The following is a 72089-nucleotide window of genomic DNA, read 5'->3' as shown; positions in this document are numbered from 1 at the left end:
GTAACTGACTGTACTTCAATTAAAAATGAAATAATACCATAAAGAAAAAATTAAACAGGAATTCCTAAGTAGTACAATGAAGATGAAAAATTAAATAAAATAGAACCAAAGAAAAAAATTAAACCTGATACTTACTTAAACCCCAACATAATATGCTGAGTATTATGATGGTAAATATGTTAATCAATTTATATATATAAGATAAAAGTAAAATGATCGTGTTTTTATATATCAGCCTTAAACATTTAGAAAACAATTACAAACTAAAAATAAAATTTACAATAGGAAGAAATTATTTAAAAATCTTTAAATATATAATAATTTGTTATGTACTATATAAATAAAATTTATTTTATTGAAAATACTAATAAAGTAGTACATAATTTAATCTACTCAATATTTTAAAATATCACTTTTCATTAAATTGATCTGTAAACTAAAGTTAATTCTAATTAATGTCATGAATCTGTGAAAGAAATAGAGTGAAAATTATAATAGTTAAGACATGCTTAAAGAGAAGAATAAGGTTAGGAATCTGACCACATCAGATAACAAAAAATTACAATGTTATAATTTTTGGAATTTGGTGTAAAATTAGGAATACATACATTGATCAATTAAATTAATTTGTCAGAATCAGTCCCACTCATATTTTTAGATATTTGATATGTGAAAAGCATTACCATGCTATACAATTTGAAGAAGGATAAAATGATATACACATACATATAAAGAAATATATACTTTTGTCATCATACAAAAATCATTTCCTATTTTAAAAAGTATTAAGATAAATGGAAATGAGCAGTTATTAATTTTTATTAATTTTTTGATTGAATAAAAGACTATTTAAATTCTATTGTGCTTTATAATTTTCAAAAGTTTCACTCACATGATTTTATATAACCCCATTATATCCCTTTTTTAAAAAAAAACCCTACCCCTATATAGACCTCCTCACCTCCTTACTATTGGTAACTACTACTTTGTTCTCTATATCTGTGAGTCTACATCTTTTTCTTTGTTTTATTAACTAGTTTACTGTATTTTTAGATTCCACATAAAAAGTGATATACATTATTATTCTTTCTCTTTCTGACTTATTTCACTTAGCACAATGCCTTCTGAGTCTCATCCATGTTGCCAAAAATGGAAAAACTTTGTTATTTTTTATAGCTGATTAGTGTTGCATTTATATATAAATACCACATCTTCTTTATCCATTTGTCTGTTGATGGACACAGGTTTCTTCGTTATCTCAGCAATTGTAAATAACACTGCTATGAGCACTGGGGTGCATGCATCTTATTGAATTATTGTTTTTATTTTATTGGATATATACCCAGGAGTGAAATTGTTGGATCATATGATAGTTCTAGTTTTAGATTTTTTCAGAAACCTCTGTACTGTTTTCCACAGTGACTGCACCAATTTCAATTCCTACTAACTATGTAGGAATGATTTCCTCTTCCACATTCTCACTCATATTTGTTATTTGTGTTCTTTATAATCATAGCCATTCTGACAGGTATAAGGTAATAACTAACTGTGGTTTTGATTTGCATTTCCCTGGTAATTAGTGATGTTGCCTTTTGACTTATCTGCATTTCCACTTTGGAAAAAAATGTGTATTCAATTCTACCCATTTTTAAATCAGGTTACTTGTTTTTATAATATTGAATTGTATGTAGGATATTAATCCCTTATTATTCAGATTATTTGCAACTATCTTCCCTCATTTCAGTACATTATTATCATTTTGCTGATGGTTTTCTTAGTTGTGCAAAAGCTTTTAAGTCAATTTATACTAAACACTCTCCAAAAAGTGGGCATAGACAGACACACCTCAACACAATGAAGGCCATATATTAAAAGCCCACAGCTAACATTATACTCAATGGTGAAAAGATGAAAGCATTTGATATAAGATAATGAAAAAGACAAGGATGTCGACTCTCACCATTTTATTCAACATAGTTATTCAAATCCTATGAAGCAATCAGAGAAGAAAATAAAATAAAAGAAATCCAAATTGGAAAGGGAGAAGTAAAACTGTTATTGCTTGCAGATGACATAACAATTATACATAAAAACCTGAAAGAAGCAACCAGAAAACTACTAGAGCTCATCAATGAATTTGGTAAAGTTGCAGGATACAAAATTAGTATGAAGAAATCTGTTGCATATCTCTACACTAGCAACAAATTTTCAAAAAAAGAAATTAAGTAAACCATCTTATTTACCATCGCATCAAAAATAATAAAATCTTAGGGATAAATCTACCCAAGGAGATGAAAGAACTATACTTGGAAAATTATGACACTGATTAAAGTAATTGAAAGTGACATAAACAGATGGAAAGATTCACCAAGTTCTTAGATTGGAAGAATCAGTATTGCTTAAAAAACATACTACCTAAAGCAATCTACAGATTCAATGAAATCTCTATCAAAGCATCATATGCCTCTAGACCTGACTTTTTTCCTCAATACAGAATTTTTTTTTTCTTTTCAGGTTCTTGAACAACTTCCCAACCATTCAATAATACCTATTAGTTTATTTTTATTCTCTACTTCAGCCACTAATTTGTCCATGCAAAACGAATGATCAGGTTCACAGTCTGAAGTTATACCTATACAGAAGATTATTTCTTGTCACTCTTTTTTCAAGGCTAACAGGTATGGTACTTTATTGCAGTTGCTATTTATTTGGACTTGCACCTTCATTCCAAGACAAAACAAGAAACTAAATTAAAGATTTCTTTTTTCTCTCTAACACTGGTGCAACAATAATGAATATCATGGGTAGATAGCCTTCCTGCACACGTATCATACTTGTGTACTCTGTCACTAATTGTAATGCATTCCAGAGACACCACTTCATTTCTGTATTAATGGGACATATTATTGATGGTTTATAGAATATTGTGGTAGTCCATATCTATTCCGAAAAAATTACAACAGAAATGGAAGAATTAATATAACAAAGAACAAAAATGTGACTGTATTTTTCTTTTTCCATGTGAATTATCTTTTCTTTTTTTAAGATTTAATATTGTATTTTAATAGTTTTTGTAATATAATTCCTGTACAGTAAACTATAGATATTTCAGTTGTACAATTTAATACATTTTCATACATGTATGTACCAGTGAAACCACCACCACAATCCAGGTAGCTAACTTTATCATCACTCCCCAGGAGGTGAAAATTTTGAATACTCAATTTATCCCTTCCCACAACTTCTACCCCTTGGTACCCAGAAGTTTGTTTTCTATGTCTGTGAGTCTGTTTCTGTTTAGTAGATAAGTTCATTTTTTGTACTTTTTTTTTTTTTTTTGGTTTCACATAAGTGATATCATATAGTATTTTTCTTTCTTTTTCTAACTTGTTTCACTTAGAATGACAAACTCCAGGTTCATCCATGTCACTGCAAATGACATTATTTTATTCTTCTATGGTTAAGTAGTATTCCTTTGAAAAAATACATATATCTATATCTATATAGATATAGATATGTATTTCCCATTATAATAGCCACCTTTATGTGTAAGAATCCAGATATAAAATGTATTCTTTCAGTCTTTGAGTTTTTCTTTTTACAAAAACAAAAAGGCAAAATAGAAAATAAACACTTCAAAAAACAAGACAAAACAAAAACAGAAAAGCACGTAACAACCTACTTTACTGTCATTCCCACAGATGATGCTTATCTGACAGCCCTCCCCACTCCACACCATTTAGCTGCATAATTAATTCTAGGATATCAGGCTTCACTGCATGCTTCAGTGCTTTCCTACCAGGATGGAATTCTGAATTCTGGGAATGAAGTACATGAACAGGGGGTGGGTGGTGGGTGCAGAGTGTGTGGCATGATGCTCCAAGGCTTGTAGGATGGAGTCTATAAATATATATGTGCACATCTTCTTTATCCAGTCATTTGTTGATGTATATTGGTTTGATTCTATGTCTTGGCTATTGTAAAGAGTTCTGATGTAAACATTGGAGTGAATGTGTAATTTGAATTATATTTTTCTATGGATATATACCCAAGAACTGGATTGCTGGATCATATGGTAAGTCTATTTTTAGTTTTTTAAGGACCTCTAGACTGTCTTCCATCATGGCTGCACGAATTTACATGCATATCAACAGTGTAGGAGAGTTCCTTTTTCTCCACATCCTCTTCAACATTTATTTTGTTAACTTTTTATTGATGGCCATTTTGACTGGTATGAGGTGATATCTCATTATAGTTTTGATGTGCATTTCTCTAACAATAAGTGATGTTAAGCATCTTCATATGCTTGTTGGCCATCTGTATCTCTTCTTTGGAGAGATGTCTGTTTAGAACTTCTGCTCATTTTTTTGATTGGGTTGCTTGGTTTTTGTTTATTTTAAGGTATATCAGCAGTTTGTATATTTTAGAAATTAGTAAAATGTGGGTTGCATCATTTGGAAATATTATCTCCCATTCTGTAGTTTGATTTTTTATTGTATTCTTAAATGTGAAAAAGCATTCAAGGTTAATTATATCCCTTTATTTATTTATTTTTTATTATGGCTTTTATTTCCATATTCCAGGAACCGGCTCAAAAAATATACTGCTGTGACTTATGTCCAAGAATGTTCTGCCTATTTCCTCTAAGAGTTTTATAGGAGTTTTCCTCTAGGAGTTTTATAGTATCTGGCCTTACACTTAAATCTTTAATCATTTTTTAATTTATTTTTGTATACAGTGTTAGAGAATGTTCTAATTTCAATCTTTTACAGGTAGCTGTCCAGTTCACCCACTACCTCTTATTGAAGAGACTGTATTTTCCCTGTTGTATATTCTTGCCTCCTTTGTCAGTTATTAGACCATAAATGTCTGGGTTTATTTATGGATTTTCCATAGTGTTCTATTAATCTATATATCTGTTTTTGTGCAAGTGCCATACTCTTTTGATTACTGTAGCCTTGCAGTATACTCTAAAGTCAGGGAGCATGATTCCTCCAGCTCCTTTCTCCTTTTTCAAGATTATTTTGACTTTGGTGTCTTTTGTGTTTCCATACAAATTTAACATTTCTTGATTGAGCTCTGGGAAAAATGTCATTGATAACTTGATAGGGACTGCATTAAATCTGTATAATGCCTAGGATACTATGGCCATTTTAACAATATTAATTTTTTTTCCAATCCAAGAATATTGTGTCTATTTCCATCTGTTTATGACATCTTCAGTTTCATCAGTATCATAGTTTTTAGAATATGGTTCTTTTGCCTCCTTGGGTAGGTTTATTCCTAGGTATTTGTACAATAGTAAATGGTATTGTTTCTTTAATATCTTTTTCTGCTATTTGTTCTTACTGTACACAAATGAAAGTTATTCCTGTATATTAATTTTGTAACCTGCCACTTTACCAAATTCATTGATGAGTTCTAGTAGATTTTTTTGGGGGGATCAATTCTGTAGAATTTTTTACGAGCAGTATGTCATCTGAAAACAGTGACAGTTTTACTTCTTTATTTCCAATGTGGATTCCTTTCATTTCTTATTCTTCTCTGATTTCTATGTCTAGGACTTCCAAATCTACATTGAATAAAAGTGGCAAAAGTGGGCATTCTTGTCTTGTTCCTAGACTTAGAGGAAATGCTTTCAGCTTTTAAGTATGATGTTAGTTATGGGTTTGTCAGATATGACCTTAATCATGTTGAGGTATGTTCTGTCTTTGCCCACTTACTGAGAATTTTTATCATAAGTGGATGTTAAATTTATCAGATTTTTCTGCATCTATTAAGATGATCATATAGTTTTTATTCTTCAGTTTTTTAATGTGATGTATCACATTGTTTGATTTGTGGATATTGAAAAATTCCTGCATCCTCGGGATATGTCCCACTTGATCATTATGTGTAGTCCTTTCAATGCATTGTTGGAGTCAATTTGCCAGCATTTTGTGAGGATTTTTGCATCTATATTCATAAATGATATTGGTCTGTAATTTTCTTTTTTGGTGAGTGTCAGCCAAGGGACACTGATGTGGAGTTCTAGGAGGTGAGTGGCCCAAATGAAAAAATGCATGAGGAGTTGCCATACTGCTGGACAGACTTCAGCAGGAGACACCATGGGATTAACAACACTTTATTGCCACAGGGAGGTGCACGCCTATTATGCACCTGTCCTGCTTTTATCTATTCTCTGCCAGCACATGCACAATCTGAATTTCTTTTTTCATTAGGCTTACAGATTATCTCTAGCACATGCATACTTCTATTTTCTTTGTTCTAAATCTTATATAATTGATGCATGCATATAGCAATTATTTACTGTATACTACAAACATGCTCTGATCATGGCCTTGGGTCCCACGGCCTTAACTCATCTAAAGGCCAGCTCACATTTTACCCCCTAGGTCTTGGGGACCTTAGCCCACAGGGTGGAGCATTGTGCCCAAAGACCACAACAACAATATAGAGTACAGCATCCTACCAATACATAGGCAGCTAAAACAGCCAGGACAGTTAGGCTTCGTCTCCAGGAGGATGTCAAGAATGAGCACCAATTCTTAAGGAGGTCTTGAGTTACATGATTTATGCGACCCAATTCCTGATCTATTTTATGCAGCGACTTAGCTACTTTCTTCTGGTGATATGGTATATAGATACAACATTCAATATGTAACATAGCACATGTGCCACCCTGGCTTGCAGTGAGAATATCTAAAACCATTCTATTTTGTAAGACCACCTTTTGCATCTGGGTAGTCTTATCTAACAATTCCTCTATAGCTCTTCTAGTAACATTCAGTACAGCTGATATGTGCTGAGCCAAAACTTCTACCTGCAATTTTACATTGATGGTTCCAGCACCAGGCAGGAACAGGGCCATGGGATAAAACCACCAAGCTGCATGCTTCCTTCGGTGCCACTGGGTGTGCAGTGGGTCCCAGTTTGTGGTGCACTCTGTTAAAGTGGGCCGGATATGTCCGGACAAGTAAGCTGTACACCAAGTACAGCACCCTGTCCATTTAGCCAGGAGATAAGAGCATCTGTGGGTGCCACATACCCACAGGTACCCTGGTGGCAAGAAATCGGTGGGGTTTATGTCAATTAAAGGTTGTCCATCCCACCAGGTGGAAGGCATTTACATTATAACTACTTTTGACACATAGCTCTTCTGGGAGTTACCCCACTGTGCTGTTTGGAGCCTCATGTTCAAACCGCTGCTCAGTACAGAGAGGGCTTAAATTTCTCACTTTTACATGAACACTATTCACCCATCTCCACCCATTTCATACAGTTCTTCCAATTGGGGGGGGCATTGCCCCGCTCACATCAGAGTATCTATTCAATAGTCTGCTGCCACAAGTCCCAGGGTAATCTCACTGTCCTGTTGGAATTCCATTGAACCCAGGTGCTCCAATTATCTTTGGAGGTGGGGTGGATGTGCCATGACAGTCCATCCCCTGTGTCTATGGGAAGTTCAGTACAGACCCAACAGTGAGAGACGCTGTGGACTAACACAAATGTATGTGCCCAGGAGAACAGTATTTGCTGTTACCCTAGATGGAAGGACAGAGCAGAGGTGGACACCATGATTGACAAATCTCTCCCTTCTGGGAGGATGCAAGCCACTTTCTCATCCTGTGAGAGTACAGTGGCAGGTGAAGCTGTTCGCTCTGGGCAGTGGTACCACACCAATTTGCCCACACTAGGTTGGTTACACTCTGGGAGTGCTTTAGGAGCTATCAGTGGAATTGTCCAAAGCTGTAAGGCTTCTGTTTCTTTAAGTAGAGACACTCCTTTTTTCCCTAGGGTAACCTGTACATCAAAAGTTCATTCCCCCACTCGTGCGGTTACCTGCAAGGCTTTCTTTAGCCCATAGCCTCATGGTTCCAAAAGGTCTAACCAGGGGCCTTCAGTCTGGACTGATTTTTCCATGTTCAGATATCTTGTTGTCCCGAGTTCAACACCCTGGTGGCATGTAATATGAACGTGTGCCCCACTATTGAGACATCGGAGTCATCCTGCATGGGCCCAACTCTGAGCCTCTGAATGGTCCCTTGCAATAATTTTTCCAATGGGCTCATACCTGTACGGTGAGTTTGTTCATTCAAAAGACATACTGCCTGTGGCAAGACACTGTTCCAGCCTCGTCCTTGTTGTTTGAGAGCCCTCAGTTTGTTCTGTAATAGGCCATTGTACCATTCAATCATTCCTGCTGCTTGAGGACAGTAAGGCAAATGCAATATCTAGTTAATATCATTCCTGGGTCTGTTGGGCAGTAAAAGGGGTCCCTCTATCACTTTGTATTTTTAAAGGAGCCCCATAAAAGTCCCGTAAAACTTCCAGGGCTCTAACATTAGCCTCTTGTGTAGCTCGGGGCACATGGTAAGTAAAACCTAGGCCAGGAGTGGTGTCTACCAGTGTCAGCAGGTACCACAAGCCAGTACTAGGAGCAAAGGGACCTACATAATCTATTTGCCATGCTTGCAATTGCTGAATTCCACGTGCAATCTTCCCCATCTGCTGGGGTGATCACCGCTGGTGCAGGTGGTGCTTAGCACACCATGAACACTAATGCACAGCATCTTTGGCTTCACTGTGGCTCAGATGAAGGCCCCACCAGTTGGTTACCTGCCTCATTGTGTATGAGCCTACATGACAAGTTTCTTATGGAGACAGGGACCTATGTTGAGTCCTGGAAACATGGCCGGTACAGGGCGAAGTTGGGCTAGTGTGTCAGCAGCGTCATTGCCCAGTGCCAAGGCTGGGTGGTGCCCTGGTACATGGCAAACAGTATACTGAACTTCTTGGCCTTTATCCCATAACTGTTTCCACATCTGTTGTCCCTATAATGGCTGGTACCCAATCATCCAGTTTTGCAGGGCCCATTGGAGTATCCACAATGTAAGGCCTCAATACATGGCCCAACTATCTGTGCAAATCAGCAAGGGGCTAGGTTCACTCATCAACATCATCCATACTGCCTGTAACTCAGCCCATTGGCTGGATTGGACTTCTCCAGTCTCTTACCAGAAGGCTTCAGTGGCAGGGTGAAGTGTTACTGCAACCCAAGTGGGTGGACTGCCCTTACAAGAGCCATCTGTATACCAAGCAATTCCCAGGGGTGGCCCTTTCCCTTCATGAAAGGGACTGGGCACAGGGTCCACCCCTTGCTGTGGGAGCATCTGTACATCAGGTGCAACAAATCTCACAGGCCCTAACACCTGCTGCAACTCTGCAGCCAAGGGGCTAGTGGTGTACTGGGCTCTCTGTTCCAAATAAGCACCCCACCTCATCAGAGTTGGGATTTGGGCAGTTCTCAATTGGGGTTGCTTTGCCCATGTCTGTACCTATCCTGCAATAGGGTATGTGGTCTGCCTCCAGGTCAGGGGTTTAGTGGCAATCAAGGATGCATAAATTGTTAGCAATTGTTTCTCAATCAGTGAATAACAATATTTAGCCACTTTCCATGACTGAGACCAGAATCCTATGGGAACTTTCTGTTGCCCATGTTTTTTCCATAAATTCCAGCCATATCCATCATTGTCCACATGGACCGTCAACAAGAAAGGGAGGTCTAGATCTATAGTGTGCAGTGCTTGCGCTTGGGCCACCGCCCTCTTAGTTTCAACAAATGCATATTTGGTCTCATCAGACCAATTCCAGACTTCTCCCTTTTTAATCAGTTTATATAGGGGTTTGGCTATTTGGGCCAAATGAGGAATAAACACCTGCCAGTATCCCAGAAGACCTAAATAAGTCTCTAACTGTTTAACTGTTTCAGGGTGGGAATATGCCTGGATTTTGTCTATTACTGCTTCAGACAGCACTTTTGTCTTACCTGACCAGACAACACCCAAGAATTTGACAGAATATCCAAGTCCTTGCATTTTGTCCTCTTTCACTTTCAACCCCCAGCCCGCCAGGGCTTCTCGCAGTGCTGTGGTAATGGTTTCCAAGTCTTAAAGAGAATCAGAGGTTAGAATTATGTCATCTATATATGGAACAAATGAACAGCATCTGGTTTGCTCCATGTAGCCAGTTCCTGGGCCACCAGGCCATGGCAAGGTGTGGGGCTGTGCAGATATCCCTGTGGCAACACAACAAATGACCACTGTTTGCCTTCCCAGGTGAAGGCAAAGTGTTCTTGGCTCTCAGGGACTATATCTATAGAGAAGAATGCATTATCCAGGTCAACCACATAGTGACAAGTACCCAGTTCATGGGACAGCCAGTCCATTTAATCTTTTAAATTTGGCATGGCTCTGCGTGCATGGAAGGGAGAGACTTTATTCAATTCCCAATAGTCCACTGTCATCCTTCAGTAGCCATCTGGGTTCCACACTGGCCAAATTGGAGAGATATATGGGCTATGCATAGCCCGAATTATACTGCTTCCTCAAGCTTCAGAATAGTCTGTCCTATTTCCTCATGGCCTCTGGGCAATTGATATTGCCAGGCATTAATCACTCGTGTGGTCTGTGGCAAAATCAAAGATGCATGTTGAGGATGTCCCTGTAAAACTTTTTTTACCATAAGAATTCTCATATGAAATTCTCCTTGAGTTGTCTGTATTTGCAATCCTTGCAAAATGTCTATCCCTAGAATGTATTCAGCTACTGGGGATATATACACTTCATATGCAGCAGGGGGCAGATGGCCAATGCCCCAAATCAGAGTCATTCATTTAACACAGTTTTGCTTATTTCCATATCCATCTATATCAATCTATGGTCCCCGAAATTGCTCTGGATTTCCACCTACCAATGTAATTTTAGCTCCTGCATCTGTTAGTGCTAGTACTCTCTGTTTATTCATGGGGGACCAGTGGATAGTCAGTTCAACATGTGGCCTCTGGTCATCCAAGTGCCCCATGTGCCTTGGCCTTCCTTATAGTCTGGGAGGAAATCAGCAAAGGCCACTTCTCGGGCCTGATGGGAAGTTGGCAATGGAGTATATTGTTGCTCAGGCCGTAATATATTGCATACGGCCATTAGCACCTCCAAAGGCTGGCCATCTAATTTTACATGGCCCAAGGCAGCTGCTAGTAAATCACATTATATCTGCCTGCTATCTAGCTTTTGGGGCCCTCCTAAAATTGGAGCATTCCTCTTTTTCCTCCTCTGTGTGGACTTCCCTTTCTGAGTCACTGCACAGGAGGAGGGGGTCCTGGATTCACCTCGAATCTTGGCAGTATGCACTCCCTTTTGGTGCACCTCTATGCTCCCCAGATGAGCCATTGCCTAAGTTACTTTATGTATTGGGTGGTCTATGTATGGTGCTAGCAGCACCACCATAGTCCCAAGTGTTCCCATTGGGCCATTAGCCAAAATCAAATCTTTCATTTGAGCTATAAGGGGCTCATCATCTGGACTAGAAAAATGCAAAGAAAACATCATCTTGTGCATGCCCATTTCCCGGACAACTTGCACTAAGTCCAAATACGTGGTCCATTTACTCGTGTGTCACTTGCTGTGGTTCCACAGAAGATCCCCCCTGAGCCATGGGCTCCTCCAGTTCCACCTGCTGCTTCACCATGGGCCATAGATGCAGTGGAATGGGGCTAGGGACAGGGCTTACTGCTCTCAGAGATGGTGGGACTGGAGATACACAGGCATAGTTGCTCTCAGAGGTGGTGGAGCTAGGACCATGCAGACACCTTTCTGCCATGCTGGGTCTCTTCTTGAGCTCCTCTTCTCTGCATTGCTACTCCTCCACTTGCATCTGTAAATCTCTCATGTATTGGCTAGTGTGCCATAAAACAGATAAGAACATCTAGGCCACCTCCCGGCTGCCTCTCGGTGGGCTAATGGGACATTATATTTTAACAGCTCCAATGCCCTCCAGATGTCGTCTGGCTTGGGCACTACTGTGTCCCAATCCTCAGGCTGAGCCCACGTCAGCAAATAGGCTGCCACCAGGTACCATACAGAGATAGGGGGTGTCTTTGCTTCCATCAGAGTACTCCCATCAGGGGCAAGGGGTTCAGTGGGGGCAGTCATCTTATCCTGCTCACAGTGCCAAGTGTCAGCCAAGGGAGGCTGATGTGGGGATCTAGGTGGTCTGTGGTCCAAATGAAAAAATACAAGAAGAGTTGCCATACCACCGGACAGACTTCAGCAGGAGACACCATGGGATTAACAACACTTTATTGCCACTGGGAGGTGCACACCTATGATGCACCTGTCCTGCTTTTATCTGTTCTCTGCCAGCACATGCACAATCTGAGTTTCTTTTTTCATTAGGCTTACAGATTATCTCTAACACATGAGTACTTCTATTTTCTTTGTTCTAAACCTTATATAATTTAAGCATGCATATAGCATTATTTACTGCATACTACAAACATGCTCTGATCATGACCTTGGGTCCCATGGCCTTAACTTATCTCAAGGCCAGCTCACAGTGATATATTTGCCTAAATTTTTTATCAGGGTGTTTATGACCTCATAGAATGAGTTTGGGAGCTTTTCTTCCTTTGCAAATTTTTTGGAATATTTTCAGAGGGATAGAAATTAACTCCTATCTAAATGTTTAATAGAATTCACCTGTGAAGCCATCAGGTCCTATACTTTTATTTAATGGGATTTGTTTTTAATTACTGATTCTGTCCAGATGATCTATCTATTGATGTAAGGGGGGTGTTAAAGCCCTCCTCTATTATTATGTTATTGTTAATTTCTCCTTTTATGTCAGTTAACAATTGCCTTATTTATTGAGGTTCTTCTATGTTGGGTGCATATATTTACAATTTTTATATCATTGATCCCTTGAGAATTGTGTACTGTCCTTTTTTGTCTCTTGTGACAGTCCTTATGTTAAAATCATTTTGTTTGATGTAAGTATTTCTGCGCCAGCTTTATTTTGGTTTCTTTTTGCATGGATTCCTTTTTTTCCATCTCCTCACTTTCAACGTGCATATGTCCCTAGATCTGAAATGGGTCTCTTGTATACAGCATATATATAGGTCTACTTTTTAAATTTTTTCTTCCAGTATATTTATTTTGGTTGCAGTGTTTAATCCATTTTTATTTAAGGTAATTATAAATATATATTTCTAAGTGCCATTTTGTTAAGTGTTTTGTGTTTGTTTTGCCTTATTTTTAAAATCTTTCCTCTTTTTGTTCTCTTTTCTTGTGATTTGATGACTAGAGAAGTTCCTTTTACATTTGTTTGTAATTCTGGTTTGGCGGAGCCAAATTCTTTTAGCTTTTTTTTTTTTTTAATCTGAGAAACTTTTGATTTCTCCATTAAATCCAAACATGGTGGAGGGTGGGAAGGGATAGACTGGGATTTCAAAACTGTAGAATAGATAAACAAGATTATATTGTATAGCACAGGGAAATATACACAAAATGTTATGGTAGCTCATAGAGAAAAAAATGTGACAATGAGTGTGTATATGTCCATGTATGACTGAAAAATTGTGCTGAGCACTGGAATTTGACACAACATTGTAAAATGATTATAAATCAATAAAAAATGTTAAAAAAAAATAGCCTTAATGAATAGCATATACTTGGTTGCAAAATTTTGCCTTTTATCCTTTAAATATATTGTGCCACAGCCTTCTGGCCTTAAAGTTTCTGCTGAAAAATTAGCTTATAACCTTATGGGAGATCTCTTGTGTGTTACTTGTTGCTATTCTCTTGCTGATTTTAATATTTTCTCCTTATCCTTAAATTTTTCAATTTGATTATCATGTGCCTCATTGTATTCCTCTTTGTGTTAATCCTGTGAGTAATAATCTGCATTTTATGGACTTGGGTGACTGTTTTCTTTCCCATGTTGGAGAAATTTCAGGTTATTATCTCCTTGAATATTTTTTCAGGTTCTTTTTCTCTCTCTTCTTTTTCTATAACCTATAAAATGTGAATATTAGTGAACTACATGTTGTCCCAGAGTTCTTTTAAACTATTTTTTAAATTATGTTTTTCTGTTTTCTGTTCTGCAGTAATAATTTCTGCTAACCTGTCTTCTAGCTTACTGTTCTGTTATTTTGCATCATTTTGTATATTATTAATTCCTTCTAGTATGCTATTCATTTCAGGAATTTTATTCTCCAATTCTGCTTTGGTATTCTTTTTATTTTATAACTCTTTACTAAAAACTTCCCTCTGTTTAATCTATACTCAGTTCTTTGCACATCTTTGCCATCATTATTCTAAACTTTTTCTTAGATAGATTGCCTATCTCTTAATCCCTTATTCTTTTCTTCTGGGATTTTATTTTGTGCCTTGGCCTGGAAGATATTCTTCTGCTGTCTCACATTGTCTAACTTTCTTTTTTCACTTTTAATGAGGTTAGTTATGTTTCTCAACTTTGGGGTTAGTGGCTCTCAGTGGGAGATATCTTATGCATCCCAGCGGTACACTTCTCTCTCATCACCGAAGTACCAGGGCCCAGCCAGTTCCAGAGTAGTGTCTGGCCTGCATTTGTGGAGTCCTTCCACAAACTTTGGGATTATTTTTTTTTCATTTCTACTATATCCCCTCAGGTGAAGAGGCAGAAATAGAGGCTTATGCAGGTTTCCTGGTAGGAGGAGTCAGGGTCTGCTCACTTTGGGATGGAGCTTGGTTTTGGTCATCTTATGGGTAGGATTGTGCCTACAGGCATGCCTAGAGGTCATTGTGGGTTCAAGAATTCTACTGATGAATAAACAATTCCAAAACTTATAAGGAACCACAAAAGACTCTGGACAGTCAAATAAATCTTTTGTAGGTCTCTTTTTTGTTGTTGTTTGTTTGTTCCATTTCTGTGAGGAATGAGGAGAGTATTTTGATGGGGGTTGTGTTGTCTTTGTGGATTGCTTTGGGTAATGTGGCCATTTTGATAGTGTTGATTCTTCCAATCCAAGAGCACAAGAAATATTTCTATTTCTTTGTTTCATTTCAGTTTTCAGAGTATAAGTAACCTCTTTGGTTAAGTTTATTTCTAGGTATTTTGTTGATTTTCATGTGATGGAAATGTTTCTGCCAGTTGTAAAATTCTGGTTTTTGAAGTAAAAAAAGTGAATGAAGGGCCACACATGGCAAAATATCTTTCTTTCTTATGGATGAGTTGCATTCCATTATATATGTGTGTGTGAATGTATATATATATAAACATTGCATCTTCATTATGTATTCAACTATTGATGTGCTTCCATATGTTGGCAATTATAAATAATGTTGCTGTTAATAGCAGGGTATATGTATCTTTTGAATTAATTCTTATTTTGTGTTTGGTTTTATTACTTTGATAACTATGCAAGTTTTAAAAGCTAAAGCTGTAAACATTCTTAGAAATAATGAACAGTACAAATATATAAATTAAATATATATATATATATATATATATATATATATATATATATATACAGTAAAAAAAAAAAAAGACCTATCAAGCCATGAAAGACATGGAAGAAACTTTAAAGTCATATTACTAAATGAAAGAAGCCAGTCTGAAAATTCTACAAACTGTATGATTCTAATCAAATGACATTCTGGAAAAGGCACAGCTACAGAAACATTAAAAAGACCATGGTTTCCAGGGGTTTGGGGAGCGGGCAGGAGGGAGGAATAAATAAATGGATCACAAGTTATTTTTAGGACAATGAAACTATTCTGTGTGATACTATAGCGGTGGCTACATGTCATTATGCATTTGTCAATACCCATAGAATGCACAATATCAAAAATGAACCATAATGTAAACTACTGACTTTAGTTGATAATAATGTGTCCATTCTGGTTCACTGATTGTACCAAATATGCCACACTGATGGGAGATGTTGAGGGTAGGGGACTATACATGTGTGAGTGGGAAGGTCTATGTGTTAACGCTCTGTATTCATTGCTCAATTCTGTTGTAAACCTGAAACTGCTCTAAAAGAATAAAGTCTATTAAAAATTATGTTGATGAGTGTAGCTGTGTTCCCACTTGGTATGTTATTTGGCCTGAGGCTTCCCAGAACTTAAACCTATACACTGGTGGGGCTAGGTCTTGGTGTCTTGGTACTAATAATCTGATCAAGATGTCAGCCTCCAGGAAAGCTCATGTAAATGTACACTCTGGGAGTGTCTTCCACGAACTTTTATGTACACTGGGTGAGCTACAGTAACCCCTACTTCCCTATGAGACCTTCCAAAACCAGCAGGCATGTCTGGCCCAGGTTCCCATGAAGTCACTGCCTCTGCCCTTGAACCTGGTATTTAGGAATTCTGTGTTCTTCCCAAGAGAGTGAAGCCTGTTTCTCCCAGTCCTGTAGGGCTCAAGGAGTAAACCCTTTTTCCTTCAATACCAAGTGTTCTAGGGTCTCCTCTTCCCAATGCCCAAATCTCAAGCTGGGGAGACTGACATTGGGCTTAGGACTCTTGCTTCTATAAAAGGGTGTCTGCAACTTAATTTTTATTCAACTTGTGGGTCACACATCCAGCAGGTATGGGGCCTAATTTTATCACAATCACACCTGTCCTACTGTCCTACTGAGGTTCCCTCCTTATGTTATCAATTGAAGAGGATATTTTCTGCTAGGTTCCAGCCACCTCCGATTTTTTTTTTTTTTTGATAAGTGTTTAGTAGTCATTTGTGTTGTCATAGTCATGAGGAGAGATGACCTTATGGTCTGAATTATCTTTTCTTATAGGGACAGAAAGGAAGAATTTTCTAAATCTTTGGTCAAACATCATATGGCTTTTTCATTTTTAGCAAAAATATTTGAGCTATGGGTTACAATTATTTTGAGCTTTGAATCATCTACAGTTCTCCTCAACACCCATCCAACTTCTATAGGGGTCAGATGGGTGAATCATATAGACAGGGTGAGAACCACTACTCTTGACTCATTTTAATTATTGATGGTGACATTAGTATTCCTTAACCTTCTTAGGATGCAATATTGTTTGAATTACTCTCCTGTGCATGGAAGAGTATTTTCTGAAGACTTGTTCTAAATTCTGTTATCTATACACTAAATAAACAGAATTTTTAAGTCTATTAAATAATACAGTACCTCTTTCTGCTACTTCTGCTTCTTACTGAGGTAAGTTCCATCTACTGAAAGAACACTGTGCATTAAATTTCTTTCATATAGCTTGTAGAAAATCAACTATGTACTATATGGGAAACAAGTCTTATAATGCCTTCTGAGCAGCTCTCAATGCTGTTCAACTTGAGAGTACAGACCTTAATGCAGTTTTAAAGTAAATATTAGAAATAGCAGATTTTCAGAAAATCTATCTGAAACCTTCCAGTAGGTTCTCCAAATTTTGTATACAAGTTGCATATTTTGAAAGAAGACTCTGTATAAAGAATTTTTCATCTAGCTTGTGTACAACACATGGATTTACACTATGGGAAACAAGCTTTTCTGGACAATCTGAGGTTCTCACTCTTATTTACCTTTGAATCATAGATTCAATCATAGCTTAAAGTACCTTTAAAAAGAGCAATACTAGAGAACTCTTTAAATATACACTATTTACATCACATTCCTTGGATATCTTCCTTACAATGAAAGAACACAATGCATAGTATTTTATTCACACAGCAGGGGAAAATCCTCTAAATTTCTTATATGAGAAATCTGTTTAACACTGCTACCTGAAAGACTTCCCCTCCATTCTTCTAAAGCACACTTAATTCACCTCAACATTGTATAGGAACTTAGAAAAACTAGACTTAGATGTTTATGAAAGAAATCAGTACATATATCAAACCAGATTAGGATTTTCTTGCACTGAGAGAACACGGCCAGTAAAACTCCCCTATGGGTAGCTTTGAATAAAGATCCATGAAATACTATAGGGAAGTCTTCATTCTATGCAGATTAAGGAGACTTTTGCTTCTATTCTCAGTTAGGTAACTGGGTTGAGGAAAAACTCAAAAAAGCATATAGAAACACTAGTTTTCCAAGTCTGTTAAATAATACAGTATCTAATTCTACCACTTGGAGTAAGTTCCATATACTAAAAGAACAGTGATTCACACTTATTTCATATGCCTTGTAGAAAACACATATATTTTCTCTATGGGGAGAAAGTTCTGTCTTCCTTTCTGAGTGGCTTTCACTGTTATTTGACTTAAGAGCACAAAAATTAATGTAGCTGTAAAGTGTATGTAAAGAGCAGATTTTCAGGTCTCTGAAACATTTCTGTTGGTGGTCCAAATATTGGGTAAAATTTTCATTATTGAGAAAAATTCCCTGTATAAAATTTCATTCATCTATCTTCTATAAAACACATGCAATTGAACGATGGTTAAAAATAAGCCTTTCCATATAGTCTGAAAGTCTCTCACTCTTAGTCCCCTTTAGAATTTACAGCCTATAATAGCATAAATATGTCTAGAAAGAGCAGTATTATTGTTCTCTTAAACTATACTCAATTTATATAGCACTTTTAGCATAACTTCCACTCAATTAAAAAACATAGCAGTTGGTATTTATAACCCATAATCTTCTATGCTCAATCTTCTACATTTCTTTAATGAGAAACCTGTTTTAAATGCCTTTTATGGCTGCCTTCATTTGCCCTAAGCCATTTAGCAATCCTCAGCATCATATAGGATATTATGACGGGTAGACCCACAAGTTTAGGAAATAAATCAGTACAGGAATCAAACAACTTAAAATGATCTTGCATTGAATGGATAACAGTAACTTCTCAAGAAAGTAACTGTAAAAATATCTTCTCATAATATGGTAAGTTTTTCATATTACATGTGTTGAAAAGCCCTTTGTTGCTATTCTAGTTTAGATAATTCTATTGAAAAAAAAGATGAAGGGAACCTTAAAAAACTAGCTTTCCAAGTATAATGAATAATAGCATACTTGATTCTAACACTTGGAATATATCAAACTCTGAAGGAACACAGCACATCAAATTTCTTTCATCTAGCTTGTAGAAAACACATACATTTATTCTATAGGGACCAAGTCCTTTCATGCTTTCTGAGTGGTTTTCACTGACATTCACATTGAGAACACAGAGCTTAGTTCAGCTTTAAAGTAAACCTTAGAAAGGGTATGTGTGCCGAGTGCATGTATTTCTGAAACATTTCACTATTTCCTCCAAATTTTGGATAAAAGTTTTATATATTGAAAGAACATTCTGTAAAATATTTCTTTCATCCAGCGTTTGTAAAACACATGCATTGACACTAAGGGAAACACCTTTTCAGATAGTCTGAAAGTCTGTAAATCCTTTTTTCCTACAGAACATAGAATAGTTTCAAGTACCTCTGGATAGAGGAGAGTTACATGTCTCTTAAGCTATGGAGTATATATCACATTTATAGCAAATTTTCCACTCAGTGAATGAACACAGTGCATAGTATTTATTTCACATTTCATGAAACAATTACCTAGATTCCTTACAAAAGAAACTTTATTCTTTATACTTGCTTTCTAAAAACTTGACCTCCACTCCCCTGAAGCACACCAAGTTCATTTCATCACCACACAAGGAGTACAAAATCCTAGACTTAGAACTTTAAGAAAGAAATCTTTACAAGAAACAAACCTGGTCAAAAATTTCTTTGAGTGAATGATAATTGCCAGTAAAACTTCTAATGAGTAGCTTTGTAAAAACACCTTCTGAACAGTATGGGAAATTATTCATTCTATGTGTATTGAAAATATTTGTCCTCCTATTCTTAGGACTGTGTATTGGTGAAACACTCATGAAGCCTATAGGAACACTACTGTTCCAAGTCTGATAAATGTTACCCTACCTGCTTTTACTACTTGGAGTAAGCTTTCTACAATGAAAGAACGTGGTGCATCAAATCAATTTCATTTATCTTGTAGAAAACACAAACATTTACTCTAATGGAGACAAGCCTTTCTATGTCTTCTGAGCAGTAGTTACTGACATTCATCCTGAGAGCACAGAGCTTAGTGCAGTTTTAATGAAAACCATAGTAAGAGCATATGTGCAGGTCTTTGAAACACTTCACTGAATGCTCCAAATTTTGAGTATAAGTTCCACATCCTGAAATAATACTCTGTGTTAAATATTTTTCATCTAATATGTGTACATTACATATATTTTTAATATGGGAAAAGGGCTTTTTAGACAGTCTTACAGTCTATGTCTTGGATTCTTCTTTACAACATACAGCTTAGATAGGTTTCAAGAATCACTGGATTGTTTATTTTTCTTATTAAGTCATATGAGCTGCGTATATATTCTGGAGATCAAGCCTTTGTCAGTTTCATTTGCAAATTTATTTTTTCCCATTCCATAGGTTGTCTTTCTGTTTTATTTATGGTTTCCTTTGCTGTGCAGAAGCTTGTAAGTTTCATTAGGTCCCATTGGTTTATTCTTGCTTTTATTTCTATTGCTTGAGTAGACTGTTCTAGGAGAACATTTTTGAGATGTATGTCAGATAATGTTTTGCCTATATTTTCTTCTAGGAGGTTTATTGTGTCTTGTCTTATGTTTAAGTCTTTGATCCATTTTGAGTTGATTTTTGTGTATGGAGTAAGGAAGTGATATACCTTCATTGCTCTACATGCTGCTGTCCAGTTTTCACAACACTACTTGCTGAAGAGACTGTCTTTATTCCATTGTATATTCTTGCCTCCTTTGTTGAAGATTGGTTGACCAAAAGTTTGTGGGTTCATTTCTGGGCTCTCTATTCTATTCCATTGGTCTATATGTCTGCTTTTGTACAAATACCATGCTGCCTTGGTGACTGTACCTCTATAGTATTGTCTGAAGTCTGGGAGTTATTCCTCTAGCCCATTTCTTTCTCTTCAGTAATGCTTTGGCAATTCTAGGTCTTTCATGATTCCATATAAATTATATTAGGGTTTCTTCTAGTTCTGTGAAATATACCCTGGGTAACGTGATAGGGATTGCATTAAATCTGTAGATTGCCTTGAGTGGTGTGACCATTTTAACAATACTGATTCTTCCAATCCAAGAGTATGGGATACCTTTCCATTTTTTAAAATCTTCTTTAATTTCCTTCATCAATGGCTTATAGGGCAGAAGACCTAAACAAGCTATTCTCCAAGGAAGACATACAAATGATCAACAGGCACATGAAAAAATGCTCAATATCACTAATTATAACAGAAATGCAAATCAAAACAACAATGAGGTATCACCTCACACCAGTCAGAATGGCCATCATTCAAAAAGCCACAAATGACAAGTGCTGCAGAGGGTTTGGAGAAAGGGGAACCCTCCTTCACTGCTGGCGGGAATGCAGTTTGGTGTAGACACTGTGGAAAACAGTATGAAGATTCCTCAAAAGACTAGGAATAGACTTACCATATGACCCAGGAATCCCACTCCTGGGCATATATCTGGAAGGAACCCTACTTTAGGATGACATCTGCAACCCAATGTTCATACCAGCATTATTTACAATAGGCAATACATGGAAACAGCCTAAATGTCCATCAACACATGACTGGATAAAGGAGAGGTGGTATATTTATACAGTGGAATACTACTCAGACTTAAAAACTGACAACATAATGCCATTTGCAGCAACATGGATGCTCTTGGAGAATGTCATTCTAAGTGAAGTAAGTCAGAAAGAGAAAGAAAAATAACATATGAGATCTCTCATATGTGGAATCAAAACTTAAATAAATAAATAAATAAAACAAAGCATAAATACAAAACAGAAATAGACTCACAGACATAGAATACAAACTTATGGTTGCCAAGGGAGTGGGGGGTGGGAAGAGATACTGGGATTTCAAAATTATAAAATAGATAAACAAGATTATACTGTATACCACAGGGAAATACATACAAGATCTTATGGTAGCTCACAGAGAAAACTATGTGACAATGAATATATATGTTCATGTATATTTGAAAAATTGTGCTCTACACTGGAACTTGACACAATATTGTAAAATGATTATAAATCAATGAAAAATTTTTAAAAAAAGAACCACTGGAAACAGCAGAATTATAGTTCTCTTAAACTAGGCAGTATATGTATCACATTTTGAATAAATCTTTCATTCAAAGAAAGAAACAGTGCATGATATTTGCTTTGCATTGCATAAAGCAACAATCTATCTTCCTTATAGGAAAAACCTGTGTATCCATGCTGTCTGAAAGTGTTCCCCTCCAATGACCTCACTTGATCACATCAACATTATATAAAAATAGGAAATGCTAGACTTACAATTTACAAAGGAAATCACTACATGAATCAAACCTGGTTAAAATACTTACATTGGCACAACAATGCCAATAAAACTTCTTAACCAGTAACTTGATAAAAATATCTTCTGAACTCTATGGGAAATTCTTTTTTCTATGGAAATTGCAAAGATCTTTACTTTTATTGTCAGGAAACTCTACTAAGGAAAGACTCAAGTACCCTATAGAAACATTAAAGTGCTAAGTGTGATAAATACTACCACACCTGCTTTGCTATTTGAAGTTTTATATACTTAAAGAATACCATGCATCTTTTTTTTTTCAATCTGGCTTGTAGAATACAAATACATTTACTTTATGAGAACAAGATTTCCATGACTTTTAAGTGGTTTTTCCCTGATATTGCCCTTTAGAGGACAGAAATTACTGTCACTTTAAAGTAAATCTCAGAAAGAGTATATGTGAAGATATATGATACATTTCAACTGGTGCTCCAAATTAAGTGAACAAGTTACATAACTTGAAGAATGCTAAGTGTAAGGTTTCTTTCATTTAACTTGTGAAAGCATAAATATTAACACTATGGAAAGAAGACTATATAGATAGTCTGGAAAAAATCTTTCCTGTGTGCTTTTAGAAAATCAAGCTTAGAGTAGGATTAAGTAAAGTTAGAAAAATTAGAATTATGGTTGTATTTATGCACTGCATATATAATATCTAGTATATCTTAAACTCAGTTAAAAAGCACTGTGTAATATTTCCTATGCATACATAATGCAATAGTCCATACTTATTACATGGAAAACCGGTTTGTACATTCCATCAAAAATAAAAACTTGCCTTCTATTTCTCCAAAGCAAAATTAATTCAATTCAATATCATAGAAAGAATGGAAAATACTACAGTGCAAAGTTATGAATGAACCCAGCACTTCATTCAAACAAGGTTAATATTTTATAGCACTGAAGAAACAATGCTAGTAAAACTTCTTATGAGTTACTTTGTGAAAAGATCTTCTGAATACTATGAGAAACACTACATTCTATGAGATTGAAACGGCAGTTGTTTCTGCTTTTAGTTTGGAAAATGTAGTGAGGAAAGCTTCAAGACCTGTAAAGAAACATATTTGTTTCAAATCTGATTAAAAAATACCACAGTGGCTTTGCTTATGTGGAATAAGTTTCACAAAAAGAAAAACACTGTACTCAGATTCCTTCTTCAGGTTTGTAGAAAATTCAAACATTTACTCTATGGGAAACATGTCCTTCCTTGCTTTCTAAGTGTCTTGCACTGATATCCAACTTGAGAGCAAAGTTAAGAGAGGTTTCTCCCATAAGGGGTTCAGCTTTGAAGTAAATCTTATAAAGCAAAGATGTTCAGGTCTCTTAGATTACATTAGAGTAGATTATCCAGAATTTGAGTACAGGTTTTATACTATAAAAGAACTCTCTGTATGCCGTTTATTTCACCCACCTTGCGTAAAACACACACATTGACAAGATAGGAAAGTAATCTTTCCAAACACTCAGAAAGTTTTTAATTAGTATTTGCCTATGAAACACAGAGCTTACAGTAGATTTTCATACCTCCAGAAAGAGCAGGATTACAATTTTCTTAAGTAATGCACCATTTTTTCCTTTTCTAAGGCCTCTTTTGCTGAAAAATAAATAGCACCTAGGAGTTCTTTCACATAGCATGAAACAATCCTCTAATTTTTTTTATGGGAAAGCCTCTCTTATCTTTCATCTAACAGTGTACACTCCATTCTCTTGAAGAATGTGTAGTTTATCTGAACATCATATAGAGAATTGTCAATGCTAAACCTGGAAGCATACAAAAGAAATCAGTTCCTGAATCAAGGCTGGTGAAAATTTCCTTGCATTGAAAGAACATTGCTAATACAGCTTCTTAAGGGTACCTTTATGGAATGAATTTCTAAACACTATGGGAAACTGTTCATTCTAGGTGGGTCAAAAAGGCCTTTGTGCTTCTTTTCAGTTAAGAAACTGTGTGAGGAAAGCCTTAAGAAACCTAAAGAAACATCAGTCTTTCAACTCTAATTTTAAAGACACCATAGCTGCTTTGTTCACATAAAATAAGTTTTATATACAGAAAGAACACCATGCTCAAATTTCTTACTTCTGTCTTGTAAAAAACACATACATTTACCCTATGGGAAACACATTCTTCCCTGCTTTCTATATATCTTACACTAATAGCCACCTTGATTGCACAGACATAAGAGAGGTTTCTCTCACAAAGAATTCAGCTTTGAAGTAAACTTTAGAAAGCAAGGATGTGTAGGTGTCTGAAACATTTGGTAGATGATGATCCAAATTTTGAGTAGAGTTTTCACATTATGAAAGAAGATGCTGTATATAGTTTCTTTATACCTACATTGCATAAAACACGCACATTGACATGATGGGAAAATAGTGTCTCCAGACACTCAGATAGGCTCTGTCTAGTATTTATCTATAGAGCATAGAGCTTACAGCAGCTTTTCATACCTCTAGGAAGAGCAAAGTTACACTCCTACACTTCTCTTAAGTGATCAACTACATGTATTTCTTTCCTAAGGCCTCTTTCACTGAAAAAAAAAGTAACACAGTTCCTAGGACTTCTTTCATATAGCATGAAACATTTCTCTTAATTCCTTATTGGAGAAATCTCTATTACCTTCCTTCTAAAAGGTGTTACCTCTATTCACCTGGAGTAGAGTTCACCTGAACATCATAAGGTTACTTGGAAATGATAGACTTAGAAGCTTATGAAGGAACTCAACTTGAATCAAGCCTGGCAAACATATTCTTGCATTGAAAGACAAGTGACAGTAAAATTTCTGATGAGTACCTTTTGGAAAATATTTTTTCAACACCATAAGAAACTCTTTATTGAATGTGAGTGGGAAAGGGCTTTGCTTTTATGCTCAGATATCTAACTTTATTGAGGAAAGACACAAAAAAGCCCAATTATACTCTACTGTTCCAAGTTTCATAAAGGTTACCTTATGAGATTATACCACTTGGAGTAAGTTTTTTTGTGTATTTGTTTGTTTTTATTGTGAATGAACACTGCCATTCTAAATTATTTTATCTGGCAGATAGAAAACTTATACAAATCACACAATTGGACTATCAATAAGAAAAACATATTTAATAAATGAGGACTGTTTAAAGGACCTCTTGAACAATATTGAGAGTACCAACATTTTCATGATAAGAGTCCCAGAAGGAGAAGAGAGTGAACAGTGTCCAAAATATATTTGATGATCTTATGGCAGAAAACTTACCAAACATAAAGGTGAAACAAATCAGGTATCTAGTTCCAGGTATAGCAAAGATTCCCAACAAAGATGAACTTAAATAGACCCACACAAGTCCTATCATAATTAAAATGACCAACTTGAAAGATAAAGAGAGAATTCTAAAGAGAGAAAGAGAAAATAAATATTCATATACAAGGGAACTCATATGAACTACCAGGTAACTTTTATGCAAAAACATTACAGTCCAGAGGAAGTGGCATTGAAAGTACTAAAATGAAAAACCTACAACCTACAGTACTCTATTCAGCAAGATTATCATTTAGAATTGAAGGTGACATAAAACACAATGCCAATAAATAAAAACTAAAAATGTTCATCAATACTAAGCCTACCCTAACATAAATGTTAAATAATCTTCTCCATGTAGAGAAGAAAACTCTTTATCAATAAATAAGAATCTATAGAAAAGGGAAACTCCCACCTGTAAAAACAAGTATATAATAAAGACTGAGAATCAATCACTTAAATGGATTAGTGCAAAAATTAAAATATGAACAATTGTAAAATCAACTCTAAATCAATAATTGGCAAAAATAACATTAAGGTACAAAATATGACATCAAATATACAAAGTGTGGGGAATGAGAGCAAAAATATAGATATTTTAGAATGTGTTTGAACTTAAAGCACTTCCTGTTTAAAACAAGTAGATATGGTTATAGGAAAATATATATGAACCCCATCTTAACCACAAATCAAAAACTTACAATAGATATATAGAAACTGGAAGGAAAGAAACACAAACGTACCACTAAAGAAAATAATCAAATCATAGGGAAAGAAACTAGAAGAAGACAACAGTGAAGAACTCCTAAATCTGGAAAAACAAGTAACAAAATTACAATAGTTACATACTTATATTTACCTGAAATAGCAATGGACCATCAAAAAACATAGATGACAGATTGGATTTAAAAAAGAAACAATACAAGATAAGGGCCAAAATGGTGGAGTAGGAGGAGGCTTATAGCTCACCCTCTCCAACAAATACAGTAAGATTGAAATCCACAAACCCACCTATCGAATCAGAACACCTGCTGAACTTTGACAGACTATCACCTCCTTCAAAAGACAAAATACACCACCAATATGGTAGGAGAAAAGGAAAAAAAGAAGGAAGAAAAAGGAAAATAGTGTGGAACTGGTTCTGTGGGAAGAGAGTGGCAAAGGAGGAATAACACTTTTTCACCGGGTCCCCCCTTTTCCAACAAGAGATTAGCAGGACAGAGAAGGTCTCTGGGGCTCAGATCTGTACAGAATAGTCCTTGACTGGCAGAACTAAGTTAAATGGGAAGAAAGGGTCCTTGTGGCCCCCAGCTCTAGACATGAGATGACAGGGGTAAGACAGGACAGGCTGCCCAAGCCTGGAGGAAGACTCAGGCTGATTGTACAGAGGCAGCTTCAAGGGACAGAAGTGTGCTGTGTGCCATGGATAGAAGGATATACAGATCAGAACAGCCTGGGTCCCCTATAAAATACAAAAAAAAAAAAAAAATTAAAAAACTGAAACAACACTGTCAGTGTGCTCTGTGGAGAGAGGCACCAAAACCTTTGTCTCCCCAGATCCTTAGTACCATTACTAGAATGTTTGGGAGAACAAAGGTGGGGTTCAGCTGCAGCAAAAATATTCTTCAGTGCACAGCTCCTGGGTGGAGACAAGGTAGAAACCTGAATCCGTACTTAGGAGCTCCACAAATTCATAAGCTGGACTGAGGTTTGTTTTCATCCCCAGGCAGAAGGGTACCTCAGTGAACCCTCACCTCTAAGACAAATAAAGAAGGAGTGGAGTTCTTGCACGTAGTAGAGGAAAGGGCTGGTGCATACAGCCATTTTCTCAAGGCCTTCCTATGGACTGTGGACATAACCCTGAGCTGTGTAAGGAGAGGAACTGAATGGTGGAGTGACTCACCCAGCTCCTGTGCATGAGCAAGAGATATGGTATTGTGAGGAGGTGTGAACCACCTACCTACCAGTACTTAGAGCAGCACAGACACAGGGTGTGACCAGAGGTCCCCTGGAATCAGTGAATAATGTTTGAGCAGCAGGGAGAGAGCAGGGGCAATGACAACCACAGAACCAAAGGAGGCCCTGCTCAATAGCCAGCGCATGTTCTGGTCATCAGAACACCAGCCATACACACAACCAAAGGGCAAATAGACAAAAGGCATGGAAGAAAGACATGGTAACCACAAATATTTAAGAAGGACCTCCAAAAACATTACTATTATATTTTGTACTCATTTTTTATTATAAATGGCATTGCACTTTAAGAAACTTTTTAATGTCTATTTCTATTTCTATTTCGCTAAAAAGAATGGGATCCTTTGAGAATAAAAGCAATATTAAACATATTTTGCACCTTGCACCATACACCAGCATTACTACTAATTGTATACTAATTGTTCTAATATTACAACTGCAGGTTCAACAAAATCATTATGAGAACACAGTAACCAAGGGAACACATCTAAAACTTTTTTCTTTTAGTTTGGTTTTTCTTTTTTAACTTTAATTTGTATTTTTTCTATTTATTAATCCATTTAAAATTTTCTTTTAAACTTTTATTAATTTGTAAAATTTGTCTCAATCTAATTCTGATTTATTTTTCTTTTATTCTTTTATTAACAATTATATTCTGTTTTCAAATATTAATTTCTTTAATTTTTTTAACTTCTTTCTCTTTGACTTTTATTTCTCTCTATTTTACTGTTCTGTTATAGATTATATTTTGTTTATAAAACTTATTTTCTTCTATGAAGCTTTAAAAAATTTGTCTCAACTCAATTTTTATTTCTCTTCATTTTATTCTGCTATTGTTAATTATACTCTGGTTTCAAACCAGTTTTTTTCTTTTAAATATTTATTTTTAGCTTTATTTCTGCAACCACTTTAAACAAACAAACAAACAAACAAACCCCTTCAGGAACACAGTACATAACATACACTCCATAATTACTGAAAGATATAATTAAAATGAAGAAGCAGAGGAGCCACTCCCAATTAAGAGAACAAGAGAAACACCATGGAAGCATGATCAATGAAATAGACATTGATAATCTACTAGATCATGATTTCAAAAAATGAGCCATCAAAATAATGAAGGAACTAAAAGGGAATAGAGTCAAGGGAGACAGAGAATATGTCAAAAAGTAAATTGAAACTATAAAGAGGAGCTCATTAAATGTATAAAACTTATTTGCTGAGATGAGAGCTGAGCTAAAGGCTATAAAAAGCAGGCTAGATAATGCAGAGGAATGAATAAGTGACTTAGAAGACAGGACAACAGAAATAACCCAATCACAACACCTGAGAGAAAAACAAATAAAAAGCAATGAAAACAGTATAAGGGACCAATGGGATAATATAAAGCATGCCAAACTACACATAATATGTGTCCCAGAAACAGAAGAAAAAGCAAGGAGATTGAAAAGGTATTTGAAGAAATCATGACTGAAAACTTCCCAAATATAAAGAAGGAATCAGATATCCAAGTACAGGAAGTAGAGAGGATCTCAAAGAAGGAGAAATAAAACAGACCCTCGATCAAGACATATTATAATCAAGATGGCCAAGGTTAAGGCTAATGAAATAAATTCTAAAGACAGTGGAAGAAAAAAAAGAATTAGTTATAAAGGAACACCCATCAGGCTTTCAAATGATTTCTCTAAACAAAAAATACAGGTTAGAAGGGATTGGCAAGATATATTCAAATTCCTTAATGAAAAAAAGTGATGTAACCTAGGATACTTTATCCCAAAAATTGGCCCTTACAGTAGAAGAGGATACAAAGAACTTCACAGATAAGCAGAAGCTAAAAGAATTTAGGAACAATAAACCTATGCTAAAAGAAATATTGAAAGATCTCTAAATAGAAAGAGAGAAGAATGTAACAGAAAGGAGAAAACTATAACTGGAAAAGTGATAGCTACAGTGAATTACAACAGAATAAACAGGAAATTGTGAAAAGGGATATCTACATAATTAAGGGTGGGAGAGGGAAGTAAGAAAATATAGAGTTTTTGTTATTATTGTAGTGGTTGTTGTTCTCAGCAGGATGGGTTTGAACTTATATTACTACCAGTTGAAAACAGATAGAATAAAGGGTTAATATACATAAAAACAGGGTAACCACAAGCTATAAGCATATAATAGAGTGAAAAAAAAAACTGAAAAGAAACAAATAATACAAAGGAAAAATTTCAAACCAGGAAAAGAAAAAGAAAGGAACAAAGAGGAAATAACAAATCAACTGCAAAACTAAGTTCAAAATGGCAATAAAAATACATCTATCAATAATTACTGTAAATGAAAATGGAATAAATGCTCCAATAAAAAGACATAGAGTAGCAGACTGGATAATAAAGCAAGAACCTACAATATGCTGCATACAAGTGACTCACTTTAGGGAGAAAGACACACATATATTAAGAGTGAGAAGATGAAAAATGATATTCCATGCAAATGGAAATGGTAAGGAAGCAAGAAGTGTAATACTGATTTTGACAAAATGGACTTTCAATAAAAGGCCATAAAAAGAAGGACATTTTATAATGATTAAAAGATCAATAGAAGATGAGGATATTACATTCATTAGCCTATATGCACCCAATATAGGAACACCTAAATACATAAAGCAAATACATACAGATATAAAGGAAGAAATAGAAATACAATCATAGTGGGAGACATTAACTCCCCATTAACATAACTGGACAGATCTTCCAGACAGAAAATTAATAAGGCAACAAAGGAACTAAATGATACAATAGAACAATTAGACTTAGTTTAAAAATAATATACATTTTTTTCAAGTGTACATGGAACATTTTCTAAAGTAGATTATGTAATTGGGCACAAAAGAAGCCTCAACAAATTTAAGAAGATAGAAATTATTTCAAACATCTTTCCTTACCACAGTGCATTAAACTAGAGATCAACTACAGAAAAACAAAACAGAAAGAAAAAATGACAGCATGGAGATTAAACAACATGCTACTTAAAAACCAATGGATCAATGATGAAGTAAAAGAAGAAATTAAAAAAATGTTTTGAGACAAAGGACAATGAAAACAAAACCACACAGAATCTATGAAACACAACAAAAGTAGTCTTAGGAGGGAAATTCACAGTGATACAGGCCTTCTTCAAAAAAGAAGAAAAATCTCAAATAAACAATCTAGCCCATCAGCTAGAGAATTAGAAAAAGAAGAGTAAAAAAAACCCCAAAAAGTTAGCAAAAGGAAAGAACTAATAAAGATTAGGAAGAAATTAAAAAAAAATGTTTTGAAAAAAACAGAAAAAATTAATCAGACCATGTTCTCTTTTTTCAAAACAATAAACAAAATTCAGAAATCTCTGACTAAGCAATGAATAAGAGAAAAGAGAGAGCATAAATAAATAAATAAATAAATAAATAAATAAGAAAGGAAAATGGAGAAATTATATCCAATACAGCAGAAATTCAAAATATCATATGAGAACACTATGAACAACTCTATGAAAACAAAATGGATATCCTAGAAGAAATGAACAAGTTTCTGGAAACATACAGTCCACCAAAACTGAATCAAGAAGAAATTAACCACTTGAACAAACTGATCACTAGAAGCGAAATCAAGTTAGCGATAAATAACCTCCCTACAAACAAAAGTCCAGGACCAGATGGCTTCACTGGGGAATTCTACCAAAGAAGAACTCATACTGGTCATTCTCAAACACTTCCAGAAAATTGAAACAGAGGGAGTACTCCCAAACTCATTTTATGATGACATCATTACCCTGATAATAGAACCATACAAAGACACTACCAAAAAGAAAATTACAACCCAATTTCACTGCTGAACATATTTGCAAAAATCCTCAACAAAATATTAGCAAATTAAATCCAATAACACATAAAAAGAGTTATACACCATGATCCAGTTGGATTCATCCCAAGAGCAAAAGGATGGCTCAACATATGCAAATCAATCAATGTGAAATACCACATCAACAAGAGAAAGAACAAAACCACATGATCATCTCAATAGATGCAGAAAAGGCATTTGATGTAATTAACACCCATTTATGATAAAAGCACTCACCGTAGTGGATATAGAAGGAACATATCTGAACAAAATGAAAATTATTTATGACAAAAATAAAGCCAGCATAGTACACAATATTGAAGAACTGAAAATCTTCCCATTAAAATCAGACAAGACAAGGTTGTCCACACTCAAAAATCCTATTCAACATAGACTTGGAAGTCCTAGCCACAGCAATCAGGCAATAAAAATAAATAAAACAGATTCAAATTAGAAAAAAAAAAAGAGGTAAAGTTTTCACTGTATGCATATTACATGGTATTATATATTTAGAAAACCCTGAAAGCTCCATAAAAATTACTAGAACTAATAAAAGAGTTTGGCAAGGTACCAATATACAAGGTTAACATACAAAAATCAGTTGCATTCATTTACACTAATAATGAATCAACAGAAAAAAAAGTAAAGGAATAATCCCTTTTAAAATAGCACCCAAAGTAATAAAATACCTAGGTATAAATCTAACCAACTAGGTGAAAGAATTACATATGGAGAACTATAAGAAATTGATTAAGGAAATTAAAGAAGCCTTTAAAATATGGAAAGATATTACATGCTCTTGGATTGGAAGAATAAATATTGTTAAAATGGTCATACTGCCCCAGGCAATCTACAGATTTAATACAATCCCTATCAAATTACCCAGGACATATTTCACAGAACAAGAACAAATCATACTAAAATTTATTTAGAATCATAGAAGACCCAGAATTGTCAAAGTATTGCTGAAGGAAAAATAAAAAAAAAGCCTGGAGAAATAACCCTCCCAGACTTCAGATAATATTACAGAAGTACCGTATTCAAAACAGCATGGTATTAGTACAAAAACAGACATATGGATCTATGGAGCAGAATAGAGAGCCCAGCAATGAACCCACAAACTTTTGGTCACTTAAACTTTGACAAACGAGGCAAGAATGTACAATGGAATAAAATCAGTCTCTTCAGAAAATTGTGTTGGCAAAACTGTATAGCATCATGTAAATCAACAAATTTAGAATACTTCCTCACACCATTCACAAAAATCAACTCAAAATGACTTAAAGGCTTAAACATGAGACAAGACACAATAAACCTCCCAGTAGAAAACATAGGTAAAACATAATCTCACATACATCTCAGCAATGATCTCATAGAGCAGTCTACCCAAGCAATAGAAATAAAAACAATTTATAAATGAGACCTAATTAAACTTACAAGCTTTTGCACAGCAAAGGAAACCATAAGCAAGACCAAATAACAACCTACAGAATGGGAGAAAATAATTAAAATGATGAAACTGACAAGTGCTTGATTTCCAGAATACATTAACTATCATATGACTTAATAAGAGAAAACAACCCAATAGAAAAATGGGGAGACAATCTAAACAAGCAATTCTCCAGTGAAGACATATGAATGACCAATTGATGCATGAAATCTTGCTCAACATCACTAATTATCAGAGAAATGCAAATCAAAACTTCAGGGAGGTATCACAACATATCAGTCAGAACGGCAATCATTCAAAAGTCTACAAATGGATAAATGTTTGAGAGGATATGGAGACTAGGACACTCTTACACTGTTGGTGGGAATGCAGTTTGGTGTGGTCATTGTAGAAAACAGGTTGGAGAGTCCTCAAAAGACTTGAAATAGACTTACCATATGACCTCGTAGTCCCACTTCTGGGCATATATCCAGAGGGAACCCTAATTCAAAAGACACCTGCACCCCAATATTCATAGCAGCACTATTTACAATAGCCAAAACTGTAAACAACCTATATGTCCATTGACAGATGACGGGATAAAGAAGATATGGTATATTTATACATTGAAACACTACTCAGGCATAAAAAATGATAAATTAATGCCATTTGCAACAACATGGATGTCCCTGGAGAATGTCATTCTAAGTGAAGTAAGCCAGGAAGAGAAAGAATAATATCATATTATATCATTCATATATAGAATCTAGAAAAACAAAAAAGACAAATGTACATATATATGAAATATAAACATACAGGCAGAGAAAACACCTTATGATTAACGTGGAGCAAGAGGGTAGGAAGGGATAAATTGGGAGTTTGAGATTTGCAGATATTGACTGGTGTATATGAAATAGATTAACATGTTTACACTCTATAATACATGGAACTATATTCAATATCTGGTAGTAGCTTATGGTTAAAAATAATATAAAAGCAAATATATGTGTCTTCATGTATGGCTCAGGAATTGTGCTATACATGAGAAACTGACCCAACATTGTAAACTGACTATACATCAATAAATAAATAAATAAATAAATAAATAAATAAATAAATAAATAATAAAATAATTAATATACAACAGAAAAATAAAAACCATCTATACTTTTTATTTTTACAAGAGCCAAACTTCAGATAAAGACATACACTGATTGAAAGTGAGGTGATAGAAAATGACAAGAAAGCAGAAAAAACAAGAGATTGGAAATGATAAGACATTGGGGGTAGCACAACTCATATAATACAAAATAGATTTTAAAACCAATGCTATAACAAAATACAAAGTTGGGCATTATATAATAATAATGGAATAACTATAAGAATAGAATATGACATATTAACATTTGCACCTAATTTAGGAGCACCTAAATATACACAATTAATATTAACAGACATAAAAGACACAAAAAGACAATAATACAATTATAGTAGGAGATTTTATAACCTCATTTCCATCACTGGAGTGATCCAGACAGCAAATTATTAATAAAACAGTGGTCTTAAGTGGCATATTAGACTAGTTGAAGTTAGTATTTATAGACATGACATCTAAACATTAAAAAAGTACTTATTATTTTCAGGTACACATTAAACATCCTCCAGGATAAATCACATGTGAAGCTAAAAACAAGTCACAGCAAATTTGAAAGAACCGAAACTTTATAAGCATTTTCCCAATCTGAAAGCTGTGAAACTAGAAGTCAGTTACAGGGTGAAACATGTGAAAAGCACAGACACATGGAGACTAAACAACATGGTACCAAAAAAAAAAACAAAAGCAAAAACAATGAGTTGATGAAGAAATCAAACAGAAAATCAGAAATTACCTCAAGAAAAATGAAAATAAAACAAAATTTTCCAAAACCTTCAGGAAGCCAAAAGAGCTGTTCTAAGAGTAATTTATAGCAATAGAGGTCTATTTCAAAAAACGAGAAAAATCTCAAATAAACAACATAACCTAATGTCTAAAGGAATTAGAAAAAAAAAAGTCATGCAAAGTCAGCAGAAGGAAGTATATAATACAGATCTGAGAAAACAGAGAGACAAAAAATGGAAAAAAATCAATAAAATCAAGAGCTTTTTTTAAAAATAGTAAACAAAATTATTAAAACTTTACTAGACTCATCAAGAAGAAAGGTATCCCAAGTAAACTGAATAAGAAATAAAAGAGGAAAGAATACACATTATTGGCAGAGATACAAAACATCATGAGATTAATGAAGAATTATATGTCCACAAATTTTACAACTTAGAAGAAACGGACAAATTTCTAGAAACATTCAATCTCTAAAGACTAAATCAGGAAGAAAGAGAACATCCAAACAGAGCAACTACTAGTAGTGAAATTGAGTTGGTAATTTAAAAACTCCCAGTAAGAAAAAAAAAGAAGAATGTCCAGGATACTGTAGGTTCATTGGGGAGCTCTACAAAACATATAAAGAAGAGTTAATACCTATCATTCTCAAATTATTAAAAAAATTTTAAAAAGATGAAATGCTTTAAAATTAATTCTATCAGGTCACTATTACCCTGATATCAAAATCAAAGACACTACAAATAAAGAAAATTACAGGCCAATACCTCTGATGAATATAAGGTGAAAAAATTATTGACAAAATATTAGCAAAATTTATTCAATAATATATTAAAAAAGGATCATACACCATGTTCAAGTTGTGACCATACAGCATTCCAAGGATATAAGGATAGCTCAAAATTCACAAATCAATCAATGTGATATACCACATTATCAAAAGAAAGGATAAAATCACATAAAGTATATAAATCACATGAAAAATTAAGACCACTATTACGTGCAGATGACATTATACTAATATGTAAAAAACCTTAAAGTCTCCTCTAAAAATCTATTAAAACTAATGAATGAATTCATTAAAGTTTCAGGATAGACAAATTCAGACAAAAAGAAATCTGCAGCTTTTCTATGAACTAACATAAACTATCAGAAAGAGGCAGCAAGTAAACAATCTTATTTAAAATCACATAAAAGAAAATAACTAGGAGTGACCTTAACAAATTATGTGAAAGAATAATACTCTGAAACTATAGAACATTGTTGAATGTAATTTAAGATGATACAATGAAATGGAAAGATACACTGTGTCATTGGATTAAAATAATTATTATTGTTAAATGTTCATACTACGAAAAACAATTTAAAGGTTTAATGCAATCCCTACCAAAACACTGAGATTTTTTACAGAACTAGAATAAATAACCCTAAAATTATACAGAACAAAAAAGACTATAGATTGTCACAGCAAATGAGGGAAAATAAATCTGGATATATCATAGTCCTTGACTTCAGATTATACTTTAAATCTGCAAGAATTAAAACAACATGGTATTGGCACAAAATAGACACATATACAATGGAACAGAAACGAAAGCCTCAAAGGAAACTTATGCACTTGTGGCCAATTAATCTATGACAAAAGAGGCAAGAATATGCAGTGGAGAAAAGACAATATCTACAATTAGTGGTGCTGGGAATACTGGACAGCTACATGTAAAAGAATAAAATTAAAACATTTTCTCACCCCATAAAAAAATAAACTCAAAATGGATTAAAGACCTAAACCATAAAATTCCTAGAAGAGTACATAAGTGGAATATTCTTTGACATAAGTTGCAGCAATATTTTTTTAATCTGTCTCCTAAGGGAGAAGAAGCAAAAGCAAAAATAAACAAATGGAAACTAATTAAACTTAAAAGTTTTGCATAACAAAAGAAACCATTAAAAATGAAAAGATGAAGTATTGAATAGGAAAAAATATATATGCAAAAGATGTAATTGATAAACTGATAATGGATTAATATCCATAATACATAAACAACTCATGCAACTCAATAACAAATATGTGTATATATATATACACATATATATGTATATATATATATGTTGTTAAATGTCCATACTACACAAAGCAATTTTATACACACACACACACACACATACATACATATATATATATCTCCAGATCAAAAAAATGGGCAGAAAATCTGCATAGACATTTTTTTCCCAAATAAGATATATAAATGACCAATAGGCGTATGAAAATGTTTTTCTAAATTGCTAATCATTAGGGAAATTAAAAAATAATAAAACACAATCACCTCACATCCGTCAGATTGGATATTATCAAAAAATATACAAATAAGAATTATGGTCAGGATGGTGGACTAGTGGATCATGAGCACACTTCCCCTCATGAATACAACAAAACCATAAACTAACTGCTAAACAACCACCAAAAAAAGATAAACCTAGCAAAAATGTGATTGTTCTACTGGAAATATAAAGAAGGAACAGCAGCAGGATGGTAGGAGAGACATGCTCACAATATGATCAGGCCCAATAACCCATGGGTGTACAAAACACAAAAGCTAAAGAATAATTAAGTTACAGAAGCACATCCACAAAAGTGAGAGTTTTGAGGCCCAGATCAGGATCTGCAGCCTAGGTTTCCAGCATTTAAAGGAGGAAGCCAATGGATATCTGGTTATGAAGGACGGTGGGGCTTAACTCTACGACATCCACAAAACTGAGGGAAACAGAAATTTCATTATCTTGGGAAGCATACACAGAATCTCACATGTACTAGGTCAAAGTTTTGAAGAGATGACTTATAGGAACCTGTGCCAGAAGTGCCTGTTGATTATGAAAATGTGCTGTGGAAATAAGTGATTGCTGGCGGTCATGTATAAGACATAAATTCTGGGGTGGAACAATCCAAGAGTATTCATCTACATGAGCTGTTATGTAGGCTGATATCTTGATTGGATCATTAGCATCAAGACCTAGCACCACCAATCATCCTGTAGGCTTAAGTGTTTCAAAGCCTCTGGAAAAAGAACATACTGTGTGGGAACAGAGCCCCACCAATCAGCAGACTTCCTAAGCCACATATGCCTCTAGACATGCTCCTAAATATATTGTGTAGCTTCCACGTTTTTGCAGTTTTTGATTTTCTTTTTAGTTGATTTCTAACCTTATAGCATTTTGGTCAGAAAATTGGCTTGGTAATTTAATTGTCTTAAATTTACTGAGGCTTGCTTTGTGTGCCAGCATGTGGTCAATTCCAGAGAATGTTCTGTGTGCACTTGCGAATAATTTGTATTCTGTTGCTTTTGGATGGAAAGCTCTACAGATATCAATTAAGTCCATCAGGTTTAGTGTGTCATTTAGAGCTTGTATTTCCTTATTTATTTTCTGTCTGGATGATGTGTCCATAGATGTAAGTGGGGTGTTAAAATCCTCTACTATTATCATGTTATTGTCAATTTCTCCTTCTGTGTCTGCTAACAATTGCCTTATCTATTGAGATGCCACTATGTTGGGTGCATATATATTTATAATTGTTATATTCTCTTCTTGGAATGATTCCTTGAGCATTATGCAGTGTCCTTCTTTGTCTCTTTCAACGTCTTTTGTAATAGTCTTTCTTTTAAAAATCTCTTTTGCCTGATGTGAGTACTGCTATTTCAGCTTTCTTTTGGTTTCTGATAGCATGGAATATCTTTTTCCATCTCCTTACTTTCAGCTTGCATGTGTCTAACTCTGAAGAGGGTCTCTTGTAGACAGCATATATATGGATCTTGTTTTTGTATCCATTTAGTCAGTCTATGCTTTTTGGTTGGAGTGTTTAGTCCATTTAAATTTAAGGTAATTATCAATATATATGTTCTTATTGACATTTTGTTAATTGTTTTGAGTTTGATTTTATAGGTCTTTGTTGTTCTCCGTTTCTTCTTTTTGTTCTCTTTTTCTGTGGTTTGATGACTAGAGAAGTTCATTTTGCATTGGTTGTGAAGCTGGTTTGGTACTGAATTCATTTAGCTTTTGTTCATCTGTGAAGATTTTGATTTCTCCATCAAATCCAAACGTGAGCCTTGCTGGATAGAGTATCCTTGATTGTATGTTTTTGCCTTTCTACATTTTAAATATATTGTGCCACACCTTTCTGGCTTGTGGAGTTTCTGCTAAAAGTCAGCTGATAACCGTGTGGGAATTCCCTTGTATGTTATTTGTTGCTTTTCTCTTGTTTATTTTAATATTTTCTCCTTAACCTTAATTTTCATTATTTTGTTTACTATGTTCCTTAGTGTGTTCTTCTTTGGGTTGATCCTGTGTGGAACTCTCTGCACTTCCTGAACTTGGGTGACTGTTTCTTTTCCCAAGTTGGGGCAGTTTTCTGTTATTGTCTCTCCAAAATTTTTCTCAGGTCCTTTCTCTCTCTATTCTCTTCCTGTGACCCTTATAAAGTGAATATTAGTGCTCTACATGTTGTCCCAGAGTTCTGTTAAACTATCCTCATTTCTTTTCATTCTTTTTTTTTCTTTATTCTGTTCTGTAGTAGTGATTTCCAATAATCTATCTTCTAGCTCACTTATCCTTTCTTTAGCCTCATTTAGTCTATTCTTGGTTCCTTCTAGTGTGTTACTCATTTCAGTAATTTTTTTTTCTTCAGCTCTGTGTATTCTTTATATTTTCCAACTTTTCCTAAAAACTTTCTTCTGTGCATCTGTACTCCTTTTGAGTTGTTTGAACATCTTCACCATCATTACTCTAAACTTTTTCTTGGATGGATTGTCTATTTCTTCATCATTTATGTCTTATTCTGGGATTTTATCTTATGTTTTTGGTTGGAAGACATTCCTTTGCTGTATCATATTATCTATATTTCTATTTGTATTTTTAAGTAGGTTAGTTATGTTTATGATCCTCGGAGATGTGGCCCTCTGTAGGAGACATTGTATGCTTTCCAACAGTACAATCCTCTCTTGTTTCCCAAGGTCCAGGTTCCAGCCAGTCTCAAAGTGGAGTCTGGCCTGTGTTTGTGGATTTTTTCCACAAATTTTGGGACTGTTGTTTTCTTATTTCTAGTTTCTGCCCCTTGTGAATTAGTATATACTAGAGGCTTTTGCAGGTTTCCTGGCATGAGACATCAGTGCTTGCCCACTCTTGGATGAAACTTGTTCCTGGAACTCTCATGTGCCACTCCATGTCTAGTGACCTGTCTCAAGGCATCTGTGGCTCAAGAATTCTGCTGATATATAGGGCTTCACTCTCACCCATTATGTTTTTCATTCTTAGGCTTTCCAGCCCTTAACCCTTTTGGCAATTGGGTTAAGCTAAGGCTTGGTGTTTATGATCCAATCAAGCATTCAGCCTCCAGGAGAGCTCATGTAAATTAACACTTCTGGAATATCCACCAACACTCTGTATGTCCTCAGGGTGATCTGCAGTCATTCCCTTTCTCCCCATAAGATCTTCCAAAATCAGCTGGCAACTCTGGCCCAGGTTTTTATAAACTCACTGCCTCTGCTCTTGGACCTGGCACATGCAAGACTCTGCATGTGCTTCCCAAGATAGTGAAGTTTCTGTTTCTCCCAGTCTTATGGATCTCTTGGAGTTAAGCTCCCTATCCTTCAATACCAGATGTCCTGGGGTCTTCTCCTAATGCTGGGTTCCTGGGCTTGTTACCAGACATGGGGCTCAGAACTCTCAATCCTGTTGGAGGGACTCTGTGAATTAATTACTCTTCAAATTATGGGTCACCCACCCAGGGCATATTGGGTCTATTTATATCACAAACACTCCCTTCCTACTCTCGTGCTGAGGTTCCCTTTTTATGTTTCCATTTGAAGAGTATCTTTTTTGCTAGGTTCTGGTCTTTTTTTTATTTGGTGGTTTTTTAGCAGTCAGTTGTGGGGTTTTTTGTAGTCATGAGGAGAGGTCAGCTTGTGATCTGCTGGCTATATATTTAAAAAATAAAACACTACTTGGAAAGGATACATGCAACCCAATATTCATAGCAGTATTATTATTCCAATATAGTGAATTTCCATCAACAGGTGAATAGATAAAGGATATGTTGTACACACACACACACACTGTTACACACACATGCTGGAATATTACTTATTGATAATAAAGAATACAATTCTGCAATTTACAACAATATGAATAGACCTAGAAGGCATTATGATTAATTAAAAATAAGTTTCACATATTAAAACAAATACTTTATATTATCACTTATATGTAGTATATAAAAAGTAAAATTAACAAATTTACATAACAAAATAGAAACTGACTCACAGATATAGAGAACAAACTAGTTGTTTTCAATGGGGAGAGTGAAGTTTGAGGGGCATGATAAGGGCATGCAATTAAGAGGTACAAACTACTATGTATAAACTAAATAAGCAATAATGATACATCATACAGCATAGAGAAATGATTATTTTCAATATCCTTAAATGGAGTATAATCTATAAAAATTATGTAATCAGTAAAAAATAGATAATTAAAATAAGAAGCTGTTGGACATTTTTAGTAAAAGTTTCTTAAACATTTTATGATAAGCACTATGGATATATAGTCCTTTCCACTCACTGAAATATCTCTGTGCTAAGAGCAGCTAACAAGTAGCTTCTTAGAATCACTATTACAAGTCTTTTCATTAAATGTACTAAAAGTATAGTCTCTCCAATGCTCTGAAATACCTATGCTAATTAGGGCTTTCAAATATACTTTTAGATATACTTTCATACAATAATCTTAAATATATAACTCTTTAAACTAATAAACAAGGTTTTCCCCTATTCCCTGAAAGTACTCTTATAAGTAGATTATTCAAAATATTTTTATTATAGGGCTTATATACTTTTTAAAATATATTCATTAGGGAAAGCATATATCTTCCATGCAATGAACTAACATTGTGCTTAAGTTGGCTTAAAACTTTCATCTTATAAACAATTTTATTTCAAGTCCTTAAACTTTCACTATGTGCATTATAAGGGTATTCTTCCATTGCTAAAATAATACTGTGTCAAGAGCACCATATCTGTACCTTGTTAGAAGCAGTTTTATTATAAGCCTCTGAAATATTTATTATATAAACTACTGATTGAAGATAGCTTTCATTTTGTGAAAGCATAATATGCTGTGTGTAGTTCACTAGCACTTTTTAGGAACACTTTTCTTACAATTGTCTTAGACACTTCACTCCTCACATTATAGTTTGCTAGTCTTTGCCATTCTTGAAATAACCTTGTGTGGATCACAGCTTACAAGTAGATTGTTAGAAACATTATTATTCTAGGGCTTTTATACATACTAGGCATGCATTATTTTTTTTTATGCACTGAGGAAACAATGTGCTTAGTACACCCAGGAAATAGTAATTAGAAACACTTTGACCATAAGTCCTTAAATGTGTCACGACTGGCCTTAATGATAATGCATCTTTTCCATTCAATAAAAAAAAAAAGTCTTCGTTGAGCACAAATTTATAGTAGCTTCTTAGACATTTTTAGTTGAAGGCTCTTAACATTTCACTATATATAGTATGTATGTAGAACTTTTGCCAAACCAAACTTGGATCTACTTGCCTGAGATGCTGCCAAGACAGTTTACTGATGACACCAGGTTGTGTTGAAGGAAAGCACAGCTTTTATTGCAGGTTCATGCAATAATTCTCAGCTCATGCTCAAAAGAGCTGAACTTCCCAGTGGATTTCAGAGAAAGGTTTTTAAAGACATTTTAAGGAGAAGGGTCATGGTGTGTGTGAACAGCTTGTGTACAATTCTCCAATTGGCTGATGAGGTAACAGGGTAATGTTTTGGGAATCTCAATCATCAACCAGTATGGGTTCTACATGCTGGTGTTCAGTATGCAGTTAGTTTCTTCCAGCTGGTGGGGGGGTCTTAGTATCTGCAAGGCAACTCAAGGAATGGCTCAGGATATTATTTTTAGCTCTTGAGGAGGAGCTAAAAGTCCTTGACTTTGTCTTATGGTGAAACTATTATTATTTTGTATTAAATTTGTTTTTTGAAACTGAGGGAAGACCTAGAAGGCTACAGATTTTTCTACCAACAAAAGGCAGTAAACATGGGGGTCTATACCTAGGAAGGCCCCACAGGTTTCTACTTGGTTTCAGAACCCCTTCCATTCACTGAAATAATTCTGTGTTGAGAGCAATTCACATATAGCTTTTAACAAACACTTTTTAATACATGTCTCTTATACTATCACTACATACATTGCTGTATAGGTATCGCATGGTCTGTAATAACACCATGCTGAGCACAGTTTACAAGTAGCTTGCTGGATACACTTTCTTAAATGTGTTTTAAACATTTCACTTCATGCAATAATGAATGGGGCTCCTTTCCATTCCCTGAAAGAATACTCTGTAAAGTGCCAGTTATAAGTAGATTGTTATAAATATTTTCATTATAGGACTTTTATACACTTCATGCATTAGATATGAGTGTCTGTGTTAGGCACTGAGAAAACAGTGTGGTTAGCACAGTTTGGTAGTTGTACATTGAAATAGTTTGATTACAAGTCCCTTATACATGTCACCACAGTCCCTAACAAAAGTGTCTTTTCCATTAACTGAAAAAATTTGCTGAGAGCAAGAGTAACTTGATTTTTAGTCATTTTTAGTAAAAGGCTCTTAAACACTTTGCTATGTGAAGTTCAGACGTAGAATCTCTTCCACTCACTGAAAAAGTGCTGAGAGCAGTCATTGATAGGTTTTTATAATCACTTTTAATACATCTTTTAGACTCTTCACTGCATGCACTATGGAAGAGTTACCTCATCTGTGTTTTGAAATAACACTATTATGAGCATAGCTTACAAGTAAGATACACTTGTTAGATACAATTTTATATAAGTGTCTTAAATATGTCACTATATGCACTAAAATATATTTTCCTATTCATTCAATAAAACTGTATAAATAATTGTTTATAGGTAGCATCTGAGAGACTATTTTATTACAATTGTTATATACACTTCCCTACATTCTTTAGGGTAAAGAATATTTTCCATTCATTGAACTAACACTACAATTATATCAACTTCGATGTACCTTCCTAGAAATATTTTTATTACAAGTTCTTTAAACATTTTTCTATATGTACTACAAATATGCATTTTTCCATTTCAGAAACAATGTTGTGTTGAGTGCATCATATACATGATTTGTTAGAAACATTTTTAGTAGTAGAAGTTTCACAAATACTTATTATATGAAATACAGAATAAGTATATATTACATTCCTTGAAAGAACACTGAGTACTGCTTACAAGCTTCTTGTTAGAAAAATATTTAATACAGAACTTTAATACTCACAATATGTATTAAAAATGGGTATCTCTTCTATAAATTTATGGAACTATGTGCTTAGGCCATCTTTGAAGAAGTTTTTTAAAAACACTTTTTATTGTAAGTCCCTTAGACACCACTAAATGAACTAAAGACTGGGATTCTTTCCTTTTACTGAGGGAACATCATTCTCAGACTAGATCCTGGTTGCTTTTTAAAAGCATTTTTAATAATTTTATACAATTTACTAAGTATATTTCTTAATGGATATCTTTTCCAAGCAGTGATGATACATTAACTAGAAGTAGCTTATTAAAAAGCATTTTTATTACAAGTCTTTTAAACACTTAACTACATGCATTACTAAATATATATTTGTTTCACCCACTGAATGAAGACTGTGCTGAATGAGGCTTGCAAGAAGACTGTTAGAAATACTTTTAATGCCAGTCTCTTAGACAATTTACTACATGTATTATGGAATGGGTATTTTTTTCCATTCACTGAAAGAACCACTTTCTAATAGCCTGTTAGGCATCATTAGTGTAAGTTTCTTCAATGCTTTACTACATACATTACAGATTGAGAATCCCTTCTATTTCCTGGAAGACTGTGTTGAGGGCAGCTTATCAATAGCTTTGTAGAATCACTTTTAGTAAAAATGTCTTAGAGAGTTTGCTACATGAATTATTGCATAAATGTTTTCCTACCCAAAGGATATAACAGCCCCAAACACTAATGTTTATATATGATGGTTTTGTGTGATAATATACACAGCAGAGCTCTCCCTGGGAATAATCCTTAGGTTAATATATATGTATTCTGAAATCACATTTTTGTCTAGTTCAAGGGGACTAACTATCCCTTTATAAGGGCCAATGATATTAAATTTTTGCTCCACAAGCCAGCCATGTGATATCTATTGCAAATACTTAACACTGCTGTTTTAGGAAGAAATCAAACATAAAGGTACAGTAATTATAAAAGTGGGGTACAGGCATAAACTCAGACACATAGACCAATGATAAAAAATAACAATCCCAGAAAGAAACCCATGCATGTATGTTCAACTGATCTTCCATGAGTCTTCCAGTATAAACAATAGGGAAAGGATAGTTCCTTCAACAGATGGTGTTGGGAAAACTGAAATATTCAAATGCAAAATAATTTAATTATTTTGCAAGTAAGTATCTTTGCATTTTGGGGGGGATTCCAAAAATGAGTGATATCATATGGTATTTATCTTTCTCTTTATGGCTTATTTCACTTAGAATAACTTTCTCCAGGGCCATCTATGTTGCTGAAAATGAAATTATTTTATTATTATTTTATGACTGAGTACTATTCCATTGTATAAACATACCACAACTTCTTTATCCACTCATCTGTTGATGGACATTTAGGTTGATTCCATGTTTTGGCTACTGTAAATAGTGCTGCTATGAACATTGGGGCAGATATCTTTTTGAATTAAGGTTTCCCCTGGATATATGCCCAGAAGTGGGATTGCTGGATCATATGGTAAGTCTATTTTTAGTATTTTGAGGAATCCCCATATTGTTTTCCACAGTGGTTTCACCAAACTTCATTCCCACCAACAGTGTAGGAGGGTTCCTTTTTCTTCACACCCTCTCCAGCATTTATTATCTGTGGACTTTTGAATGATGGACATTCTGACTGGTGTGAGGTGATATCTCATTGTAGTTTTGATTCGCATTTCTGAAACAGACTAACAGACATAGAAAGCAAACTTATGTTTACTGGGGGGGAAGGAGGTGGGAATGGATAAATTGGGAGTTTGAGATTTTTGGATACTGACTGGTATATATAAAATAGATAAACAAGTTTATACTGTACAGCACAGGGAACTATATTTGATATCTGATAGTGGTTTATGGTAAAAAGGAATATGAAAATAAATATATGTATATTTGATTATGACTGAAACATTGTGCTGTAAACTGGAAATTGACACATCATTGTAAATTGACTATACTTCAATAAAAAAGGAAAAATATAACTAGAAAATGTTAGATGCTTAATAAATATTAACAACTGAATAAAAGTATTAAATTGGATCCTTATTCAACAGCATACACAAAAATAAACTCAAAAATTGTTTAAAGACATAAATATAAATCTGAAATGAAAAGTCCTAAAAGAAAACACAGGCAAAAATTTAGAATTTGATCTTAGAAATGATCTATTTTGGATATAACAACTTATTTAAAGAAAAAGAAAAAAAAGACATGTAGAAACACATCAAAGTAAAAAAAAAAAAAAACCCTCCACAGAAAGGGAAACAAACAGAGTGAAAGGCAATATATGGAATGAGAGAAAACATTTGCGAATCATATATCTGAATAAAGGCTAATTTCCACAATACATAAGGAAGTCTTTCTACTCAATAGCAAAAAGAAAAACAAAAACAAATAAAAAAAATCTGATTTAGAAATCAGCAAATGAATAGAATTATTTTCCAAAGAAGATGCAAGAATGGATAACAGATATATGAAGAAAAGCTCAACATAATTAATTATTGTGTAAATACAAATGAAAACCATAGTGAAATATCATTTCACACCTATTAGAATAACTATTATCAAAACAATGAAGATAATAAGTGTTGGTGAGAATTTGGAGAAATTGAAACTCTATTATACTGTTGATACCAGAAACTGAAACACCCTTGTAAACTGACTCTCTCTCTCTCTCTCGATATATATATATACACACACACACAAATGTAAAATCCAGCTGCTATAAAAAACAATATGGAATTTTCTTGAAAAGTGAAACATAGAACTATCCTATATTCTAACAATTCAAATTTTGATTATATATTCAAAGTAATCGAAATTAGTATCTAGTAAAGATATCTGCATTCCTGTATTAAGTGAAGCATTTTGTTACAATAGGCAAGATATTGAAATAATCTAAATGCCTTTCAGCAGATGAATGGATACAGAAAAGCTTTTATAAAAAAATTTTCAAATAAATAAAATATAATAATACTCAACCTGGAAAAATAAGGAAATTCTGCTTTTTGTGACAACATGGATGAACTTTGAGGTCATTATTCTACATAAAATGATTCAGTTACAGAGGGACAAATATTATATGTTTCCAATTATATGAGGCATTTAAAATAGTCAAACTCAAACAAACAGTGTAGGATGATGGCTGGGAAGAAGGGGGATTTGGGAGTTACTGTTCAGTGGGTGCAAATTTCATTTAATCAAGATGAATAAAATCTAGAGGTCTGTGTACAACATTGAGTCTACAATTGACCCTTAAACAACATGAGGGGGAAAGGCATGCACCCCTGAACAGTCAAGAATCCACACATAACTTTACAGTTGACCCCTGTATACATGGATCCACATCAACAGATTTAACATAACTCAGATTGTGTAGTACTATAGTACATATGAGTGAAGTCCACATATGAGTGATCCACATATGAGTGAAGTCATACAGGTCAAACTGTGTTGTTCAGTGATCATCTGCATATACTTTACTTTTCTCTTAAAAATATAAAATTACAGATCATATTAAGTGCTCTTATCATAATTTTTTTAAGTGAAATGCTCGGGGGCAATAAAATTTTATATTGAAGTACAGTTTTATTTATGGATACTTATAGTTGATTTTTTACATGCCAGAAAATATAATTTAAAATTTTTAAGACATTAAAAACTAAAGAAAAATCACTGTCAATGTGTGCAATATGTTAATTTGATACATTATGTATATTGTAATATGATCACCACCTTAGTGTTGCCTAACTCTTTTATCATGTCATGTAAATACCACTTCAGTTTTTGCAGTAAAGACATTTAAATTTTACTCTGTTAGCACTTTGAAGTTTATAATACAGTATTGTTGACTATAATCACTTAGATCTTCAGAATTTACTTATCTATTAGTTGCAAGTTTACATGGTTTTATTAATAACATAATTTTATTTTTAAAAAAGGTAATTACAATTAGATAAAATTGAAATAAAGTTTTTATAAGATTTTATTTTAACTTAAGGGAAAAATAACAGTATTTATTTCACCTCATGCATATGCATATCTTCGTTAATATGAATATATTAATAAACACATAAACTCACTTTATATACATAATTTTCAACACTGGTAAAGAAATAACAATTTTAACAGAGGTGGATAAAATTTTTTTCTACATACATTTTATTGAAAACCTCTTATTTTCTGATTCAAACAGTTTTATATTTGAATAACCACATATTCAAGTAAGAAAATATTTGATATTTGGTTGCTTTGAATTTATACTTTCAAAACATGTTTATGTGGTTTTTTTTCCTATTATATTGAGGCCAATAATGAGATGGCAGTTAATATTTAGAGAAAAGAAGACTTAATTTATGATGATAATGTTACCTCTTCCACAAATGTTTGGAATATATATACAGACCAAGCTAGTGTAATGCTATTCTACACATCATGCATATTCTCTATGTACAATCATATTTTTGTGAGGCTATGATAGCTCAGAAAACTGTTTGTTATTTAAATAAGTGTAAAATGTAGCTACTAAAATAAGTTAATATTTTTCACTTGTTATAAGATTTTGAAGCAAATAACAGGCTGTTAAACTAACAGTGACTCATCCACTTAATAAATTCCATTTTCTCACATTACAAAATATTTAGAGAAAGGAAGCTTGTTGTCTCATGTTTACCAAAGGGCTGCTGCAACTCCAAGCATCACAACACAAATCCCACCCAAAAGTTGGGAGCAAGTAAAAACAACTTTTTTTTCTTTCCTTATATGACTAGTCTCTTTTTATTCATCTTTTTTTAAAAAACTTGAATAAAATCTTTTCTTCAATTACAGATATCTTCTATATAACTAATCAAATATGGTCAACTATATCCTATCATTTGTCACTAAAATATAACAAATGATAAATGGATTAATAATATGAATTCAGACTAAGAGTGTGTCTTTTACATTTAGAAGAAAATGTTAACATGTTATTTTAAATATTGAATTGAAAATAAAAATATAGAATAAAATTAAGAAAAAAATTTAGAAAGTTATTTTTTAGCTAATAAATTATGAGTCCACACACTTAATCATTCTTCATACCTACATCCTTTCAAAGACTTTAATCCTTGTGTTAGGTAAATACAAATAGTTAATTAGACACCTAAATTTTCAGAAATATTTGTATTTAATATCATAATTTGTTAGGATAAATGATTTTAATGATTTTTTTCTACATGGTATTATATTAAATTATTAAATATAGAGTTAAGCAGATTGAAAAATGTTTTCCAAAATAAACATCAATGAAAATTAGAGAATAAAAAATGAACTTGAATTCCTTAACATAGTCCTGTAAAATTCATGAATAAATAAAGGCCAGCATTAACATTTGAGTCAGGAATTAGTTTCTTAAATTCTGTACCAAGGCACAGATTACAGGTTAGCTTTATTTAATGCAATTTCTAAAGAGCAATTTGTTTTCTTTCACAATACTGTATATTTTAATAGAGGCATGTAGCAGACAGAGATGGGGAGAAATTTCACAGGTTATATCATGTGTAGCACTGATAGTAACATCTAGTCATGTTCCATTCTTACTTTTCTAAATTTTAATTAGCATTTTCTATTTTCATCAGTACACTAACAATACAAATTTTTTGTTTGTTTGTTTTCTTTTGCTATTGATTGCAAAAGAAAATAGCCAATGAATATTGTTTTGAGACTCAGAGAAGATGGAGGAGTAGAAGGGCGCTCACAGCTCACCCTTTCCCAAAAATGCACCAAGACCCACATCCACAGACCCACTCAGCCAACAAGAGCACCTGCAGAACTCCAACAGAACATCACCCTCTTCAAAAGACAAACAAGCCAAAAATCTGGTAGAAGAAAAGGAAAAAACAAAGAACAAAAGGCAAAGCAGAGTGGGACGGGTCCTGCAGGGAGGGAGTGGCAAAGGAGGACTGGCGCTCATTCACTGAGTCTCCCCTCTCCAACTGAGAGGCCAGAGGGATGGAGGGGGAGAATCTGAGGCTCAGATCTATATGGAGCAGACCTTGACTGACAGAACTAAGTTAAATGGGCACAGAGGGTCCCCCCGACACCTTGCCTGAGACACGGGCCAGCAGTGGCAGGCAGGGCCAGGCTGCCCAAGCCAGGCAGAGGACAGGTGCGGCTGCACTGAGGCAGCCCCGGGGGACTGCAAGGGGCTGTGCGCCATGGCTGAGGGTGTACAGGGCAGAACAATCTGGGCCCTTCATAAAACAACAAGGTTGATGTGCTCTGGGGGGAAGGGTGCATACCCCATCTCTGAAAACCTGCAGAAAGTTTTCATGGGAAGAGAGTTGGGGCTCAGGCACAGCCACCATATCCTCCGGTGCTTAGCACCCAAGCAGGGGTGGGGGCAAAACCTGCATCCACACCAAATGGCATAGCAATCTCAAAGACCAGACTGAGACTTCCCTACAGCCCAAGGCAGATAGGATCCTTCCATCCTGGTCTCTCAGAGAACTTGCCCCACAAAGACAAACTAGGAGCTGAGGTTTGGCCCAGAGCAGGGACAAGGCTATCCCTCGGTCTTCCCCGAGCCCACCTGCGAAGCGCCGACAAGGGCGGAGCACACAGCTGCACAGAGCAGCAGATCTACTGGCGCAAGTATAGGGAGAGCGCCTCCCCTTTCAGGCAGGAACACAGACCCTGACCGAAGTGCTGGGAGGGGAAACGACCCCCCCTCCTACCTGGCCAGTCTGCAACATCTGACTGCAGCATCGGGAGGGACAGTGACCCACCCGCCCACAGCAGAGGAGAGCTGCACCATACCCAGTGTTAGGAGGAGGCGCGATCTGCTTGCCTACAGGTACTGGGAGCAGCACAGAAGAAGGTGCCAACAGAAGGCCTCTGAAAACAACAAGCTGAGCTTCCAAAACAAGACGAAGACAGAAAGACTTCACATTAAAAGCACACAGACTCCAGGAGAACACCGACAACCCCCCACTTTTTTTAAAAATCTGTTTTTACCTGTTCTATTTTCTATTACCCTCTTAATTTTTACTTCTAAATTCATTTCTATTTCTCTTGGGTTTGATGTCCTGTTATTGATTAGACACAGGTTTCAAATACATCTATTCATCTTCCCCCTGCCTTTTTTTCTTAAAGGTTTTAAAAGGACATCTCAACCCGATTAATACTCTGCTTCAACTCGCTCTTCTATTATACATTATACATTGTTTTCAAACCTTCTTTATCCCTTCTTTTAAAATTCTTTCTCTCTCTCTCTTATTTTTTCTTTTTTTTTCTAAGTCTTATTCCTACATACGCATTAGATAGATAAACTCCTTAAGGACCAAAATAGACAACTGATACTCTGTAAACCACAGTGCCACAGAGGTATGAGCAAGATGAAGAAGCAGAGAAACATTTCCCAATTAAAAGAACAAGAGAAATCCCCTGAAAGAAAGATCAATTAAATAGATATCGATAGCCTACTAGATCAAGATTTCAAAAAAGGAGTGATAAAATTGCTGAAGGAATTAAAAGAGATAGTGTTTAGAGATATAAAATATGACAAAAATGAAATTGAAGGTATAAATAAGAGCCAAGTAGAATGGGTAAACACATAGACAGAGATGAGGCATGATCTAAAAGCTGTGCAAAGCTGACTAGAAAATGCAGAGGAATGAATTAGTGATCTAGAAGACAGGACAATAGAAAGCACCCATTCAGAAGAACTACAAGATAAGCAAATGAAAAAAATGAAAATTGCATAAGGGACCTATGGGATAATATAAAGCATCCCAGGCTTTGCATAATATGGGTCCCAGAAGGGGAAGAAAGATCAAAGGGGATTGAAAAGGTTTTTGAAGAAATCATGACTGAAAACTTCCCAAACTTAAAGTAGGAAACAGATATCCAAGTACAGGAAGCTCAGAGGGTCCCAAACAGGAAGAATCCAAATAGACCCACACAAAGACATATCATAATCAAGATGGCCAGAGTCAAGGATAAAGAAATGATTCTAAAGGCAGCAAGAGAAAAGCAAAGAGTAAGTTACAAGGGAACCCCCATAAGGCTCTCAGCTGATTTCTCTACACAAACACTACAGGCCAGAAGGGAGTGGCAAGATAGATTCAAAGCCCTGAATGAAAAAAAGATGCAGCCTAGGATCCTTTATCCGGCAAGTCTATGCTTTAGCAAAGCAGGAGAAATAAAGAGTTTCACAGACAAAAAAAAAAAAAAAAAAAAAAAAAAAAAAAAATCTGCAGGAGTTTAGCAACACTAAACCCATGCTAAAAGAAATATTGAAAGGTCTATTCTAAATAGAAAAGCAGCAGGATGCTACAGAAATGAGAAACTCACACCTGGAAAGGTGATAACTCATGAATTACAAATAAAGTAAACACGAAATTGTAAAAGAAGATATACAAATCACTGAGAGTGGGAGAGGGAGGCAGGGAAATATAGAATATACTTTTTTCTTTCTTTTTAAAATATTTTTTAACAGTAGGATGTGTTTGACATCATGTTACTATCAGTTTAATAGAAACAGTTATAGTAACGGGCTAATAAATTTATGAAAAAGGGTAACCACAAGCCAAAAACTTACAAGGGAGTCACAAAAATTAAATAAAATCCATGATAATACAAAGGAAAATTACCAAACCACAAAAGGAAGAAGAAAGGAACAAAGAGGAAATACCATATCAGCCGCAAAGATAAGTTCAAAATGGCAATAAACACATATCTATCATTAATTAATGTAAATGTTAATGGACTAAATGCTTCAAATAAAAGACATAGAGTGGCACGCTGGATAATAAAGCAAGAACCTTCAATATGCTGCATACAAGAGACCCACTTTAGGGAGCAGGATACATATAGATTGAGAGTGAAAGGATAGAAAAGGATATTCCATGCACATGGAAAAGCCAAAAATCAGGTGTTGCAGTACTGATTTCAGACAAAATAGACTTTAAAACAAAGGCCATAAAGATAAAGGACATTTTATAATGATTAAAGGAGTGATATAAGATGAGGATATTACAGTCATTGATATATATGCACCCAATATATGATCATGTAAGTATATAAATAAATTAATAACAGACATAAATGGAGATATTGATGGGAATAAAATTATAGTTGGAAATATTAACACTGCATTAACATCACTAGACAGATCTTCCAGACAGAAAATAAATAAGGCAACAGAGAAATTAAATAATACAATAAAAAAATTAGACTTGGTGGATATTTTCAGAGCATTACACCTCCCAAAAATAGGATAGAGACTCTTTTAAGTGCACATGGAATATTTTCTAGGATTGATCATGTACTTGGGTGCAAAAGAAGCCTTAACAATTTTAAGAAGATAGAAATTATCACAAGCATCTTTTCTGACAACAATGTCATGAAACTAGAAATCAACAACAGATAAACAAAGGAGAAAAAAAGGAAATCATGGAGATTAAAAAAAATGATATTAAAAAACCAATGGTTCAATGAAGAAATCAAAGCTGAAATTAAAAAATACCTTGAGACAAAAGAAAATGAATGCACAAATACAGAAAATTTTTGGGACGAAGCAAAGGCAATGCTAAGAGGGCAGTCTATAGTGATACAGGCCTTCCTCAGTAGAGAAGAACAATCTCAAATAAACAATTTAACCCACCAACAAAAAAAAAAAACTATATTAAGAAGAGTAAAAAACCCCAAAAGGCAGCAGAAGGAAGGAAATTATAAAGATGAGAGAGGAAATAAATAAAATAGAGATTAAATAAAAGAAAAGGAAAGAAAAATCAATCATACCAAAAGCTGGTTTTTCAAAGAAGTAAATAAAATCAACAAACCTCTGGCCAAACTGACTAATAATTGAAAAGAGAGAGCACAAATTAGCAAATTTAAGAAAGGAAAGCAGAGAAATTATAACAAATAACACAGAAATGCAGAGTATCATATGAGAATATTATGAAAAACTATATGGAAGAAAACTGGATAACCTAGAGGAGGCAGACCAGTTTCTGGAAACATACAGTCTACCTAGATTGAATCAAGAAATACTGACCACTTGAATACACCGATCACTAGAAATGAAATAAACATAGCAAAACAAACAAACAAACAAAAAAAAAAACTCCCTACAAATAAAAGTCCAGGGCTGGATGGTTTCACTGGGGAATTCTCCAAACATACAAAGAAGAACTCATCTCAGTCGTTCTGAAATTCTTCCAGTAGATTGAAAAGGAGGGAATACTCCCAAACTCATTCTATGAAGCCACAATCACCCTGATACCAATACCAGGCAAGGACACAACCAAAAAAGAGCATTATAGGCCAATAACACTGATGAACATAGACGCCAAAATCCTAACCAAAATATTAGCAAATAGAATCCAAAAACACATAAAAAAATTATACATGAAATTGGGGTTCATCCCAGGGATACTAGGGTGGTTTAACATACGCAAATCAATAAATGTAATACATCACATCAACCAGAGAAAGGACAAAAACCACATGATCATCTCAATAGATGCAGAAAAAGCATTTGATAAAATTCAACACCCATTTATGATAAAAAAAACTCTCACCAAAGTGGGTATAGATGGAACATATCTCAACATCATAAAAGCTATATATGACAAACCCACAGCCAGAATAGTACTCAATGGGGAAAAACTCAAAAGCTTCCCACTAATATCTGGGAAAAGACAAGGATGCCCACTACCACCACTCCTATTCAACATAGCCTTGGAAGTCCTAGCCACAGCAATCAGGCAAGAGACAGAAATAAAAGGGATGCAAATTGGAAAAGAAGAGGTAAAAGTGTCACTATATGCCAACCACATGTTACTATATATAGAAAACCATAAAAGGTCCACACAAAAAATACAAGAGCTTATTGAAGAATTCAGCAAGGTAGCAGGTTACAAGATTAATGTTCAAAAATCAGTTGCATTTCTTTACACTAATGAGGAATCAAAAAAAAGAAAGTAAAGAGACAATCCCCTTTAAAATAGCACCAAAAGTAATAAAATACCTAGGAATAAATCTAACCAATGAGGTAAAAGAATTATACACGGAAAACTCTAAACTACTGATGAAGGAATTTAAATAAGATATTAAAAAATCAAAAGATATCCCATGCTCTTGGATTGGAAGAATCAATATTGTTAAAATGATCACACTGCCCAAGGCAATCTACAGATTTATTGCAATCCCTATCAAATTATCCAGGACATATTTCACAGAACTGGAACAAATCATAATAAAATTTATATGGAACCATCAAAGACCTAGAATTGCCAAGGCATTACTGAAGAGAAAGAAATTGGCTGGAGGAATAACTCTCCCAGATTTCAGACAATACTATAGAGCTACAGACATCAAGACAGCATGGCATTCATAAAAAAACATACTTATAGATCAAAGTAACAGAATAGACAGCCCAGAAATGAGCCCACAAACTTTTGGTTAACTTATCTTTGACAAAGGAGGCAAGAATATATAATAGAATAAAGACAGTCTCTTCAGAAAAGGGTGTTGGGAAAACTGGATAACAGCATGTAAATCAATGAGGCTAGAACACTCCCTTACACCATACACAAAAATAAACTCAAAATGAATCAATGACTTAAACATAAGACAAGATACAATATACCTCCTAGAGGAAAATATAGGCAAAACGTTATCTGACATACATCTCAAAAATGTTCTCCTAGAACAGTCTATTCAAGCAATAGAAATTAAAGCTAGAATAAACCAATGGGGCCTAATGAAACTTATGAGCTTCTGCACAGCAAAGGAAACCATAAGTAAAACAAAAAGACAACCTATGGAATGGGAGAAAATTTTTGCAAATGAAACCGTCAAATGCTTGATCTCCAGAATATATAAGCAGCTCATACAACTTAATAAGAAACAACCAAACAACCCAATCCAAAAATGAACAAAATATCTAAAGAAGCAATTCTCCAAGGAAGACATACAAATAATCAATACACACATGAAAAAATGCTCAATATCACTAATTATCAGAGAAATTCAAATCAAAACTACAATGAGGTATCAGCTGTCACCAGTCATAATGGCCATCATTCAAAAATCCACAAATGACAAATGGTGGAGAGGCTGTGAAGAAAGGGAAACTCTCCTTCACTGCAGGTGGGAATGCAGTTTTGTGCAACCACTGTGGAAAATATTGTGGAGATTCCTTAAAAGACTATGAGTAGACTTACTGTATGACCCAGGAAACCCACTTCTGGGTATATATCCAGAAGGAACCCTACTTAAAAATGACACTTGCACCCCAATATTCATAGTAGCACTATTTACAATATCCACGACATGGAGACTGCCTAAATGTCCATCAACAGATGACTGTATAAAGAAGAGGTGGTATATTTATTCAATGGAATATTACTCATTCATAAAAACCGACAACATAATGCCATTTGCAGCAATTTGGATGCTCCTGGAGATTGTCATTCTAACTGAAGTAACCAGAAAGAGAAAGAAAAATACCATATGAGATCACACATATGTGGAATTTAAAACCAACAAACAATGCATAAATACAAAATAGAAACATTGACATAGAATACAAAGTTATGATTTCAAAGGGGGCTGATTGTGGGAAGGGATAGATGGAATTCCAAAATTGTTAAATAGATAAACGAATTATACTGTATAGCACAGAGAAATATATACAAGGTTTTATCGTAGCTTACAGAGAAAAAATTGTGACAATGAATATATATGTGTTCATGTATAACTGAAAAATTGTGCTCTACAGAGGAATTTGATACAACATTGTAAAATGATTATAAATCAATGAAAATGTTAAAAAACATAAAAAGCCTGCTATTAAATTTCATATTTTCCTTTGTTAATAATATCTAACCAAGTAATAAATATAGCTTTCAAGAAAGTAGGTTTGTATAATTAAGAACTGGTTAAATGTATTTCAGTGTGCAATTAAATCCAAATTACTGTGAAAGTATTTTTTATTTTTGTGCTTTTTTTAAACAAACATTTTGTAGATAACTTGTAGCAGCTGTAGTAAGTATAGGTATCTGTGAGGATGCAGAGTGAAAGAAGACTCTTCCAACCATATGCACTGATTATTTACATGATCTGGGAACCACTGCAACTCACTTTATGAATTAACAAAATGCACAGAGCTCTAATGAATGTTTGATATGTAAGGAAAATGAAACGATATTTAAAGTGCTGCATTATTTATGTTTTTAAAAAACATTTACTATAATTCTTTTTTATATATAAACATTTTTGTCATAGTCATTTTACAATGATGTGTCAAATTCCATGTAGAGCACAATTTTTCAGTTATACACTAATATACATACATTCATTGTCACATTCTCTTTTGCTGTGAGCCACCACAGGATCCTGTATATATTTCACTGTGTTACACAGTACAATCTTGTTTATCTATTCTACATTTTGAAATCCCATTCCCTTCCCACCCCTGTACCCCTGGCAACCACAAATTTACTGTAAATGTGTTCTTAACCCCTGGCCCATGAATCTTACTCCAGGTATTTACCTAATAGAAATGACTACACATAGTCAAAGACCAATATGTGAATATTTACAAAAGCTTTTTTTAATAGGTCAAAACTGAAAACAATCTAAATATCCTTCAATGGATAAATAGATAAATTAATGATAGTGCACCTATCAAATAAATTTTATTCCGTAATAAACAAAAAAATTGATGTATACAACAACATGGATGTACCTCCAAAGCCCTACACTAATTGAAAAAGTTAGGTACAATGTCTTTGTAGTTACACAACATTCTTTAAAAGGTAAAACTATCAGAAAAGAACACAAAACAGTGGTAACTGTTGGCTGAAGGTAGTTGAAAAGGACATTTTAAGGAAAAGGGGGCATAAAAGTGTTTAAAGAATATTAGAAATGTTCTATGTCAAGGTTCTGGTTATATGACTCCATGAATCTGTCATAACTCATTGAATGGTACACTAAAACGTGCCAATTTTATTGTAAGGAAATTACTACAACAACAAAAAATCTTTAAAAAAAAGATAAAAAAAATACTGCTCTCTAGTTCTTGATCTGTGCAGGTCATAAAAATCATTAACTATTGATTTTATCATCTGTGAAATTGGATTAGTGTTGTTAGGAGAAGTATATGAAATAGGGTTTTTGAAATATTTGACAGATAGTTAATGCTATGAAAATTGGTGGCTATTAATAAAGGTGTAAAATGATGATGCTGGTGATTTTATATGTTCATAATTCCAGGAGACAGTCCAAATACAGACATATGAAAACCTAGGTAGACCTTCGAAAACACTCTGAATACTTTTCTGATAAATCTACATAGTCTATAGAATTTTTCTAGGTGAGTGGACACAGTAGAGGATGCCAGGTTGAGTCTGGGGTGGCTATATTGACATAGTTTGCTTAGGCAGACCCAAATTATGGATTGGACTAAATGCAAGGATCTAGGCAGGTAAATGGAAGACTCTTGCTGAACTAGTACCAAGTAGGAAGCAATGTTGATCTTGATACCATTTAGCATCTAATTTTCAACCAAAAGAGAGGTAGGTGAAAAAAATGTAAATATGTGAAAGATAAAGAAAGCACTTTAGAGACAGTAAGAGAAAAAGTGTCACAAGGCAACCACCTTAAGATTATCAGCTGATTTTTTGCAGAAAATTTGCAAGCTAGAAGGGAGTGGCATGATATATTCAAAGTGTTGAAAACAGAGAAAAACCTGCAATGCAAGATACTTTACATAGAAAGATTAGCATTTTCAATTAAAGGAAAAATAACTTCTCAGACAAGCAAAAACTAAAGGACTTAATCAACACTAAATGGACCCCAGAGCAATGTTAAGGATTTTCTCCAAGTGTAAATTTATAAAAGCTATCTAAATAAATAAGAATTTACAAAAAAAGAAAAAAAAACTCTACTACCAAGGGCTGAGGATCAACTATTTTAATAGGCAAAGATGAAAGACAAAACATGTAAAATCAACTATAATAATAAGTAAAGAGATAAACATGAAGATGTAAACTATGACATCAAAAAATGTGGTTGAGGGGAGAACAAAAAGACAACTGAAAACTGAGTAATAAAATGGAAATTATTAAATACTTATCAATCATTACTTTAAATGTCAATGGACTAAATACTCCAATCAAAAGCCATAGGGTGGTTGATTGAATTAAAAAAATCAGACTATATGCTGCTTACCAAAGGTCATTTCATATCTAAAGACACACACAAACTAAAAATGAGGGGGTTGAAAAATATTTAATGGAAATGATAATAAATGAGAAGTAGCAATATTCACATCAGGCAGAGTAGACTTTAAACTATATCATTTATAATAATAGACAAGAATACTAAATAATGATAAAGGGATTGATACAAAAAGAAGGCAGTATATCCCTTAACATATATGTAGCCAATACAAGTGCCCATAAAGTTATCAAACAAATATTAACAAAGGAATAGTAATAGAGGGAAAAAAAGACAATAACCCAATAACAGAAGGGACTCTAACACCTCATTTACATCAACAGACAGATCAAGTAGAAAAGGTAACAGTTGTCATAAATGACACAATAGATTGGTTGGACATAATAGATATCTACAGGATACTGCATCCACCAGAATGCACAATCTTTTCAATTGCAAATGGGAAGTTCTCCAAGATAGTTCACAAAACATGTCTCAACAATTTTAAGAGGATAGAAGTTATATCAAGCATTTTTGAAATCAAAAGAATATGAAATCAGAGATCAATTTTACAATGAAACATGAAAAAAAATACAAACACATGAAGACTAAGCACAAAATAAAAAAAGAAAGCAATATAAAGTAGCTATGGAATAGTATAAATCATGTTTGTCTAAGAATAATAAGGAGTTTGGAAAGAGAAGAAAGAGAAAAGGGGATCAAAAAAGTTTTTTTTAAGAAATTATGACTGAAAACTTCCCAAAACGAAAGAAGGAAAGATATTCAACTACAGAAAGCACAGATGATTTCAAACAAGATAAATCCCCACAGAATTATATCAAGACATACAGTAATTAAGATGGTTAGAGTTAAAGATAAAGAGAAGACTCTAAAAGTAGCAAAGAAAACAAATCAGAAAAAGAGATGCTTAGAAGGTAACTTCCCTAAGGCTATAAGCTGATTTCTCTAAAGACACATTGCTGGTAAGGAGAGAGTGGCAAGATATGTACAAAGTCCTGAAAGATAAAAAACCTGCAACACATGACACTCTTCCCCCTAAAGATTATCATTTTCTGAATAGGAGAGATAAAAGATTTCTCAGATAAGCAAAAAAAAAAAAAAAAAAAAAAGACTACAGCAATACTAAACCTATCCTAAAAGAAATACTAAAAGGTCTTCTCTAAATAGAAACAAGAGAAGAATCTATAGAAAAGTAAAATCACAATTGGAAATGTGATAACTACAATAAAGAGCAAAATAATAAATTAAGATGTAAAGGAGGACATAAAAATCATAAAATGTGGGAAAGGGGAACAAGAAAATGGAGATTTTTAAAATTCCTTTTAGGATTTTTTAAGCTTATATTATTACCAGTGTAAAACAAAGAGATATAGTAATAGCTTAACATATTTGAAAAACAGGATAACCATAAATCATAATCATACAATACAGTCACAAAAGCAAAAGAAAATAACTCAATCATAATACAAAAGAAAATCATTAAACCACAAAAGGAAATGCAAAAAGAAAAAAAAGAACAAAGAAAAAATACAAAATCAACTGGAAAACAAGCTTTAAAATGCCAATAAACACACATCTATTAATAATTACTAAAATGTCAATGAAATAATTGCTCCAATCAAAAGACATAGAGTGGAAGTTTGGATAGTAATGATAATAAAAATGAAAAAAAGCCTAAAATATGCTGCCTGCAAAAGGCCTAATTTAGGATGAAGGACACACATAGATTGAAAGTGAGGAGATGGAAAAAAGATAATTCAAGTAAATGGAAATGACAAAAAAGCAGGGGTAGCCTTATACTCATATCAGACAAGATAGACTTTAAAACAAAGTTTACAAAGAAGACAGAGACAATATATAGTGAAAAAGGATCAATACAATAAGAGGATATCACACTTGTTAATGTATACGAACCCAATATAGAATCAGTTAAATACAGAAAACAATTGCTAATTGTCATAAAGGGAGAAATTAATGGGAATACAATAATAGTAGATTTTTACACTCCACTGATATCAATGGAGAAGTCTTCCATAGAGAATATCAATAAGACAATGGAGATATTAAATGGCACAATAGAACAAGTAGATTTAGTTAATTTTTTGGACATTACATCAAAATAACCAAGACATACATATTTCTTCAAGTGCACATGGAACATTCTCTAGTATAGTCCACACACTCAGACACAAAACCAGCCTCAACAAATTTAAGAGGACAGAAATTGGTAATTGGTTCAAGAGACTTTTCTGATCACAATGGCATGAAACTTGAAATCAACCAAAGAAAATGAAATGAGAAAAAATAATTTCATGGAGGTTAAACAATATATTACTATAAATCCAGTGGGTTAAAGATGAAATCAAAGAGGAAATTTAAAAATACCTTGAGACAAATAAAAATAAAAACACAAACATAGAAAATCTCTATGATGAAACAAAAGCAGTCCTAAACATAGAAAATCTCTATGATGAAACAAAAGCAGTCCCCAAAAATTTCCTAAGAGAAAATTTCATAACAATAAAGGCCTTCTTCATAAAACAAGAACAATCTCAAATAAACAGCCTAAAATGCCACTTAAAAGAATTTAGGAAAAAAAATAATACAGAAAAACTAAAGTTACCAGCACAAAAGAAATAATAAAAAACAGGAAGGAAATGAATAAAATATATATTTTAAAATGTAGAAAAAACAATAAACCCAACCTACATCTTGTTTTTTGGAAGAATAAACAAAATTGACAAACCACTAGCCAGGCTTACCAAGAAAAAAAGAGGAGTCAAATAAGCAAAATTAGAAATGAAAGAGGAAAAATTACTATGAATACCACAGTAATACAAGAAGAAGAAGATGAAGAAGGAGGAGGAGGATAATGAGAAGGAGAAGAAGGAGAGGAAGGAGAGGAAGAGGAGGAGGAAGAGGAAGAAAGAGGAGGGGGAGGAAGAGGAAGAAGAAGAAAGAGAATACTATAAATGATTATCTGGCAGCAAATTGGAAAACCTGGAAGAAATGGAAAATTTGTTAGAAACATACAGTCCACCAACTGAATAAAAAATAAATATATAATTTTAACAGACCAATCACTAAAACTGAAATAGAATCAGTAATAAAAATCCTCTGTACCCACAAAAGTCCAGGAATAGATGTCTTCACTGGGGATTTCCACCAAATATACAAATAAGAACTTATGCTAATCCTTCTCAAATTCTCCCAAAAGATTGAAGAGGAGGGAATACTCCCAAACTCATTCTTTGAAGTCACCATCACCCTGATATCAAAACTAGAGAAAGACACTACCAAAAATAATAATGATAATAACAGTCCAATATATTTGATGAAAATAATGCAAAAATTCTCTACAAAATATTTGCAATCAGAATCAAATAACACATAAAAAGGTCATATACTACAATCAAGTTGGATTCATCCCAGGGATACAAGGATAATTCAACATGTGTAAATCAGTTACTGTGATAAACCACATCAACAAAAGAAAAGACAAACATCACATGCTTATCTCAATATTTGCAGAAAAAACATTTGATAAAATTAAACATCAATTTATGATAAAAACTCTTACCAAAGCGTTCATAGAAGGAACATATCTTAACACAATTAAAGCTATTTTTCACAAATCCACAGCCAATATAATGCTCAACAGGAAAAGGAGAAATCCTTCCCACTGAAATCTAGAACAAGACAAGGATATCCACTCCTCCTACTTCTATTCAAAATAGAGTTGGAAGTCCTAGGTATAGCAATCAGTCAGGACAAAGAAATAAAAGTGATCCAAGTTGGAAGATAAGAGGTAAAACTGTCACTATATGTGGATGGCATAATACTATACATAGAAAGCCCTAAAGACTCTATGCAAAAACTACTAGAGCTGATAAATAAATTCAGCAAGGTAGCAAGATGATGATTAACATAGAGAAATAAAGTACATTTCTTTAAACTAATAATGGAATATCTAAAAAATGTATTTTAAATACAATCCCTTTTAATATCACATTAAAAATACTTAAGAATAAACCTTAGCATGGAGATAAAAGACTTATACACAGAGAACTGCAAAACATAGATTGAAAAAATTAAAGAAGATTTAAAGAAACTGAATAATATTCCAGGCTCCTGGATTAAAAGCATTAATATTGTCAAAATGGCTCTACTACAAAAAGCAATCTACAGATTTACTGTGATCACTATCAAGTTAAACAGGACATTTATTCACAAAACTAGAAAAAATAATTCTAAATAATATAGAATCACAAAAGACCCAGAATTGCCAAAGCAATACTTAAGGAAAAGAGAAGAGCTGCAGGCATAACCCTCCCAGACTTCAGAAAAGACTACAAAACTATTGTATTCAAAATAGCATGATACTGTCACAACAACAGCCATATGGATCAATGGAACAGAATAGGTAGCACAGAAATAAACACACTTATGGTCAATTAATCTTTGACAAAATAAGCAAGAATATACAATGGAGAAAAGACAGTCTGTTTGACAAGTGGTGTTGGGAAATCTGGACAGCCTCTGTAAATCAGTGAAATAATATTGTCTCATATCACACAAAAAAGTAAACTTAAAATGGCTTAAAAACTTAAACATAAGATAAGACATCAAAAATCCCCAGGAAGAGAACATAAGCAAAACATTCTCTGATATGAATCATAGCAATGTTCTCCTAGGGATGTCTACCAAGGCAATATATATAAAAGCAAAAATAAATAAATGGGCCCTAATTGATCATATATGCTTTTATACTGAAAGGAAACTATAAACAAAATGAAAACAAGCCTACAGAATGGGATAACATGTTTGCAAATAGGGCAACTAACAAGGACTTAACTTGCACAATATAAAAATAGCTTATACAAGTCAATAACAACAACAAAAAGCACAATCCAAAATGGGGCAGAAGACCAAGCATTTCTCCAATGAATACATACGTATGGCCAATAAGCATATTATGTTCGATATTGCTAATTATCACAGAAATTCAAATCAAAACCACAATGAGGTATCACCTCAAACTGGTTAGAATGGCCATCATTAAAATGTCCACAGATACCAAATGTTGGAAAAGGTATGGAGGAAAGGGAACCCTCCTACCCTGTTGGTGGGAATGTCATTTGGTATAGCCACTATGGAAAACAATAGGAAGATTCCTTTTAAAACTAAAAATAGACTTACCATATGACACAGAAATCCCAGCCCCTGGCATATATCCAAAAGAAACTGTAATTTGAAAAGATACATGCACCTCAATATTCATAGCAGCACTATTCACAATAGCTGAGACATGGAAATCATCTAAATGTCCATCGACAGGTGACTGAATAAAGAAGATGTATTCATCCATAAAAAAGAATGAAATAATACAATTTGCAGTAACATAAATGGACCTAGACATTATTATATTAAGTGAAGTAAGCCAGAAAAAGAAAGAAAACCATATGATATCACTTATATTTGGAACCTAAAAAAAAAAAAAAAAAGAGATACAAACCAACTTATTTATAAAACAGGGACAGACACATAGACATAGAAAACAAGCACATGGTTATGGAAGAATTGGGTAAGGATGGAAAAATCGGAAGTATGGTGTTTGTAGATACTAACTATTATATATAAAATAGGTAAACAACAAGGTTCTACCATATAGTACAGGAACCAATATTCAGTATCTTGTAATAAGCTATAATAAAGCAATATATAAAGAAAAATGTATATATATAAATATTTAGCAATATTGAGCATCCTTTCATGTGCTTATTGGCCATATTTATGTATTCATTGGATAAGTTTTTTGATCTGCCCTAGTTATATATCTGAATAACACCAGATATATGATCTGCCCACGATACATATCTGAATCACACCAGAAATGAATACAACATTGTAAATTGACTAGTTCAATTAATAATAATAATAAAAAACTTCAACCAGCCTTATCAAGAAGAGAGAGCCTGAATGAATAAATTAAGAAATGAAAGAAGGTAAATGAGTTGATAGCACATTTATATGCCAAAATTTGGAAAAACTATAAGAAATGGATATATTTCTAGAAACATATAAACTGCCAAAAGTGAATCAGAAAGGAACAGAAAATTTGAATAGACTAATCATTAGCAGTGAAATTGAATAAGTAATTAAAAAAGAAAAAAACCTAAACTCCCAACGTAGAAAATTATGTGACAAGATGGCTTCACAGTAGAATTCTACCAAACACGTAATGAAGAACTAATACCTACCCTTCTTAAAATACACAAAAAATTGAAGAGGACACTTTCAAATTTATTCTATGAGGCCACATTTACCCTTATACCAAAACCAGAAAAAGACATAAAAAAGTAAATTACCAGCCAATATCTCTGATGAATATACATGCAAAATCATCAACAAAATATTTGGAAACCAAATCAACAATATATAAAAGGGATCATATGCCATAATCAAGTGGGATTTATTCCAGGGATGCAAAGATGGCTCAACATATACAAATCAATCCATATAATACACCAAATTAAAAAAAAAAAAGAAAAACTAATTATTACATGGTTATGTCAAAGGATGCAGAAAAAGCTTTTGAAAAATTTCAACATCCATTCATGATAAAAACTCTCATCATTAGTGATAATTATATTAAGAAATTCAAACTAAAAAGTATAAAATAAATAAGTAACAAGTTATACTGTACATTACAGGGAAAAATCTTATTTTTTAATAAATTTAAATATAGTATAATCTGTAAATATATCAAGTAAGTATGTTTTACATTTAAAACTATTATGATATTGTAAATTGACTATACTTCAGCTAAAAAAAGTATATAACAGGAAAAACATTTATGAGAATTTAAGATCCATATTGAAAAAAATCCGTTTTTTCCAGACAAATCAATGTATAAATGCACACAAAATGATGTATCCTGACATCAATTTAAATCATAAGCTTATAAACACTTTTCACAAGTATACAATTTGGAGAGACACACTAATTAAAGAAACAAAAAATAAATATATCAAAAAGAATAAAATCTGGTCATTTTGCAGTTTTCATTCTGAAAGTTGAATTTACCAAAAAAATTAATTAATTTTATTTAATTTATTATATTTTTAACATTTTTATTGATTTATAATCAATTTACAATGTTGTGTCAAATACCAGTGTAGAGCACAATTTTTCAGTTATACATGAATATGTATATGTTCACTGTCACATTTTTTTCCCTGTGAGTTACCATAAGATCTTGTATGTATTTCCCTGTGCTTTACAGTATAATCTTGTTTATCTATTCTACAGTTTTGAAATCGCAGTCTATCTCTTCCCACCACCCGCCCCTTTGAAAACTACAAGATTATATTCTATGTCTGTGAGTTTATTTCTGTTTTGTATTTATGCTTTTTTGTTGTTGTTGTTTTGTTTTGTTTTGTTTTGTTTTAGATTCCACATGTGGGTGATAACATATGGTATTTTTCTTTCTCTTTCTGGCTTACTTCACTTAGAATGACATTCTCCAGGAGCATCCATGTTGTTGCAAATGGCATTATGTTGTCGGTTTTTATGGCTGAGTAGTATTCCATTGTATAAATATACCACCTCTTCTTTATCCAGTCATCTGTTGATGCACATTTAGGCTGTTTCCATGTCTTGCCTATTGTAAATAATGCTTCTATGAACATTTGAGTTCAGGTGTCATCCTGAAGTAGGGTTCCTTCTGGATATATGCCCAGGAGAGGGATTCCTGGGTCATATGGTAAGTCTATACCTAGTCTTTTGATGAATTTCCATACTGTTTTCCACAGTGGCTACACCAAACTGCATTCCCACCAGCACTGTAGGAGGGTTCCCCTTTCTCCACAGCCTCTCCACCATTTGTCATTTGTGGATTTTTGAATGATGGCAATTCTGACTGGTGTGAGGTGATACCTCATTGTAGTTTTGATTAGCATTTCTCTAATAATTAATGATATGGAGCATTTTTTCATGTGTCTATTAATCATATGTATGTCTTCCTTGGAGAATTGCTTGTTTAGGTCTTCTGCCTATTTTTGGACTGGGTTGTTTATTTTCTTCTTATTGAGTCATATGAGCTGCTTATATATTCTGGAGATCAAGCCTTTGTTGGATTCATTTGCAAAATTTTCTCTCATTCTGTAGGTTGTCTTTTTGTTTTACTTATGGTTTCCTTTGCTGTGCAGAAGCTCATAAGTTTCACTAGGCCCCATTGGTTTATTCTTGCTTTTATTTCTATTGCTTGAGTAGACTATTCTAGGAGAATATTTTTGAGATGTATGGCAGATAAAGTGTTGCCTATATTTTCCTCCAGGAGGTTTATTGTATCTTATTTTATGTTTAAGTCTTTGATCCACCTTGAGTTGATTTTTGGGTATGGTGTAAGAGAGTTTTCTACCTTCATTGTTTTACATGCTGCTGTCCAGGTTTCTCAACACCATTTCCTGAAGAGACTGTCTTTATTCCATTGTATATTCTTGACTCATTGTCGAAGAAGAGTTTGCCAAAAGTTTGTGGGTTCATTTCTGGGCTCTCTATTCTGTTCCATTGGTCTATATGTCTGTTTTTTATGAATACTATGCTGTCTTTGATGACTGTAGCTCTATAGTATTGTCTGAAATCTGGGAGAGTTATTCCTCCAGCCTCTTTCTTTCTCTTCAGTAATGCCTTGGCAATTCTAGGTCTTTGATGGTTCCATATAAATTTTATTATGATTTGTTCTAGTTCTGTGAAATATGTCCTGGGTAATTTGATAGGGATTGCAATAAATCTGTAGATTGCCTTGGGCGGTGTGACCATTTTAACAATATTGATTCTTCTAATCAAAAAGCATGGGATATCTTTCCATTTTTTAACATCATCTTTAATTTCCTTCATCAATGGTTTATACATTTCTGTGTATAATTCTTTTACCTCATTGGTTAGATTTTTTCCTAGGTATTTTATTACTTTTGATGCTATTTTAAAGGGGATTGTTTCTTTATTCTCTTTTTCTGTTGATCCATCTTTAGTGTAAAGAAATGCCACTGATTGTTTAATGTTAATCTTTTAATCTGCTACCTTGCTGAATTCTTCAATCAGCTCTTGTAGTTTTTATGTGGACCTGTTAGGGTTTTCTATATATATTAACATGTGGTTGGCATATAGTGACACTTTTACCTCTTCTTTTCCAATTTGCATTCCTTTTATTTCTCTCTCTTGCCTAATTGCTGTGTCTAGGACTTCCAAGATTGTGCTGAATTGGAGTGGTGGTAGTAGGCATCCTTTTCTTTTGCCAGATTTTAGTGGGAAGCTTTTGAGTTTTTCACTGTTGAATACTATGCTGGCTGTAGGTTTGTCATATATAGCTTTTATAATGTTGAGATATGTTCCATCTATACCCACTTTGGTGAGAGTATTTTTTATCATATGTGGGTGTTGAATTTTATCAAATGCTTTTTCTGCATAGATTGAGATGATCATGTGGTTTATGTCCTTTCCCTTGTTGATGTGATGTATTACATTAATTAATTTGCTTATGTTGAACCAAATTGTGTCCCTGGGATGAACCCCACTTGAACATGACGTATAATCTTTTTTATGTGTTTTTGGATTCTATTTGCCAATATTTTGGTGAGGATTTTGGTGTCTATGTTCATCAGTGATATTGGCCTATAATTCTCTTTTTTGGTAGTGTCCCACCCTGGTTTTGGTATCAGGGTAATGGTGGCTTATAGAATAATTTTGGGATTGTTTCCTCCTTTTCAATCTTCTGGAAGAGTTTGAGAAGGACTGGGATGTGTTTTTCTCTTTATGTTTGGTAGAATTCCCCAGTGAAGCCATCCGGTACAGGACTTTTATTTATAGGGAGGTTTTTTATTGGTATTTCAATTTTATTTCTAGTGATCGGTCTCTTCACGTGGTCAGTTTCTTCATGATTCAGTATTGGTGGACAGTATGTTTCCAGAAACTTGTCCATATTCTGTAGGGTATTGAGTTTGGTTCCATATAATTTTTCGTAATATTCTTGTATGATATTCTGTATTTTTATTTTATTTGTTGTAATTTATCCCTTCTCCTTTCATATTTTGCTAATTTGTGCTCTCTCTTTTTTCTTCCTTTTTAGTTTGGCCAGAGGATTTTGGATTTTATTTACTTTTTCAAAGAACCAGCTTGTGGTTTGGTTGATTTTTCCTATGGTCTTTTCAACCTGTATTTTATTTATGTCCTCCCTAATCTTTATAATTTCCTTCCTTCTGCTGCCTTGTGGGGATTTTTGCTCTTCTTTTTCTAGTTCATTCAGCTGGTGGGTTAAATTGTTTATTTGAGATTGTTCTTCTTTTTTGAGGAAGGCCTTATTGCTATAAACTTCCCTCTTAATACTGCCTTTGCTGTGTCCCACAAATTTTGTGTGGTTGTGTTTTCATTTTTATTTATCTTAAGGTATTTTTTTAAATTTCAGCTTTGATTTCCTAATTGACCCATTGGGTTTTTAATAGTATATTGATTAATCTCCATGCTTTCCTTTCTTTTCCTTTGTTTCTCTGTTGATGATTTATAATTTCATGGCATTGTGGTCAGTAAAGATGCTTGAGATAAGTTTTATCTTCTTTAAATTGTTAAGGCTTCTTTTGGGCCCAAGTACATGGTCAGTCCTGGAAAATGTTCAATATGCACTTGAAAAGAGTGTATATCCTATTTTTTGGGGGTGTAATGCTCTGAAAATATTTACCAAATCTAATATTTCTATTGTATTATTTAATTTCTATGCTGCCTTATTTATTTTCTGTCTGGAAGATCTGTCTATTGATGTTAATGCAGTGCTAAAATCTCCAACTATGATTGTATTCCCATCAATATCCCCCTTTATCTCTCTTAGTAATTGTTTTATGTACTTAAGTGCCCCTATGTTGGGTGCATATATAATAACAAGTTGTATATCCCCATCTTGTATCACTCCTTTAATCATTATAAAATGACCTTCTTTTTCTTTATGGCCTTTGTTTTAAAGTGTACTTTGTCTGAGATCAGTACTGCAACACATACTTTTCTGACTTTTCCGTGTGCATGGAATATCCTTTTCCATCCTTTCAATCTCAATCTATATGTATCCTTATGCCTAATGTGGGTCTCTTGTATGCAGCATATTGAAAGCTCTTGCTTTATTATCCAGTGTGCCACTGTATGTCTTTTGACTGGAGTCCATTATCATTTACAGTAATTAATGATCGATGTGTGTTTATTGCCATTTTGAACTTATCTTTGTGGTTGATGTGGTATTTCTTCTTCCTTTCTTCTTCCTTTTATGGTTTGGTAATTTTCCTCCGTGCTATCATGGATTTTATTTATTTTTTGTGACTCCCTTGTAACTTTTTTGCTTGTGGTTACTCTTTTTCATAAGTCTATTAGCCCTTTCACTATAATTATTTTTATTAAACTGATAGTAGCATGATCTCAAACCCATCCTACTGAGAACAAAACTTTAAAAATGAAAGAAAAAATATTCTATATTTTCCTGCCTCCCTCCCCCACTCTCAATAGTATGTATGTCTTTTTTTATAATTTTGTGTTTATTTTACTTGTAATTCATGAGTTTTCACCTTCCCAGTTGTGAATTTCTCATTTCTGTAGCATTCTGCTGCTTTTTTATTTTGAGTAGACCTTTCAAAATTTCTTTTAGCATGGGTTTAGTTTTGCTAACCTCTTGCAGTTTTTTCTTGTCTGTGAAATTCTTTACCTCCCCTTTTATCCTAAATGATAGCCTTGCTGGATAAAGTATCCTAGGCTGCATCTTTTTTTCATTCAGGACTTTGAATATATCTTGCCACCCTCTTCTGGCCTTTATTGTTTGTATAGAGAAATCAGCTGAAAGCCTTATGGAGGTTCCTTGTAACTCACTCTTTGCTTTTCTCTCTTGCTGCCTTTAGGATCATTTCTTTATTCTTGACTCTGGCCAACTTGATTATGATATGTCTTGGTGTGGGTCTTTTTGGGTTCCTCCTGTTTGGGACCCTCTGAGCTTCCTGTACTTGGATATCTGATTCCTTCTTTAAGTTTGGGAAGTTTTCAGTCGTGAGTTCTTCAAAAACCTTTTCAACCCCTTTCATCTTTCTTCCCCTTCTGGAACCCCTATTATGTAAAGATTGGCACGCTTTATATTATCCCATATGTCCATTATGCTATTTTCATTTGTTTATCTTGTAGATCTTTTGATTGGGTGCTTTCTATTGTCCTGTCTTCTAGGTCACTATTTCTTTCCTCTGCATTATCTAGTTGGCTTTAGACAACATTTAAATCATTCCTCATCTCAGCCAATGAGTTTACCAATTCTACTTGCTTTTCTTCATAGCTTCATTTCATTTTTGACATATTTTATATCTCTAAACACTATCTCTTTTAGTCCCTTCAATACTTTGATCACTGTTTTTTTGAAATCTTGATCTAGTAGGCTATTGATGTCTATCCCTTTGATCATTCTTTCAGGGGATTTCTCTTGTTCTTTTAATTGGGAATGGTTTCTCTGCTTCTTCATCTTCATCTTCTTCATACCGCTGTGATACTGTGGTTTATAGTGTATCAGTTATCTATTGTGGTCCTTAAGGAGTTTATCTATCAAATATCTATGTAGGAATAAAACTTAGAACAGAAAAAAAAGAGAAAGAATTTTAAAAGAAGGAAGACAGAAGGCTTGAAAACAGTTTATATTGAATAATAGAAGATCAAGTTGAAGCAGAATTTTTAAAAATTAATAATAATAAAAATATTTTTAAAAATTTTAAAGGGATTCAAACTGGGGGTATATATAATTGTTTAAGAAGTAAAAATTAAAAGGGTAATAGAAAACAGAACAGGTAAAACAGATTTTAAAAAAAAAGGTGGTGGGGTTGGTGTTCTC

Source organism: Camelus ferus, chromosome 14 (assembly GCF_009834535.1).
Source record: "Camelus ferus isolate YT-003-E chromosome 14, BCGSAC_Cfer_1.0, whole genome shotgun sequence".
NCBI lineage: Eukaryota > Metazoa > Chordata > Mammalia > Artiodactyla > Camelidae > Camelus > Camelus ferus.
Note: the sequence above shows the minus strand (reverse complement) of the source record.